Source organism: Mustela erminea, chromosome 4, assembly GCF_009829155.1.
Source record: "Mustela erminea isolate mMusErm1 chromosome 4, mMusErm1.Pri, whole genome shotgun sequence".
Lineage (NCBI taxonomy): Eukaryota > Metazoa > Chordata > Mammalia > Carnivora > Mustelidae > Mustela > Mustela erminea.
The window spans coordinates 68,296,985-68,368,145 of record NC_045617.1 but is presented as its reverse complement, the minus strand read 5'-3'; the positions used below and the strand labels follow the sequence as shown (position 1 = coordinate 68,368,145).

The 71,161-nt window shown below is 40.6% G+C and overlaps 2 protein-coding genes and 4 non-coding genes across 8 annotated transcripts; 5 read left to right on the top strand and 1 right to left on the bottom strand.

Moving 5' to 3' along the window:
- Positions 1 to 10,932: 10,932 nt before the first annotated feature.
- Positions 10,933 to 38,627, bottom strand: SLC18B1 (solute carrier family 18 member B1). Of its 3 annotated transcripts, XM_032339482.1 has the most exons (14): positions 38,385 to 38,627; positions 37,083 to 37,222; positions 32,846 to 32,941; positions 32,079 to 32,152; positions 30,176 to 30,323; positions 26,227 to 26,383; positions 21,580 to 21,716; positions 19,079 to 19,180; positions 17,384 to 17,475; positions 15,942 to 16,037; positions 14,208 to 14,282; positions 12,423 to 12,516; positions 12,277 to 12,326; positions 10,933 to 11,929 (listed from the first exon to the last, which is right to left on the bottom strand). In XM_032339482.1, the coding sequence occupies exons 1-14, from the start codon at positions 38,425 to 38,427 to the stop codon at positions 11,863 to 11,865; spliced, it is 1,371 nt and encodes a 456-aa protein (XP_032195373.1). In that variant the 5' UTR covers positions 38,428 to 38,627; the 3' UTR covers positions 10,933 to 11,862. The 3 variants fall into 3 exon arrangements, with proteins under 3 accessions (XP_032195373.1, XP_032195374.1, XP_032195375.1); XM_032339483.1 differs by lacking the exon at positions 15,942 to 16,037; XM_032339484.1 differs by lacking the exons at positions 30,176 to 30,323; positions 32,079 to 32,152.
- A 16,186-nt stretch (positions 38,628 to 54,813) lies between these two features.
- RPS12 (ribosomal protein S12) lies at positions 54,814 to 57,571 on the top strand. The gene is made up of 6 exons (XM_032339485.1): positions 54,814 to 54,920; positions 55,066 to 55,116; positions 55,282 to 55,398; positions 56,440 to 56,542; positions 56,972 to 57,073; positions 57,482 to 57,571. The coding sequence occupies exons 2-6, from the start codon at positions 55,103 to 55,105 to the stop codon at positions 57,542 to 57,544; spliced, it is 399 nt and encodes a 132-aa protein (XP_032195376.1). The 5' UTR covers positions 54,814 to 54,920; positions 55,066 to 55,102; the 3' UTR covers positions 57,545 to 57,571.
- Positions 55,627 to 55,699, top strand: LOC116589611. The gene has a single exon (XR_004285370.1). It is a non-coding gene; the product is annotated as a small nucleolar RNA SNORD101 (small nucleolar RNA).
- On the top strand, positions 56,811 to 56,887 carry LOC116589627. Its single transcript, XR_004285386.1, has one exon. It is a non-coding gene; the product is annotated as a small nucleolar RNA SNORD100 (small nucleolar RNA).
- On the top strand, positions 57,233 to 57,363 carry LOC116589624. Its single transcript, XR_004285383.1, has one exon. It is a non-coding gene; the product is annotated as a small nucleolar RNA SNORA33 (small nucleolar RNA).
- Positions 57,572 to 62,061: 4,490 nt separating the features above from the next.
- LOC116589591 lies at positions 62,062 to 62,168 on the top strand. The gene has a single exon (XR_004285357.1). It is a non-coding gene; the product is annotated as a U6 spliceosomal RNA (small nuclear RNA).
- The last annotated feature ends 8,993 nt before the right edge of the window (positions 62,169 to 71,161 follow it).

Genomic DNA, 71,161 nt, shown 5'->3' with positions numbered 1-71,161 from the left:
CAACAAGATCTTAGCTAATAGGATCCAATAGCACATTAAAAAGTTTATCCACCATGACCAGGTGGGATTTATCAATGGGATGCAGAGGTGGTTCAACATTCACAAATTAATCAATGTGATAGAACAAATCAGTAAGAGAAGAGAGAAGAACCACATGGTCCTCTCAATTGATGGCAGAAAAAGCATTTGACAAGAATCAGCATCCGTTCCTGATTAAAACGATTCAAAGTATAGGGATAGAGGGAACATTCCTCAACTTCATAAAATATAACTATGAAAAACCCACAGTGAATATCATCCTCAATGGGGAAAAGCTGACAGCCTTCCCTTTGAAATCAGGAACATGACAAGGATGCCCACTCTCACCACTCTTGTTCAACATAGTACTAGAAGTCCTCGCAACAGCAATCAGACAACAAAAAGAAATAAAAGGTATTCAAATTGGCAATGAAGAAGTCAAACTCTCTCTCTTTACAGATGACATGATACTTTATATGGAAAACCCAAAAGACTGCACCCCCAAATTACTAGAACTCAGCAATTCAATAATGTGGCAGGATACAAAATCAATGTACAGAAATCAGTTGCTTTCCTATACACTAACAATGAAAATATAGAAATATGGAAAGGGAAATTAGGGAATCGATTCCATTTACTATAGCACCAAATAGTTTTAGACAGTATAGCAGAGTAGCAACAAGTAAATAAAATTATTCTGTGCTTTACCTCATACTGAGATATGACAGGACTCAATTGTCGTTCCTTTTTGTTAATTATTGTGATCCCATCATAATCTTACAGAAGACCTTGATGTGTCTTTGCCTCTCAGAATAACCTTGTGAATATGTGTGGGGCACCTGGGTGTCTCAGTGGGTTAAAGCCTCTGCCTTCTGCTCAGGTCATGATCTCGGGGTCCTGGGATCGAGCCCTGCATCGGGCTTTTTGCTCAGTGGGGAGCCTGCTTCCCTTCCTCTCTCTCTGCTGCCTCTCTGCCTACTTGTGATCTCTGTCTGTCAAATAAATAAATAAAATCTTTTAAAAAAAGAACAAAAAACAAAAACAAAACCAAAAAAAACCTTGTGAATGTGTTAGAGCTGGCGTGATTACTAACAGAGGTTCAAAGAAGGGGAGACAGAACAGACAGAAACCATGTCTGTTCTTCCTTATTACCGGTGTAAAATCTCGGCCAGTTGAACACTGTTCTAAAAGACAATCAGATGCATAATTAGAAATAAATTATTTGAGCTATGACAGTTTTTTATAGTGACTCTTTGACCAAATAATTTTGAATTAGTTGTAACTTTTCACCCTTGTAACTAACTCCATTAATCACAAAATGGTCAGTTAGAAAGTAAACACTGTTCACGATAAATTATGATTCATCAGTGTTCCCTGTGACAAGGCAATATTTTATAACTGAGCTAAACTAAAGAAGTTAAGCCTTACTGAATTGAGTTCTTGGTGAAGGAAAGTTCTAAAGGCTATAAACAGGTCTGCTCATATTTTCTGCTTTGAATATAATTTTCTATTTAAGAATAACTTCTTATGTATCATATAGAACCACAAAAATAATTTTTGAGAAAATAGTCCAGCCCTTTAGTGGAAAATGTGAGGAGATAGATATTTTTATGAAAGTTTTTAGCAGATTGTATAATCAAGTACTAGTATGTGATTATACTATATATATATATATATAGTTTTACATATTATATATATATATATATAGTTTGTACATAGTTGTTATATTAATATAGGTCATTGGTATAATATAATCTATTCCTATAGATTGCTAGTACATTTAGAGGGCATATAAACAAAATGCTCACACTTTATAGGACAGAGATCTGAGGCACAGAGAAGCAGAGTAACTTAAGAGAAAGATTTGCAACTTCTCACTCCTGATTCCAGAATATTCCCCTTACATCCACAGTATCTTGCATGTGTCTGTGCTCTGATTTAATGTCTGCATCCACGTATCTGAACATTGGAGCCTTTTAAAGAACACAGTTTAGGGAGACTGGGTGGCTCAATCTGTTGGGTGTCTGTCTTTGGCTCAGGTCATGATCCCAAGGTCCTGGACCAAGCCCTACATGGGGCTTCCTGCTCAGCTGGGAGTCTGCTTCTCTCTCTCTGCCCCTCCCTCATCTGGCTCGTGCTCACTCTCCTTGTAACATAAATAAAATCTTAAAAAAAAAAAAAAAAACAATTTAAAGTGACAACTTTGGAACACCTGGGTGGCTTCATCAGTTAAGCTTTGAACTCTTGATTTTAGCCAGGTGACGATATCTGGGTTGTACGATGGAGCCATCAGACTCCAGGTTCAGTGTGGAGTTTGCCTGAGATTCTTTCCCTTTCCATTTGCCCCTCCTTCCCCTACACTAAAATAAATTAATTAATCTTTTAAAAAAATAAAGTAAAATGACCACCTTAAGGACACTCAAGCTCTTCCATCTCTCCAAGAATTATTTAGATCATGACCTACTTTCATGTGATTTAACTCACCAATTAATAATACCTTATTATGTCTTTTGCTTGAAGCACTCAGGTAAGCTGGTGAAGATGAGCTACAGTCTTTTCTTTTAGAGGGTAGGAGCAGAAACAGCCAAATCTGTCAATCATGTCTTAGCATCCCCAAATTTTCTGGATGATTTTCTTCTCTTTGTGGCTATAAAAGAGAGAAATGGTATTAGATAGGGTTCCTAGCTGGAGGGAGAAAGGGGCAATGGCTTCTGATATGAAGTCAAGATGGTAACCAAGCTCCCTTTTTCTCTGCAGCATTTCAAAATTGTCTCATTGAAACTGAGATGTGAGTAACAGAAGTAAAGGCATGGAAAACAGTAACTTAAATATAGAAAGATCCTTAAGATATAAAGGGGATCATCTTTACAAACATTTGCTACAGAGGCAGTTAATACTGTTTTAATCCTTTAGAAGTAAAAGATTCAATTTGAGACATATAATTTCCAGGTAGCTCTTCCTGCCAAGGGTCCTGTCCCAGTGCATTAATAAAAACACCTTTTTGACTAAAACAAATGACAACAAAAACTTAGAACTTCCAGAGTTTAGATTTTCATGTCTATAAAAGTGATCGATTCAGTAAGGCTTAATTTCTTTAGTTTAGCTCAGTTATAAAATATTACCTTGTCACAGGGAACACTGATGAATCATAATTATCGTGAATAGTGCCTACCTTCTAATTGACCGTTTTGTGATTAATGGAGTTAGTTACAAGGGTGAAAGTTACAACTGATTCAAAATTATTTGGTCAAAATTATTTGGTCATGACTATAAAAAACTATCATAGCTCAAATATTTGTTTCTAATTGTGCATCTGATTGTCTCTTAGAACAGTGTTCAACTGGCCAAGGTTTTACACCGGTAATAAGGGGGAACAGACATGGTTTCTGCTTCACACTCCCCTTCTTTGAACCTCTGTTAGTCACCTAAGAGTTGAGGTAATCATGCCAGCTCTAACACATTCACAAGGTTATTCTGAGAGGCAAAGACACATCAAAGTCCTCTGTAAGATTATGATGGGATCACAATAATTAACAAGATTGAGTCCTATAATGATCCTGACTGTTTACTATTATTGGTTAAGTTTGCAAAACTACTGTTGTTCAGTTAGACAAATGTCATCTACTTGGGGTACTGTGCTGGGAAATTGCTGGGGAGAGAACGGACTGGAGAAGTCACCCCGCCCCGGACGGCAGGTGCACATTCGGAGGGTGGTGGCCACACAACAAAGGAGCCATGGATCTCAGCCATGGGAGGGCAGGAGCAGCTCCAGGCTCTGACACAAGCTACAGGACGTCCGGGTTGGGGCTCTCTCCCAGATATGAAATGATAATAAATGAGTTAAGAAATAAAGTGCTGGAAATAGCACATACAATTATTGACAGCATTTCCTCAAAGGCAGCAAGGATGGCCCATCAAACTAGAAAGCAAGAAACAGAAAAATCAGGGCTTTATTTTTAAACTATTTTCTCTTAATACTGTGTGCCCAAGAAGAAGAAGAAGGAGATACTGTACCCCAAAAAAGAACATGGTGTTAAAGAACAATGTTTCTGTCCTGCCCCCGCCCTGGATTCTTGCACATATCCTTTGCAAGACTGTTTGAATCAGCCTCTGTGGAAATGAAGGAAATGTCAGCTTGAGCAGAGCCAGTCTGAATGTGAGCAGAGGCAGTCTGAAGTTTAGCCAGTGTTCCTCTGGCTCTGGACTTATGTGGGTATTCACCTCTTCAGACAGTTAATGCACCTGAAGCCAAGAGAGGGTCAGATAATAATGATGCATGATAGTCCACGGCTCCTTGAATGCCTGCTGGACAGACAGAGCTATGTCACAGCAAGTTGCCACTAGTGAACTCTTTTTGACCTACAGCAACTGGCAATTTCATGTGGTTCAACCTGCCCTGGGTCTTTCTGTTCTCAGAAGTTGAGGACTGTGCGATGCTGGGCTGCAGAGAGCAAGTGGCATGCTCCCATGCTGGAGGCCCCCATTTCCTCAGAAGAAAAGTAGTAAAGGCTCGCTTGTTGATTTCATTTGCAGATTAACTCTCTTTCAAAAAAAAAAAAAAAAAGATTTTATTTCTTTATCTGTCAGAGAAAGAGCACAAGCAGGAGAAGCAGAAGGCAGAGCAGAGGGGGAAGCAAGCTCCCCACTGTGCAAGGAGCCCCATATGGGGCTTGATCTCATCATGACCTGAGCCAAAGGCAGAGGCTTACCCCACTGAGCTACCCAGACATCCCTGGATTGTTAACTTTCATTCTGATCCAGCTCTGCCAAAAGTTCACTGCATTCACCAACAAGAAATTTAAAAAATTCTCTTGGTTGGTGTTATACACTGAATGTCTGTGCACACACACCCCCCCCCCCCATTTCATAGGTTGAATCTTGATCCCCAGTGTGATAATATTTGGGCAGAGCCTTTGGGAGGTGATTAAGTCATGAGAGTGAGAGCCTCACCAATGGGATGTCTGCTCTTATAAAAGACCCCAGAGATCTCCCCTGCCCCTTCTACCCTGTGAGGACCTACTGAGAACTTGGTAGTTTGCAGCCAGGAGTTGGTCCTCACCAGACATGGAAACTGCAGGGGCCTGGCTCTTGGGCTTCCCTGCCTCCAAAACTGTGAGAAATGAATTTCTGTTGCTTATAAGCCACCGGGTCCATGGCATCCTGTTACAGCAGCCTGAACTGACCAACACAACTGGACTCCAAGTCTGGGTGACTGCCCCCATGAAAACAAATCTAAGCAAAATGGATCAAAATCACTTGTTTCATTAATGAAGCTGTTGAAGAAACATGCATTTCAAAGGACATGATACAAAAATGAAACTGAAATGTCAGAAATTACAGAGGATAAAGACAGATAAAAAGAGAAAAGTGACAAGCTATGGTACATTTATGGTTTTGCTAAGCAATATGAAGGTGCCACAAGAATTTACTATCATTCACCTTGTTCATTTTCAGTGAGCAATCACGGAAAAGCATGTCTGAGGCCTAAGGTAACTACTTATAGGTTCTGTCTAACAGAAGCCTTCCATCCCTCTGGGATCCAATCTGCTTGTTCCTTCCCCAAAGCCTGAGGCTCTCCAATCACGCCCGACTTCCAGTTTTGTTTTACTTCCTGGGTGAGCAGCAGCTGGCCAGAGGATTCTGCTCCCTTAGTCAGGCACCAGGAAAAGGAGTCTTTGTTTTATCCTTGCCTGAAAACTCTGATTTCTGGGGTTTTCTTTGAAGCAGTTATAGAAGCCAGGTTGACACTGAGGGGTGGGATTGCATGATTTCTACTGAAATCATGACCAAATGGCCAGGAGAAATAATGGAGCAATAGAAGGTGGGCATTTTCTATTTCTCAAGGCCTAAGTTGACTCTTCAAGTCATGTCCTATCCTCTTTAGCACATGGTTCCTTTATTGCACAGATCTACTCTTGAAATTTCCTCAAGCTGGAGATAACTAAATTCTGTATGGTTCTACAACTAATTATTGTTAACTTGGGTAACAGGAGTTTTTTTTTCACTATAGTTATGAGTCCTGATGGTTTCGGGTTACGGTTAAGGACATACACCCTACAGCCAGAAGGCCTGGGTCTGAACCACTTTCTAGCTGTGTGGTTGTTAGCAGGTTATGTGCTGGTTTTCCTCATCTGTAAAATGGTGATAATGTGTACGAGGTCATTTTTGTGTTGTTATTATCGCTCAGACCCATATGACAGAGGCCCCATTATGAGGCCAATGCCCAGTGTGTCTCTGAACCACATCTTTAACTCTTGCTGGTTGGAGGCCCACCTGTTCCTAACTACTAACTAGTTAAAAGCACATCAGTTAATCCACATTTTCGACTTTCCCACTGTTCTCTTTCCACTAAGTCTTTCTTGTTTTCTCTCTTCTATGTCAATCTAGCCAGAATGGTTTCTCCTGAAATTGTACAAGTCCATTTCTACTAGGTAACCTTGATGGTTTTCCTTCCAACACTACCATAGATTCTCCCTCTGATCAATAGCTCCCATCCTTGTTTCTTGCATTATTCTATTTTTTAAACTTCACACACAGACAAAGACAAAACAAAAGAAAAACTCACCAACAAAGTGGATCACTCATACATTGCTGCTGGGAACGGCAATGGTACAGCCACTCTGGAAAACAGCTTGGCAGTTTCTTAAAAAAAAACTCTCCACAGTCTAGGCCCCTCCAGGATGGCACAGTAGGCCAGGGTCAGTGTGCCTCCTGTATCTTCTTGTTTCCTGCTCTGGAAGAGGAGATAGGACAGTGTGGAGAGTTTAGAGACCCCAATGTGGGGACAAACTATGAGATGTTTCTTCCATTTCTTATAGACTGTACCAGTAACTAGAGCAACTATACGCTAAGACAGAGAAGTGAAACCTGAGGTTTTGTGTTTGTCTGCTTTGAGCAGCCAGAATCCCATTCTTATGCCATAGTTCTGCTAAATGGAATACAGTTATATGGAAGATCAATTAATATGCAATATCTATTTTGGAGTTCTCACTCTTCTGAATCAACTAACCACAGTCTTGAAAGCTGTGTTAAGATAAATTCACTAGGGACACCTGGGTGGCTTAGTCATTTAAGCATCTGCCTTCGGCTCAGGTCATGACCCAGTGTCCTGGGATCGAGTCCCACATCATCGGGCTCCTTGCTCAGCGGGGAGCCTGCTTCAACCTCTGTTTGCCACTCTCCTTGCCTGTGCTCTCTCCCTCTCTCTCTCTCTGACAAATAAACAAATAAAAGCTAAAAAAAAAAAAAAAAGATAAATTCACTAGCTATAGGAATGAAAGTTGTAGGCAGACCTTAACTGTCACATGCAGGTTTTTTTCCGAATTAATAATGCTGCTTTACCTCAAGAATATGTTTTCTTCCAGAAACTTTGAGGTGGCATGCATATAGTCCAATGCTGCAACCTCCATACTGGCCGATGACAGTGCCACTTCCTAATAGCTCCCCCAGCCCCTCACCGTCATGTTCCAGATCCAGGTCCAGAGATTGGACTCAGCTCTTGGGAACAGACTCATCAGCAACCAGGTGACTCTGATTTTTATCAGACAAGTAAACAAAAGAGGCAAAAGAAAACTGGTAATAGTGATAGAACAGAAAACAATCGAGGAAATGAATAGAGCCCCAGGTTCTGAAAGCCTACAAAGAAAAGATATTAGAATTATGTTCAAATGAAATCTTTATCTACATTGGCTTTAATTCTCTTAAAAGAAAAAAGAAAACTCTATCTGAATTCATCCAACAACTGATTTTGTGGCTGTCACTTTTGAATTATATAATCAAGTGACAACTAATTTGGTATTCAAATTTACCTTGAATGGCGAAAACTTAAAAATGATTGCTTTTTTTGTATTTGTATTTGTCACATGATTGTTGAGCCACTGTCAACAAGAAATACACTTTGAGTTGTTTTATTAAATGCCAGGACCCTGAGATCATGATCTGAGCCGGAAGCAGACCAACTGAGCCACCCAGGCGCCCTGAAAGTTGTAATTTTTCCTAATGAAGACTAAATAAGCAGGCTTTAGTTTCCCTTAATACTTTGGAAAAATATTTTTTCAATCTAAATATATTGTTTCTGAACCTTACTCATCTGTGGGTTTATTTCATAAACTGAGGACACATAACAGTGATACCAAAGGAAAGACAACTACCATAGAAGTGGTCTTTTGATCATTCTTTTTTGATATGATTGTATGTAAATAGAGCTATCTGCCTCTTTATTTCTCATTTATTAATTATATTTAGTGAAAATTAATTGTCTAGGTAGTATTATTATCCACCTCCTTGTCAGCTAGGTTTGAGAGGATATGTTTAACATATTTAAATCTTGGGATGCCTGGGTGGCTCAGTTGGTTGGACGACTGCCTTCGGCTCAGGTCATGATCCCGGAGTCCAGGGATCAAGTCCCACATCAGGCTCCCAGCTCCATGGGGAGTCTGCTTCGCTCTCTGACCTTCTCCTCGCTCACGCTCTCTCTCACTGTCTCTCTCTCAAATAAATAAATAAAATCTTTAAAAAAAATAAAAAAAAATTTAAAAAAACATATTTAAATCTTGATAAATTAATAAAAAAATAAAAAATAAAAAATTAAAAATTAAATAATTAAATAAAATAAAAATAAAGAATAGAATATTTCATTAAGGTATGATATTTAATATGTATTGCCTAAATCAAATTTCTTATGTAAAATAAATGGGTTATTTGGGGATGGGAGGAACTAAGTATCACAAAATCCAGCAGTTGTATTCCTGGGCATTCGTCCCAGAGAAATAAAGACTTAAAAAACCACTGTGAATGCTCATAGCAGCTTTATTTGTTATAACCATAAAATGGAAACAATCCAGGTGTCCTTAAATGAAAAACAGTTAAATAAGCTGTATATCCATACCAATGAATGTTACTCATCAATATATAGAAATTAACTGCCGATAATGCAACATGGATCTAAAGAGCATTAGGCCAAATGAGAAAAAACAATCCCCAAAGGGAACATACTATAGGATTCCCTTTATACAACATTCTTGAAATGATGAAATTATACAGATTAGTGCGGGAAAGAGCGGGGGTGGGCCTGGCCATAAAAAAGCAAGATGAAAGATGGGAACTGTTCTGTATCTTGACTCTATCCTGGTTTTGATACTGTGTTGTAGGGTTGCAAGATAATACCACGAGGGAAATGTGAGTATAGAGTAAACTTGGTCTCTGTATTATTTCCCTGTATTATTTCAACTGCATGTGAATCAGCAATTATAAGGGAAAACAAGTTTCAGAAAAATGATTTGTGAATTTTTTTTGCCCTTTTTATTTTCCTTTTGGATTAATTTGCATATCACATATATGATACCTTTTATTTATTGTTATATTCTACATTCAGTTTCATGTTTTTAAAAGGTTCCTTCAAAGCTGGGCATCTTTGTTACATTAGAGGCATACAAATATATAAACATACAAACACACAATGATTTCCCATGATGGTTTTGACCTACCTTTTTAGCTCAGTGTTCCTTTACCTTTACTCACATTATAAACATTTTTGTCATCTATTTTAGTACTTGCAAAATCATAGAATGAGGAAGGGGCAAAGTTGGTTTTGTGCAAAGTGTCAGCGTATATTAAAAGAAACGTGTTCAGGAGTGAAAGCAGAAACCGCTCACCAGAGAGCCTGGAATCTGCGTTGACAGAGCTCGTGATCCCGAGTCAGACCCCCAGTAGTGTCCTTGGGAACCCGGCCACCGCGCCCCAGCTGGGAGCAGCAGGACCGACCGCTTTCGTGTTTTAATAGTGGCCTCGCGCGGCAGCGGCTGAAACTGCAGGTGTTCAGCGGCAAACGTCGCTACTGGGCTGAGCACAGGTGCACCGGGTCAGGGTCACACCCAGTTCTCCTTCTGCCTTGGGAAGTGCGTGGGTAGGGAGCTGCGCAACCGGCCACTCCTGCTCGCATGCACTGAGCCACCCTCTGGAGTGTTCACAAGAAAAGGACTTCGGGAGAGGAGGGCAACAAAGAGTTCATGGGATTTGTGAAGGCTCAATTCTGGCAATCAATGCCAGTTTTCCAAAACGGTTGTAGCTGCAATCATCCCCATCTCCATCATCTTTTTAATTTTTTTCCGTTTTGGTAGTGTGAAAGGGCATCCCATCTTGGGTTATTTTGCCCCTTCTGGATTTATTTTACTCCTATTCCTCCCCATCTCACTAAAAGGCACCATCAAACACCACACCCTCAATCAAAATCTCTGATCACCCTAAACTCCTCTCTCCCCTGCCTTCACCTGAGCAGGTCCTGTTGGTTCCGCTTCTAAACACATTTTCTTCACTTCATCTCCACCACTACCTTCGTGGTCCAAACTACGGTCTCTCAAAGCTCCCATAAATCCTCCGTCCCTGCTAATCTGCAGCCCCTCTCAAGCGCACAAGCAGAGACAACCTCTCAAGTGCACAAGCAGAGACAATGATCTTCCTGAAAAATAAATTAAATTCCGGAATCCCCTGCTGAAGAGCTTGCTCCCCCTACCTCCTCTGTTTACTAGATTTCAGCCACGTGGGCCTCAGTGTCATCTCTGACCATGTCAAGACCTTTTGGACGTGCTAGGGAAGGCTCTCTCTCAAGATGACTGCCTCATTCTCAGCCTTTAGGTCTCAGTTCAAAAGCCTCCTCTCCCTGGAGAGGCCTTATCTAAATTAGGACCCCACACCAAGTTACTCAGTCACTTACTCTCCTGTATCACCACGTTTTCCCTTCATGGCAACTCTGCAGGACAATGGGAGAGCCTGGTATTTATTTACGGTTTGTCTATTCCACTGGAATCTAAGTTCCATAAAAGCAGAGATTGTTTATTTGGATCACAGCTTAATTCCTAGTGCCTCCCAGAGGGGTCAGTTCAGAGAAGTCATTCCATAGATATTTAAAAATTAATATATAGATAAAACCATTTATTTATTTATTTATTTTTGAAGTGTAAATGTGTCTACTACAGCAGGAAAACACATCAGGAGGTATGAGAATGACACAGAGAGATTCACTCATTTTAAGCAACAGCATGGATTTCACACGAAATCAGATGAACCCGTTCCCTAGAATACAAGAAACAGTCCTATGGACTCACTTGCTCTGGGAATGGAATACATCTATCAGAAATATGTTAAAAAACAAAAATAAAAACAAAATCAAAACAGCTGGTAGAATTGTAATAGGGAGATTAGGGAAATGGATAATGTTATACTAAGCACGGTTTATAAATCCAGATCCTAATTCAAAGTATGTTACATAAATGGAAGTCTAATGTTATGCCTCTTACACAAACAAAACTTCTACAAGAGCTGAGAGTTTTGGCATGATGGGAGGCAAGAATTATGCCTTTTGAACGAGAACAAAAATCTTAGGACAGAGAGACAGCATGCCTTTTAAAAACTGATTTCACAGTTATTCTATACATTTTATGTAATCTTTATATTACTTTTAAGCATATCAAATGAATTCATTTATTTCCCTGTTAATAAACAAAAGGTAGATTCACAGAATTAGTGCACTTAAAAAGTAAACAAAGGAAACAGGAGACTTAGAGTCGATAATCCCTTCAAGGCCGGGTTGGATCACCTCAAAACACAAACTTTTGCTGATTTTCAACTGCTCTTCTCATACTTAATGTTGCAAATATGGCTGGTCTAGCAGGCCAGATTTTTAGGACAGCCCAACACAGGATTATCCAAAAATACGTTGAGACCGTCAGGATGCTGGTATGCAGTCCATGGAGGTTTGTGTGTAATATTAAGAAAACCGCTTTAACTCTGATGTTCAAGGCCAGGAGCACCCATCTCCCAGTGGGTATTGAGCCAGGATTCTTAAGGCTAGATTTCATTAGGTAAGAGGGAAGTCCGTTCCTCCTCCGTGCCCAGAATATTTTGGAGTTTAGATCTGCATTGAAAGAAAAAAGAGGAGAACCTCAATATTTCTCATCTTAAAAAAAAAAAAAAAACAACCCCAGTACCGACATCTCTACTTTTCCCCCTAAATGCATCTATCAAGTAATAAGGCTTTGGGTGCCCAGAAATCTGCTGACTGGAAGAATGGATACAGAATGGTTATTTTTTTTTCCACTTCCACAGGCAGACTTTAAAAGGGGAAAAAAAAATTCAAACTTAGAGAACATTAAGATTTTAATTGATATAAATCTTGCTCAAACATGAAAGGATTTTTCATTAAAGATGTTTTAAAACAAACAAAAAAAAAAGGGGAAAAAAAAGCTCAAGAGTTGACCATACCTTCTTCTCCGTGAGTGCTCCCACAGATAAAACAAGCCCATCGTTAGTCCCTTGAACACAATTAAAGAAACGGGTTAATGTCAAGTCTCCAAGTCACACATCTCCACAAATGCAAGGAGGATGAAAACGAAAGACTGATGACTCACACTTGTCAGAGCCCAAAGACCTTGGACAGCAGCTGCCCACTCAAAACCAATTTTCTCATACAGAAATCCACCCAGTGTCGGTCCTATAAAAGCACTAACAATGAAAAGGAGAAAGAGTATTAAATAGTGTTTAAAAAAAAAAATTAAAAAAAAAAATTACTTCCTAAAGGCAGCACAATCCCTCGACCATCCATCTTCATTAAATTGGAACTGTAAGGGGGTGTCTGGGTGACTCAGTCAGTTAAGCGTCTGCCTTCAGCTCAGGTCATGATCCCAGGCTTCTGGGATAGAGTCCAGCATCAGGCTCCTTGCTGGGCAGGAAGCCTGCTTCTCCCCCTGCCTACTGCTCCCCCTGCTTGTGTGTGCATGTGCTCTCTCTCTCTCTCTCTCTCTCTGATAAATAAATAAATAAATAAAATCCTAATAAATACATAAATAAATTGAAACTGTAAGTACTAAAGACAAAAGCCAATTCCTGGACAGAGCACTGGGTGTGAGAAAACAGTTATATCTTGGGGTGCCTGGGTGGCTCAGTGGGTTAAAGCCTCTGCCTTCGGCTCAGGTCCTGATCCCAGAGTCCTGGGATCGAACCCCACATTGGGCTCTCTGCTCAGCAGGGAGCCTGCTTCCCCCTCTCTCTGCCTGCCTCTCTGCCTACTTGTGGTCTCTGTCTGTCAAATAAATAAATAAAATCTTTAAAAAAAAATTATAGGGGCACCTGGGTGGCTCAGTGGGTTAAAGCCTCTGCCTTCGGCTCAGGTCATGATCCCAGGGTCTTGGGATAGAGCCCCGCATCCGGCTCTCTGCTCAGGAGGGAGCCTGCTTCCTCCTCTCTCTCTGCCTGCCTCTCTGCCTACCTGTGATCTCTGTCTGTCAAATAAATAAATAAAATATTAAAAAAAAAATTATATCTGATAATGACGACGTTCACAAATTTTAAACAATTCTAAAATTACAGTAACTGCTTCTAAAAAACTGGTACCTTACACAAGAATGTTAAAAAGGAGACGCACCCTCAAAAGAATCTTTATAGGGGCGCCTGGGTGGCTCAGTGGATTAAGCCGCTGCCTTCGCTCTCTGCTCAGCAGGGAGCCTGCTTCCCCCTCTCTCTGCCTGCCTCTCTGCCTACTTGTGATCTCTCTCTGTCAAATAAATAAATAAAATCTTTAAAAAAAAAAAAAGAATCTTTATATTATTCTCTCTATTCTTCTCAGTATTCGTATTGAAAAGAACTTAATTAGGTATACATTTATTGAGATACACTACAGTGTCAGTGCATAGTCATCCCTCGGGATAGCAAAGAGTCAAAAATAGAAGAGTGAATGAAGAAATGAAGACATTTTTAAAACTTGAGACATGCTCCTGTTAGAGGAACTTGGAAAGATCACTTTTAAAAAAGACAGAACGGGGGCGCCTGGGTGGCTCAGTGGGTTAAAGCCTCTGCCTTCAGCTCAGGTCATGATCTCAGGGTCCTGGGATCGAGCCCTACATCGGGCTCTCTGCTCAGCAGGGAGCCTGCTTCCTCCTCTCTCTCTCTCTGCCTGCCTCTCTGCCTACTTGTGATGTCTCTCTGTCAAATAAATAAATAAAAAATCTTAAAAAAAAAAAAAACCTGCTGGTAAAACCACTGATCTTAGAGGCAGAGCGTGTGGGTTAAGACTCCATCTCTGGTCTAAATGAATGAGGTGCCTTTCGGCAGCTTATTGGACTTCTCGGTGTCAATTTCTTCATGGAAGTGGAGATAGCATTTTCCATCTGACGGGTATAAATGAAAGGGCTACTCACCCAACTGACCACATTGCGCTGGAGAGACCTGACACGAGTCCCACGGTACTTAATCCCTCCTCAAAGCCATTTTCACTGCAGAGACAGAAGAACAGATTTGTATGAAAAGGGAAACCTACACGAAGAAAGCAAATAGTATGTGACAGATAAGTTAAAATAGACCAGAAATGATCTGAACAAAACCAACAGACAGAACACTCCATTTCTAAGATGAAAAGCTAATCCAGTGTGAAGGAATTTTTATATTTATGTTGACTCCATGGTTTTCTAAAAATAATTTTATTGCATATATAAAGCATGATATCGAGTCATGACCCATTTGCATGAAGTCTCATAAAAACATAACTAACGAAGAAATTCTTAAAATGAGATGAACGTGCAAAGAGAGTAACGGGAAACTTTTAGGAAACCCAGAGGCAGCTCCTTACTGCTTAGCTAATAGTTGACTTGAGCCAACAGAGCTCACATTCTTCTCCTTGCTCCCTTGCTGTTCTCATCATGCTTCCTAAACAAAAGACTGGTGGCCCGGTGACAAATGCCTACTGTGATACTAGGATTTATAATAAGAAATATATATTTGGTCTTCCTCCTGTTTCTGGCATACAGCCACCCCAACACCCTTGGAATTTCTTAAGTGAGGGAAGCAATTTCAAGTGCCTTTGGTCATGTTAATAAGGTGAGCCTTAGGGGCTGGTTAGCCAAGAGAGCCAAGCATGTGATTAGAGGGTTAGAACCTTCCATCCCACTCCTGGAAGCCCCCACCTTTGAGGAGGGGAGAGGGGCTAGAGGTTGACTCCATGGCCAATGGCCATCGATATAATCAACTGTGCATATGTATGATATGTCCCTAAAACCCCAAAAGGACAGGGTGAGAGAGTTTCCAGGTTGGTGAACCAGAACCCTTCCATATGCCAGTGTGCAGGACCCCAAACCCAACAAGGACAGAAGCTCCTTTGATCAGGACTTTACCCTGCATGTCTTTTCATCTGGCTGTTGATTCACATCCTTTAATCTCTTTCGTAATAAACCAGTAAATTCTAATGAGTACACTGGTTTCCTGAGCTGTGTGAATCACTCTAGCAAATGAATTGAACTTAGGAAGTTTTCATGGGAACCTCTGATTTACAGGCCAGTCAGAAGAACATTTAACAACCTGGACTTGGAATTAGCAGCCGCATCACACGGCCATCTGCAGGACGGAGCCCTTCACCTCAGCATGTGACCTTCTCTTCAGGTAGATAGCGTCAGAATCCAGTTGCACTGCAGGACACCTAACTGGTTCTGGAGAGCTGCTAGGAGGTGTGAGACCCCCCCCCCCGCCCCCCCCCCCGCCACAAGCCCCCAACACACTGGAAATGGTACTAGAATCATTTTACCTGGTGATCATATGCCCTTGTGGGGACCTTCTCCATGAGGAGGAAACAATGCTGAGGCCTTTCCATTGTGGTCTGGCTTTTCAAAATTCTGTGGGTTTCTAGGCATAAACCAAGCCAAGCCTCTACCCACAGCTCTACCCATAGCTCATGCGACCTATCACTGTGTTAACATTACCATAGATTGTCATCTATAGTATGGCATACACTATTTATAGCACAATATTGTGTGACATAAAATCATCAAGATTTGGTCTTCTGAAAAAAAACTCCAACATCCTAGAACACTGAGAAATTCAAGAAAGCGTGTGACGCTCCCTACTATTCACGACCTGGCTTCTCAAGCACAGAAGGGACTTACTAGGCACAACTGAGGATCTCTGGGATGGTTGGAATTATGCTCATTCCAGCAGAGACACCGTTCAGGACCAGGATGAGCACCAGCAGCCAGAGCTGACTGCAAAAGGGTTTTAGAGAAAGAAACAAAACCAAGCAACATTAGCACGTGGACAGGCACAAAGCCTCCTAGTAGGGAGGGCAGGCTGAATCCCAGAGCGGCTTGTTTCACAGATGATTGTGACTAGTCTGCCTCATTGCCATTTTATCCCACTTCTTTCAGTGACAGCACCCTTACAGCGGGGGTGGGGGGGTGGGGGGGTGGAGGGGGTGGGGGTGGATATCAATTCACCACGATATCTCAATTTCTTCGGTCATACATATCCCATGCCAGGAGTCAACATGATAAGAGATTATCACTGTATCTAATTTGCCAAAATTGGCTAAATGTTCATGTCGCTCCTTCAATCACTTGGGTTTTCAAATTCAATTGACTGGGAAAAAAATGGCCTAGAAGGGAAGTGGTAAAGGAAGAGACAGGAAACTAATTTTGTTCCACTTCCCACATTGTGCCATTTACTTAATATCCATTTCCCCACTGAATCCTTGCAGCATTATCCTACCAAGCAGCACACACTATGATCAGATAAGAAAACCAAGGCTCTTGAAAGCTAAACGATTTGCCGGGGTTCCCGTATCTAGTAAATGGCATAGGCTGGATGTAAACCCAAGTCTGAAGGACCCTGAAATGCTTACTTGTTCCCTGTCACGCTTTATCCCAGGACTACCTGAAAACCTCTAAGGTCCCTGTATTTCAGCAAGTAAATTACATTTAAGAAGCTCTAATGATGGGCGCCTGGGTGGCTCAGTGGGTTAAGCCGCTGCCTTCCCCTCAGATCATGATCTCAGGGTCCTGGGATCGAGTCCCGCATCGGGCTCTCTGCTCAGCAAGAACCCTACTTCCCTCTCTCTCTCTCTGCCTGCCTCTCTGTCTACTTGTGATCTCTGTCTGTCAAATAAACAAATAAAATCTTAAAAAAAAAAAAAAGCTCTAATGAGCAGCTACTATGTGCTAAGAATGAGACAGAAACAAAAGAAAGATTTTATCCCAGTCTTAAGCCTCAAGAAGGAAGAGATAAAACAAAAACATATTGTAAGAACTATCAGCTAAAAGTAGGTAGCAACAAACACTATTTTTAAAATAAAGTACAAACAAGCGTGCAATTAAAATGCAAAGGGAGAAGCTTTTCTCCTCACTCGATATAGATTTTAGGCATTTCTTTTGGCTAGCTCCTACCAATGTAAAATACTGCCAGTCTAACAAACAATTCACTGGAGTCCTAAATCAAGGTATTTATTGAAGTACTAAAGTTCAAAATATGAAGCTGTGCCCTCATCCCACCAAAAATTTCTTTAATAATTCTTAATGCTATTCAGCCAAAAATATACAAAAAGGAAAAACATTACCTTTTAATGTGCAAGATTGGGATGGGGCCTAAGAGCATGTAGCATACTGCCGTGATGATGTTTCCCCAGACCAGAAACCATTTCCTCAGATGCTGGTAAAGAGAATGAGAGTCCAAAAAAACTCTAAGAGGTAAAGTTCCTCCATAAAGAAAGCATATGCAAAAAAAACACAAAACAAACAAACAAAAAAAAACATTGAAGAATACAAGCCATGACATGAATAAGATCTAAATACACTGAAGAAAACAAAACTTTACATTTAAGAGAAAATAGGTAGATAATAAACAGAAAAGCAAGGACAATATACCCCTAGTTTCCTAGGAAAAGGATTCCTTGGGAAGGGAGCATATTATAGATTTTGCACATGATGAACAATTCAAAAAATAACAATTTAAAAAGCAGTTCCCACAAGGAACCACCTGGTAGATGCAATACATATTCACATTATTTTAAAAGTACCCAACAGAATTATTCCTTTTAAACTACTTGAGCACAGGCAGAAAATTCTAGAGGCAAAGTATCTGCTCAGTGAGAGAAGAGGGTCTTAAAACTGAGCTCCAAATATTGTTTAAGAACCTTGCTTTTTGTCATTCAGATTACCTAGCAATGTCCATGTAAGTTAAGTCTTGATAAATATTTATGTAAGCTTAATGAGGAGGGGAAATGCTAAATAAATAAATAAATATATAAGTAAGCACTAAAATCACAGAAGCTGGAGATTTGGCTATCAGTACTTACTAGCACTGTATACCAATCATCTGAACTGAATGGTTTAGACCTAGGCAAAGGAGAACAGAAGGGATTTTCTACCCGGATGGCCACAGGACAACCAATGTATATTTATATGGCCACAGGACAACCAATGTGTATTTATGTAGCCAATCCCTTCATTCCCACAGAAAACCTGAATTGTCTCCACTCAATCTTCCCTAGTCCTAACTACTTCTTTGACTCTGCCCCAATTTTTAAGGCCAATCCATGTTATTTTGCATCAAGGGACTTTTTTCCTTTAAAAAGTCAAATCTAATAGTTTGTCAACAGCTTCAGTGCAGACCCCATTTTCCTTCAGAAGAAGCAATTAAAAGTGAATTTTCTCAGAGTGACAGGTTGGAAGACACTGGAACCTCGCCATCGACTCCAAAAATTGAATACAGTAGAATTTAAATATTCTCGTCCCCTCAAAAAAAAAAAATTAAAAGATAATATTCAGGGTGCCTGGGTGGCTCAGTGGGTTGAGCCGCTGCCTTCAGCTCAGGTCATGATCTCAGGGTCCTGGGATCGAGTCCCGCATCGGGCTCTCTGCTCGGCAGGGAGCCTGCTTCCTCTTCTCTCTCTCTGCCTGCCTCTCTGCCTACTTGTGATCTCTCTCTGTCAAGTAAATAAATAAAATCTTTAAAAAAAAATAAATAAACTGTACTCTCTTTAAAAAAAAAAAAAAGATAATATTCAGGTGATGGGCTATTAATTAACCCATGGAAGGCACCCTTTCACAATGTATTCAGATCCCAAATCACCATGGTGTACACTTTAAATATCTTACCATTTTATTTCTCAATTATATATTAATTAGCTGAAAAATTTTTAATTGATTATCAATTCTAATCAATGGACCTCTAGAGTTCCAGAAGTACAGCTGGAAAGCCACTGGGCTAAATATACAAAAGCGATTATTAAATGAAGATTCAGTGTACGTACTGGTATTTTATCACTCAGCAGACCAAACAATGGTGAAGAAATGGAGTAGGATAGGGCCAAGCCCAGGAATACCAGTCCCACATAACCGGCTGGTAAATTAAACTGTAAAAAAAAATTTCATATTAGAGTTATGTTATTAAGTCATTTTTAAAATAAACATAAATCTTTTCTAGCCACCTCTTCAGTTCTTGGTATCTATCATGAGCCCACTACTACCTACCACTAAGCATCTTTCCTGATTTTGACTGACTTGTGTCAATAGGCTCCTTTTTCTCTCTAAGGGAAAGAAAAAAACCTAACCAGAGGTCAAAAGTCCTAAATGTCTTGCTCTGTAGCATTTGATTTTGAACATATAATTTTGCTTCTATGAATCATTAACATTTTTTACATGTAAACCAGAGCTTCAAAAACTTTAGTGTGCATTAGAGAACTACCCAGAGTACTTTGAAGAGGTTCTTAGTTGGAAACAAGTGTTAACATGCCTTGATTTAAGGGATTAAAAAAAAAAAAAAAGAGGTTCTTAGACTTCAGTTCTAAAATTTCTGATTCAAAAGGTATGGGATGGGGCCAGAGAATTTGCATTTCTTACCTTTTAAGTAGGCTCCACACCCAGCATGGAGCCCAACATGGGGCTTGAACTCAGGACCCTGAGATCAAGACCTGAGCTGCAAGAGTGGGACACCTAACCTTCTGAGCCACCCAGGTGCCCTAAGAATTTGCATTTCTAAAAAGCCACCAAGTGATGCTGACTGCCCACAGACTAAAATGCACTGGTGTAAAAAACACTGAGAATAACATTTATCCCATTTATTTCAAAGGGCTGTTAATATCTAATTAAAGAATTGATGGTGTGATGCATTACAAAAGGCTTTTAAAACAGTAAGCTACCACACAACCCTGATACTGTTATTAGCATGATATAAACATCTTTTTTGGTTCACTGAGTTGTTCCTGTTTTCCTTAATTCCCTTAACTAATTTTCTTAAGCAAGCTCATGAGATTTATATATGAGTCCATATATGTTTCAACAGTTTTTATAACAAACTAGTCCTTTGAAGATACTAGTATGAAGGGGGCACGTGGCTGGCTCAGTTGGTTAAGCAACTGCCTTGGGCTCAGGTCATGATCCCAAGGTCCTGGAATCGAGCTCTACATCGGGCTCCCTGCTCAGTGGGGAGCCTGCTTCTCCCTCTGCTGCTCTGCCTGCTTATGCTCTCTTGCTCTCACTGTCAAATACATAAATAAAAATCTTAAAAAAAAAAAAAAAGATACTAGTAGGAAGAAAAAAAGTCAGCGGTGTCTTCTGATTTTTATAACTGGGGGAGACAGGGTGGTAATATCCTACCCTAAAAGGCTAGGTGACAAATGACAGGACAGTAAGCTGCCAGTTCAAACAGCTAGTGAGAAGTCAGAAGAAGGGAAACAGGATAAAAATCTTTTGATAGAAAAAATAGGAAAATGTAAAGATATATCTAACAAATGTATTTGGAAAATAATATTTATAAAGATTTCTGATAAAATACACTTGAGCAACTTGGATTTACCACAGATTGGTTACAATATTTTCCTCTTGTTCAGGCAGAAATTCTTCAGAGGATAGAAAAATGACTCTTGAAGAGATACACTGTTGATGACACGAATGGCATGTGTCATCATAAACACAAAATATGTTTCTTATTACCTCACAGATGCTCAAGCAAGATACTATATTATTTCCTAAACGTTGGGTCAGGCACTAAAATCAGTCTCCATGTTTATCTTTTTGGTATCTCACATACCCAAAACTGTCTCTAGTGACTTCGAGGAACTGTGTGTCTGGTAACTGCGCTTTTTGAATTCCCAAATGTCACATATAGTCAGTGTGGGATGCAATTCGAGTTCTGCCTTTATAAACACATATTAATTCTTCAGTATAATTAACTACCAGACTTAGTAGTGTACTTTATCACATTATTAATAATCTCTTTTCCAGAAATAACTAAGAGAAAATTTCTACAACATCCAACTTTTAAATTCAACATTTATTTTCCAACACTCAAAAAAAAAAAAAAAATTGAGAGAGACTCATGATTCCTCTCTACCATCCCAGATTAATATATTCCATAGTCATTTCATTGCATGTATGTAATAGCCTAAAAAGTAAGTGGACCCAGAAGGGATCGTTACAGAAGAACATCAAATGAGCTACAGAGTACCCCAAATGTCTCATTGGAATTCAAACAAGTAGAGGAAAGTATCCTTGTTAAGTAGCCAGATCTGTGATGACTCGAACAAGACCTTGAAAAGGAGACCAGTATTCGGGCCACTTAGTGAAAAGCTTCTTTCGTTCATCCTGAATCAGATCCCCAGTCAAGGGAAGGTACAGGCTACCCGTGGGTGCAGTTCTCACCCTGTGCAGTTCTCACAGCCACTCAGAGCTCATTCCACAAAGCAGAACCCAAGAGCAAGCAAACACACCCACCTTCTACAGTGCAGAACTCTTTGACAATCAGGCTACCTACCTTCTCCAGAACAAAGAGAGAAAGAGTAGGATCAAGGAAGCCAAAACATGAGCTGAGCGAGTTGATGACGAAGGCTATGAGCGCGACCTTGGGTAGAGTGATCAGTTTCCAGAACGAGTGTTTGCCTGGATCAGAGTCTTTGGGTAAAAATTTGAAGAAGGAAAAAAAAAAAAATCAGAATAGTTCACAATGTCAACCTATCTTGAAAAGTAAAATTGGTAAGGCCACCTTTATTTGGTAATCAAAATAACTGCACCTCTGAGTTTGCTTAAAATTACCTATTATCTATATTGCATATAAATTATTCAAACCTAGGAGCCACAATTGAGTTTTCTTAAAAACAGTTTCTCAGATTCATGAAGAATCAACTGGAAGCAGAGTGTGAGGAAAAGAGAGGGTCTTCGGTTATAGGTTATAACTGAGAAGCAAGTGAAGCCTTCCCCAGACGGGACGGAGAATATATAAAGTTAGATTTGGTGCAGGGGAAAAGCCAGAAGCTTTATTAAGGAACAATGTGTATGCTGAGAAGGAATCTACGTTCACCAAAGAGCACAAGAAAATTTTTTTTTTCTGAAGGCAAAGAAAACACCAGATTGAGAGCTGTGCTACTGAATCACACATAAATTACACTGGACCTCAAGTCAACTATGCTGAGCTCAGTTCCAGTATCCCCTTGCAGGAACTCAGCTTCTTCACTGTTCCTAGCAACAAGAATGGTTATTTCCAAGCCTCCAGTCACATGCTCTGACTCCTTTCTTTTTCTCCTGCTAATTTTTCAAATTCTATCCACTCCGTAAGGTCTGGTTCTGGCCCACAAATTTTACCTTTCTCTGTTTCCTACCGCACTTCTGGAATCTACCATAACTTTTAGCACCTAAACTACATTTTTTTATTATTGTTTACTATTGTTTGGTGATTTTCCTATCATCCTTTTAATTTACTGAGCAAAATCTTTGCAAAATGCTGGGCAGATAAAGGCAAAAAAGACAGAGCCAAGCCCTGACCTCACAAAGAAGTTACAGGAAGGAGAGGAGAGAGCTAGGATGTAATTAGGAGGGAACCTTTCAGAGCCTATGAGAGGATGACCTTAAAGAAACAAACAAAAACAGGGAAAGCCGTATAAAGAAGGCTTCCCGAAAGTACTGATATCTAAGTTGATGCCCAAAGCATGAGCTTAAGATGAGGAAGCCAAGGATGAGGAAAAAATAAGCCAGGCACATTATTCCAGGTATGGCACCTTCTAAGACTCAAAAATCAGGAAAACTATTCTGTGTTTGAAGAAATGAAGAGCGGCAAAGCTAGTGGATGGAGAAGGGCATAGGGGACACCAGCAGCATGGAGAGAGATCACACTGCAGAAGCAGGTTTGTGCAAGACTCTGGAAAACACGCTTAGAAGCCTGAGAAATCACTAGGGAATCCAAATAAGGGGTAGGAATCAGATCTGTGGTTTGAAGAAGCCTCTCTGTGGCCTTGTGGAGAATGGAGACAAGGGGACCGGTCAGGAGGCAGCCACGTGCTGGGGCAGAGATGATATTGGCCAGGTGTGGACAAGGAAGCTCCTTGAGGGTGAAGATCAGCACTTGCATATCCTTGTTTCTCCAAAAACACCTGTCATGGTTCATTACTTAATTCTTGGAGAACAAGGATCCAGTACGGAGCAAAATACCAAAAAAAAAAAAGCACAAAGAATGGTTCAAGTATTTTGAGTGTTATATTTAGAACTTGGTCAAGATCCAAGGGATAAAGTTAAACCATGATGTTAATTTCTTATTTATTAGCTAAAAAGTCAATGGTGAACCAAATGTGAGCACAGTCTAGGACACTCAACTATAGAAGGTATGCAGTGAGACTCAGAGAGAGGACAAACACCGCCATGTGGCTCGGGGTAACAGGGCCAGCAGGGAGAGACTTCATTTGGTGTGGACTTTGAATGGTTTATTAAAGAGATTCATTAGTCACCATTGACATATAAATTATAGATCCATTTTAATTGGTTATATTTATTTGCATATAAAAGGTATTATTGGATTTCTGGTATAAGATAAACTATTATGGCAGAAATGATTGCCTTCTCTAAATCCAAAGCAGGGAAAAATGAGAAATCACAATGAGAATACGTAAGAGCGTCCAAAGAAGCAAACACATAATGAGTTTAATTAAACTGTGGCAGGAGGCCAAGCAACAAAAACCTAGCGTGATACCTGCTTCATGAGACACATGGCAGAATCACCAGGGGAGCTTTCCCAAGCTACTCGGGTACTCTCTCTGCTCCCCACAATTCTGATTTATTCTTTTAGAGAGACATGACCCCCTGGTTGATGATGCTGCCACAGGAAGCCACTGTTAGAGGTGTTACTTGCACAGCATTTAGCTGGATGACTGAGAAGGTTCAGAAAGACTTCCCAGAAGAGGTAATACAGAGTAAGTTCTGAAGGATAAGGAGGGATCAGAGAAGATGGGAAGGGGAGAGATTTCAGACCATGTGACTCCTCTACTGCACTCTCATAACAGCTCCTCATGGCTCACATTTCACAGATAGCGATTTTTAATAAAAGGATTGGCACATCCATGACTGTTTTAGAAGTATTTCATGAGAGCAGTACAGAAGAGAGGACTTGGTGAACAGATACAAAGGATAAGAGAGAGAGAGAGAGACTAAAGTTGACTCTTAACCCCCAAAGCTAGAACCACATTGTCTGTGAGTCCAGAAGGAGGTAAAGGAGTGGGGTAGAATTTACAGGGCACCAAATTCTGCCAATATCATCAAAATAAAAGAAAATTTCATTTTCTAACTTCTATCCATAAGCTCTCCAAAAGCATTAATTTTAATAAGTACTCCTTCACGGGAACCCCTAATCTATATTTATAGTCTTTTTTTCTTTTCTTTTTTTTTTTTTTTAAAGATTTTATTTATTTGCCAGAGATAGAGAGAGAGAGTACACACAAGCAGGCAGAGAGGCAAGCAGAGGCAGCGAGAGAAGCAGGTTCCCCGCCGAGCAAGGAGCCCGATGCGGGACTCGATCCCAGGACCCTGGAATCATGACCCGAGCCGAAGGCAGCGGCTTAACCAACTGAGCCACCCAGGCGTCCCTATATTTATAGTCTTAACATTATCAATCTCAGAGGTGTTTCTTTTTTTTTAAATTTTATTTATTTATTTGACAGATAGAGATCACAAGTAGGCAGAGAGGCAGGCAGAGAGAGAGAGGAGGAAGAGGAAGCAGGCTCCCTGCTGAGCAGAGAGCCGGATGTGGGACTTGATCCCAGGACCCTGGGATTGTGACCCGAGCAGAAGGGAGACGCTTTAACCCACTGAGCCACTCAGGCGCCCCCAGAGTTTTTTTTAATACCAGCTTTTTTCCATTCAGTCTAAACAGAAGATTCCCATAGATGAACAGCAACGTTGCCAAACCCTTTTGTTCACGAAAATATAGCTAACAGGGATTTTGTTAAGTTCAGTGAAAATGCTGGAGATTTTAATGGAGGAGTAACAGAAATGAAGAGAACTAACTGTCAAGGAAATAGGCTGGTGGCAGTCAGAAAAGGCCGCAAAAGACATCACGTGGTGGGGGCAAGGTGGAGACAAAAATTGCAGGCCAGGACTCCAGGAGTAAAGAGGCGGGGAGGCCAGTCTAGTGCCTCACCACAGAAGTTCTAAATACCCGTCCTACCATGAATTAATAAGCAGTCTTTTTTCCCTCTACAGTGTGGTAAAGGGTTGACAGAACTGTTTTTCCCACTGCATGAGACTCTGACCTGGTGTCAGTTTCTTGATTATCAGCCCAGTGTTCATCTGTGAACCAAGCGACCAGGATGCTCGACCACAGAAACCACTGTCACGCGCAGAAACAAGCACCGCCTTGCATTTCAGGGGGGTACTTCTTCTCTAGAAACTTTCTCTAGCTCTCTCCTCTCCAGCCTTCAAGTTAACTCTCTAGCTCGGCTCCCCTCATCACCTGATAAAGGTCAAATGCCAGCAATGTTACTAGGCAATCTTGCTTATAATAAAAATAGCCCTTGCCTGGTAAACGTCACTCCGTAGAGTCCGTAGAGAAAGAACTCGAAATGAACGATGAGGACACCAAGCTTGGTGCTTCCCTGAGTGTGCTGACACAGGCATGTCCCTCATAGTCACCCTTCCAGCTACGTCCATGAAGCCATTACAGAATAGGTTGACTCCTATGTGGCATAAAGTTTTGAAGCCAGGGTGTCCTCCATTACTGCCCGATGTGGCTGTGTGTTCTCACACTGGCAGTTGGGAGGACAACTGGGGAGAAGGTCTGACCCCGCTCTCCTGCCTACCGGCCTTCCAAGAAGATAGTGTGGCCTTTGGTAACTTGTCATTCAGAATACTTAATTAAGTCCAAGAAGACCTCTGGTGGGCACTTCACAGGGTGATGTTTTATGATGAGAAATTAAATATTTGACAGTTCTAAAGGTCAGAACCAATTTGTAATACATAGAAATTCATATAAACTGAATTTTTGTAACATTTCTGAAAAGAGAATCAATTATTTTAGGGTGTGCCATAAATCTATTATTGCTTATATAAAATGAAAGTGAGTATTTGTTAAATTGGCCTCCTACAGAGGCATAAATACACTTAAATTTCAGACTCTTAAAGTGAGTAATAAATGCAGTCTTACCATAATTAGGTAAAATGTACATGTTGAGTGGTACCATCAGCAGAACTATGCATCCCAGCAAAATAAAAGGCATCTCATAGCCAAAGGACTGATACAGGAAGCCACCTAAAGGAGGCCCTAAAACTAGTCCCAGTCCAGAAAAAATCTCAAGACTTCCCTAAAAGTGGGGGGAAAAAGAAAATTGAGTCAATATAATTTGTTTGAAGAATTAACAAGTAAAGATTTAATGGACACCATCTGAAAAAAATTCTATCCGCTTCACAATTTACACACACAAACCCATACAAACCCAAGATGAGCCAAAAACTTAAATATACATATTGAAAGCATAGAAATTCTAGAAAAATAAAATATGGTAGGCTTTTTTTTTTTTTTTAATCCCTATGGTTGGGAAATTTTTCTAACTGCAATATAAAACTCACAAGACACAAAAGAAAAAATTCACAAATCAGATTACATAAAAATATGAAAACCAATGGATGGTTAAGTCATCAAAAGACAAATGAAGAACAGGGGAAAAAATACTGACCAAAGACTACTTTCCCCAAATATATCAAGACAGCTAATACTAATCAATGGGGGAAAATGAACAATCCAATAGGAAAATGAGCAAATGCTATAAGTAGACTGTTGACACATAAAATACAAGTAGCTCTTAGGCATATAAAAGAAAGCCCATCCTCACTTTCAAAAGAAGCAAACGGTTAAACCACAAGATACCAGTTTTTACCAATCATCCATCAAATGCTCTGCTGCCAAGAAAGTGAGGAAAGCAGCCCATGCGTACACTGCTGGTGAATGAATGAACACAGGAGGGTAATCTGGTACATACTCGCTGACCCAGAATGCCATTCCGGGAATTTAATTTTGGGGCACAGTCGTGAAGATGTGACACGGTATACGTACAAACTTAAGTGTTTGTAGCACTGTCTGTACCAGCAAAAGATGTAGATGATCTAAACGCTCATCAACACTTTGAGTAAACCATGGATGTATGTTACGTCCATATAGTGAAGTACTACATACTACCACTGAAGGGAAACCAGAGTAGGGAAGTCTTCATGCCTAGGCACAGATCATGTATAGGCACAGAAAGACCTCCAAAGTGATTTCACTGTTAGTATAACAACAAGGCTCTAAACAGTGTGGAAAGTATCCTACCACTAGCGTAAAGGAAACAAAGGGGAAAGAATCACATATGCCCTGTCTATATGTGCGCACATGCATGCCTTCGTGTGTGTTCGCGCACACGCCCACGAACACATTCATACGTACATGCAATCATTTTAGAAAGAACCTGTAATCTCTGTGGCCTCCAGGAAGACTGATGTGGGACTGCATTCCTAGACACCAGGTGTGTCCATGAAGGTGAGGAAAAGTAATATATAGAATATATTCACTTTATTCTATATTTCCTTTGGCAACTTCTGAATTGGGTACTAAATAAAATTTTTTGTTAAAATTAAAATAAACAGGGGTGCCTGGGTGGCTCAGTGGGTTAAAGCCTCTGCCTTCGGCTCCAGTCGTGATCCCAGGGTCCTGGGATCGAGCCCCGCATCGGGCTCTCTGCTTAGCGGGGAGCCTGCTTCCTCCTCTCTCTCTCTCTGCCTGCCTCTCTGCCTACTTGTGATCTCTACCTGTCGAATAAATAAATAAAATCTTTTAAAAAAAATTAAAATAAACAAAACTGTGCTAGGAAAATATTTTACTCTTAAAAATCTCTTATAGAAATTGCACCATTTTAAACGAATCTAGTCTTTGGCAGTGCTAAGCAGAGATTGTGGCTTGCAACCTTGCAACCTGAGACCTCACAGAGGACACAAAAGTAGTCCATTGGTAACTTTCAATTTCAGTAAGAATATAGGAATTCTACATTTCGTCATAAAGAAGCTGTCCACATTGACTACCAAGTTAGCTGTGTCAGTTTTAGGCTGTAATTTTTATATAGAAAGGGGGTTGGCAACATGAATTTCCCCTGTTGACCAGAAAATCACTGTTTTACAGATCCTTTTTTTTTTTTCAAATTTATTTCACAGACAGAGATCACAAGTAGGCAGAGAGGCAGGCAGAGAGAGAGGAAGGAAAGCAGGCTCCCTGCTGAGCAGAGAGCCCGACGCGGGGCTCGATCCCAGGACCCCGGGATCACGATCCGAACTGAAGGCAGAGGCTTTAACCCACTGACTATTGCTGTTATCATAGGAAATTCCTTGGGTGGCACCTTCCAGAGTGTTCCACAGAAGAGCAGTTCTTTAACAGTCAAAAAGTAGTTCCACAGTCAAATTGAGTTGTGGAAAATTAAATAAAATATCTTTACTACAGGATTTCTCAGAGCCTTAATACACTCACTCAAGTGAAAGTTGGAGGACAGCACAGGCACACTCCATTTTACCCCCAGAACAGTGTTTTACAGAGCCTGTAAGGGCCTCATGTTCTTCTGAACCGTTTTTGAGAAATGTGTTTCTGGGAAATGTACATCACTGCCTACCATATGGCTACAGAACATAAAATGAGCCTGAACAGTCAGCTAGCTATAGAAATAGATATTCAATAAAAAGTGGGAAGAAATATGGGCACCTGGGTGACTCAACTGGTTAAGTGACTGCCTTTGGCTCGGTCATAATCCTGGAGTACCAGGATTGAGTCCCACATCAGGCTCCCTGCTTGGCGGGAAGTCTGCTTCTCCCTCTGGCTCTCCCTCTTCTCATGCTCTCTCTGTCTCTCATTCTCTCTCTCTCAAATAAATAAATAAAACCTTTAAAAAAAGGCGGGGGGAGAAATAATTACCTACACAGCAAAAATACTAATGACCAAAACTATAGTATTAATATGGGTAAATAAGGGCATTCTTTTTTTTTTTTTTAAAGATTTTATTTATTTATTTGACAGACAGAGATCACAAGTAGGCAGAGAGGCAGGCAGAGAGAGAGAGAGAGAGAAAGAGGGAAGCAGGCTTCCTGCGGAGCAGAGAGCCCGATGCGGGGCTCGATCCCAGGACCCTGAGATCATGACCCGAGCCGAAGGCAGCAGCCCAAACCACTGAGCCACCCAGGCGCCCCTTTTTTTTCTTTTTTTAATTTGACAGAGAGATCACAAGTAGGCAGAGCAGCAGGCGGGGGGAGGGGGGAGCAGGCTCCCTGCGGAGCAGAGAGCCCGATGCGGGGCTCGATCCCAGGACCCTGAGATCACGACCCTGAGATCATGACTTAAGCCGAAGGCAGAGGCTTAAACCACTGAGCCACCCAGACGACCCACATAAGGGCTTTCTTAGAACTAGGCTGAGGAGGCCCTAAAGTCTAAAGGAAAATGATTCCTTCTGAGGGCTGCATTTGGTCTGATATGCAAACCACAGGTCCTTCCAGAGTGACTGGGTCCAGAGGAGAGAGCCGTAAGAGAGCCTGCTTGGGGTCGGAGGCAGTCAAGAGTTGGGACAGACATCTGGTCTGTCACTAATACTAGGTGTCCGGCTACTATAGGGGAATGTATGTCAATCAGGATTTGGGGAAAAGTAAGAGAGCACACAAGGACTCCAAGCCCTCTAAGATTCCTTCCATGAATCTGGGAAAAGTAGAGGAAGGCCTCAAGCTTAAATCAAGTGTCTGGTTGCTAAGGAACTGTCCACTGTTGCTCCGTCACGGTCTGAGTACAGAGAGACAACAAAATACTACCAGGGAGCTCGTTTTGTTTGTTTTGTTTTTAATGGTAAAAAAGAATATTTAGTTTGAACCCCATTTACCTCCTTCAGGAGATCATAAGCATAGGAAGTGACCTAAGTAAGACTGATGGTACACTTGCTGACAGCCTGCTGCTGGAAGTAGTAACTGGGGTAAAAGATAACCAAAACACACAGAAAATAGGAAAAAGTAGATCTCAAAGTAAGCGTTAACTTGGAAAACGTGAATATTTTCGCCAATTCTAAGAGGAAAATAGGAAACACATATGAAATACATACCAACACTGTAGCCACATTATTTGGAAAAGCCTTTACGAGAATGGAAAAAGACGCAGTTATTGCTGCCGCAAAGCTGACTGCATCTGCCACTCTCACTAGAAAACACATAGCAATAAATATCGGTCCATCTGGAACTTGATCCAATACACTAAAAAAGAACAAGACAATTCTCAAATACCGGGCTGGTTTTTATTGTTTTTCCTTTTTATCTTGACTCATTGAAAGGATCATATCTCACCTACAGTTCTTATAATAAATCTCTTTAGAATATGATTTTTGGGGGGTGCCTAGCTGTCTCAGTGGGTTGGGCCTATGCCTTTGGCTCAGATCATGATCTCAGGATCCTGGGATGGAGCCCTGCATCCGGATATCTGCTCAGCAGGGAGCCTGCTTCCCCCCTCTCTCTGCCTCCCTCTCTGCCTACTTGTAAGCTCTCTCTATATAAAATAAATAAATAAAATCTTTAAAAAAATGATTTTTTAAACTTGCTTTGTTGTACTTTCAGTAGAAGGCAATTATTTCTTTTTTTGGTTAACAATCTGCATCATATAATGACAGTTTCGTTGACCTTGTATGCTGATGTAACTGGTCCTCTGCAGGTGATACTAAATCCGGTTTTTGAAACATGTAGAATCACTCTGCTAAGAACATAGATGAAAAAAAGACTTCTTGGTCTCAGGTACCCCTCAGTGGCAGAACTCAAATTTTCAAACAAACAAACAAAAAAAGGAATGCAGAAAATAGAAGACCACCCCCCTGCCAAAAAAAAAAAAAAAAAAGGAAAAAAAAAAAAGAAGGAAAAAAGTTGGGGGGGGACCAAAAAAAAAAAAAACCCCACTTGGTTGATATGAAGGCTTCCTGACCTTACTTCATCATCTTACCATGCTCTTTTCATGCCACTATACTCCCCAAGTAATTGTGTAGGCTCGTTCACATGATTTGCCACCATACTGCTGGTGTAAGGACTCTAAGCCTTAAGACTTCTATTAAGTTTTTTGTTTTTTTTTTTTGTTTTTTATTTGACAGACAGAGATCACAAGTAGGCAGAGAGGCAGGTAGAGAGAGAAAGAGAGAGAGAGGGGAGGAAACAGGCTCCCCCTGAGCAGAGAGCCCAATGCGATGCGGGGCTCGATCCCAGGACCCTGGGATCACGACCAGAGCAGAAGGCAGAGGCTTTAACCCACTGAGCCACCCAAGCGCCCCTGCATTAAGACTTCTGTAGCTATTTTACCTTTGGTACTTATTTTCTCTTTTCCTGGAAACAGCAATGGAGGGAACCATTCCAAAAGGAGCATATGACTCAAGCCTGGTCAATCAGAGTGTCCCCCTCCCGTACACTGCCCCAGATAAAAGGATGGGTCACCAACAAGATCAGGCCAGCGGTTCCATTCTGAGAATCTACCGGAAACTCAGGAAAAGTGGGAAGCTGTTGAGGAATTCTTCCTATGGGAGCTGCCGGAAGAACTCTTGCTACGACAAGGGGACACCTTGACCAAGATCAAAGCATAAGAAGAGGAAAGCAAAACCAGGACCTTGAGAAAGATCTCCAAAGACATTATTTTAACATCTGTCTCCTGATATGCTTTGGCTGTCTCTTTAATGCACTTGGCACTTGAGCCAAAACATATCGTGTGACTTGGAAAAGTGAGTTAAGTTTCTGTCACTCACACTCATAGCCCTGATGAATAGATTCAGAAACCACTTAACGGCAAGTCCTTAGAAGACTCTTTCCTTCATTGGCCCTATCCTCTAAATACCCAATTCCCTTCACCAACAGCTATTTGTGCGGCTGTAAGCAGGCAATCAATGGTACTGAGTGATTTAAAGAATCCATTAAAATTTTAAATTGAAGATAAATTATGAAATCTGTTCAAGTTCCCAAACATATCAGAACATGACTTACCCAAAGAGAATTGTAACTCCTCCTGAGACAAACATTCCTGCTACAAACATAAATTTTGCTCCAATTTGTACAAGCTATAATAAATGTCAGAGAAGAGTAGTAAATTGATGACTGTTACAAGTCCACATCCACATAAACACATCTTCTGCATCAGAAAATACAAGGTTTGGGCAATATATGTACAATTAATATAAGATTATAATAATTCTTTAATGGAATGGCAATATACATTGTTTGCAAACACGGAAGAAGTGAAAAGTCAATCAACCCATTATGGTAAGTGAAATAACTCAGTCAGAGAAAGACCAATACCATAGGATCTCACTCATATGTGAAATTTGAGAAACAAAACAAACAAGCAAAGGGAAAGAAAGAGACAGAGACACAAACCAAGAAACAGACTTTTAACTATAGAGCACAAACTGATGGTTACCAGAAGGGAGGTGGGTGGGGAGATGGATGAAATAGGTGATGAGATTAAGGAGTGCACTTGTTGCGATGGGCACTGGGTGTTTAATGGGAAGTGTTGAATCACTATACTGTGCACCTGAAAATTAATATTACACTGATGTTAGCTAACTGGAATTCAAATAAAAACTTGGGGAAAAAATTAATCAACCCAAAGAATGGAACCATCAACACTTCGCATAATTCATAAAATATAATGATGGCTATGTCTGTATCAATGGAAATTCTAGACTTATAGTGGAATAATTCATTATACAACATATAAAAATGAAAGTGTTCATATGAATTTTAATACTTACATATTTTCCAAACACCAAAGATGCCAGCAAGTCAAACAAAGCGTAACATCCAAAGATCATACCCGTAACTGTATTGCTGACTCCTTTCTTTTCAGCCTTTAAAGAAAGAGAAAAGGAAACAAAGTCTGCAAGACAAACTTTCATCCATGTGGAAAGATGGAGCTATTAGATCAGGGCATTGTTTTCTTGTAACCTTTATCTGTGTAGCAATTTCAAGGATTATCATTTAAAAATAAACAGAATGGGGAAGGAAGGAAAACTATAGTAAGACCCAGTCTCTGACATGAAAATTATTCACTCACCACACCCATGAAGAATTGTTAGCTTTATAATCTTGAGAAAGAAAAACAAAGCTGGAGGCAACGCATTTCATGATTTCAAAATAAATTACAGGGGTGCTTAGGTGGCTCAGTATGTTAAGCATCCGACTCTTGATTTCAGTTTGGATCATGATCTCCGGGTCGTGAGATCAAGCCCTGGAGCAGGGCTCTGTGCTAGACATAGAGTCTGCTTAAGATTCTCTCTCTCCTTTTCCCCCTGACCCTCCCCCTTCCCACACTCACACCCATGCATGTGCATTCTCTTAATTAATAACAAGTTGAAGTAATTAAAACTGCATGACACTGGCATAGACAAACATATGGAATAGATTAGAAAGCCTAGCAATAAACTCACACACTTATGGTCAAATGATCTTCCACAAGGATGTCAAGGACAGACAGTGAAGAAAGGATAGTCTCTTCAACAAATGGCATTCAGGAGACCAGACATCCACAAACAAAAGAATGAAATCAGACCTCTATCTTACACCCGCTCACAAAATCAACTCAGAATGACTTAAATGTAAGATCTGAAACTGTCAAACTCCTCAAAGGAGGGTGCTTCTTGACGTTGGTCTTGGCAATGACTTCTTGGATTAGACACCAAAAACTCAGGCAATAAAACCAAAAGTAGACAGGTGGCATGAGAACTCAGCAATAAATAAGCCAAGAAGAGAGGCCTGAACAGATTCCTCCCTCACAGTCCTCATAAGGAACCAACCTTGCTAACATCTTCCCAGACTTCCAGCCTCCAGAACTGTTAGACAAGAAATTTCTGTTGTTTAAGCCACCCCATCTGTGGTATTTGTTATGGCAGCACTAGCAAACTAAAACAGGTACCTCAGTGGGAAGATATCATCAAAGGAGTCAATAAAGATATGGAAAGAGGGGCGCCTGTGTGGCTCAGTGGGTTAGGCCACTGCCTTCGGCTCGGGTCATGACCTCAGGGTCCTGGGATCGAGCCCCGCATCGGGCCCTCTGCTCAGTGGGGAGCCTGCTTACCCCTCTCTGCCTCTGCCTGCTTGTGATCTCTGTCAAATAAATAAATAAAATATTAAAAAAAAAAAAAGATATGGAAAGAACATTCATTGGTCAAGTCACATTATCCATGTTCCTTGCTTAGTCAATCTGGTATTTCATCCTAGAGTCTGGCATTATTGATATAATGGGCTTTGCAACTAATATTTATTTACTGGACCCTCACTATGAGGATCATTATTAAGTGCTGTTGTACATGCTTTCTTACAACAACTGAGTAAGGGGTGCGTTTTTAGCTGGCCCCATTTTATAAAAGAGGAGGCAGACATGCAAAAGTTACACCATCATGGCAGCCATGACAGTTTCCATGTTGCGCAGGTTCCCGCATTCACCATGGACATGGGATGGTGACTTCAGATATTTCAGAATCACATTCTATGGCAGCAGCTAAATATCACTTTTGGAATGTGGAGGCTGCTTCACATTAGAAAACCAAGAATAGCTATTAAAAGCAATTTCTAGTTCACATGTTGTCCTGTGACAAAGAAGGAGGGTGCCAGAAAAAGGGTAAGTAGAAATAGGAATCCTGCACCAGAATATAAGAAGGGTCCTGTTTCTCCTTTGTCTAATTAGCTCTAGGTAATAGAAAGGATACATGCAGGAGGAAAGGTTAAGTTTTGCCTATACATTTGGCAACCACAAGGCTTTATTTTAATAAGAAATGAAAAGAAAGAGCCCGCTCTTTATATCTAGACCTTTTAAAGTTAGAATGCTTTCTCCCTTCCTCTGTCTTCTTTCCTTCAGCCGTCTCTCCTGAACAAGAAAAGTAAATCAAAAACTTAAAAGTGCAGCATAGGAATATCATCAATAATACTTGAACAGCTTTGAAAGGTGACAATTGGTAACTATATTCATTGCAGTGAGCATGGTGTAATGTATAGAATTGTCTAATTGCTATGCTGCAGACATGAAACTAATGTAACAACATACATCAGCTCGATGTCCATTTCTTTAAAAAAGATTGGAAAAAATATTAACAACGAAAACAGGGGCTCCTGGGTGGCTCAGTTGGTTAAGCATCTACCTTCAGCTCAGGTCATGATCTCAGGATCCTGGGATCAAGTCCCACACTGGGCTCTCTGCTCAGCAGGGAGCCAACTTCTCCCTCTGCCTACTGCTCCCCACCTCGTGTGCTCTCTCTCTCTTACTCTGCTCTATCAAGCAAATAAAGTCTTTAAAAAAAATAAATAAATAAAATAATTAAAAACCATGAATCTGTAGTCTGGTTTTCCTTTGGATTCCACTAAGAGGAAGCTAATACTGCTCTGAGTTCCAACTGAGCCAGGAAACGCTCCACTATCTTGTCGTTCCAGTTACTCTAGTTCTTCTCTGCCCTAATTCCAGAGGCTCTACCTCTCATTATATTTTCTGAAACCCAAACTTAATCAGGCTATTCTGTCTTGATCAGACATCCCTGATAACTTCTCGCTGACATCCTTGGCCTACATGGAAGGACCCTTGCCTTCTAGCTCCCCCTGCCTCTGCAGATCTGCTGCCTCCTGTTGGATTTCCCTCCAGCCAAAGCCCAAGATACATCAAGTCGCCTGCTTTCCCCAAGAGCATGCTATTTATTTTGCTAATCCCATGACTATCCAACCTATTTCTTTCCTACAACACCTCTGCCTCTGTTGTTCACCTTGAGAACTACATTTCTCAAGATTTACCTTGGGTCTATCCCATGAAGTCCCTTTCAGTACTATCCCTTTGTCTCCCTCCCCACCTGCACACAGGACAAAATTAACTATTCCTTTCCCTAGAGTCTCTTAACAATTTGAAGAGCCTTTTGGTAAACGGTGTCCAAGTACTCTGCAACTCTTTTTTGTGTGTTTTTTTTTTCCATCTTTTGCCACTCCCAGTGAATTGACAAGAGAGGGACATTGTCTTATCTCTTTTCTGCCCTAATGCATCTAATGCCTACAGACCCTAGAGTGGGAAACCATTAACCCTTCCACTCCCACTCAGTAAAGAGAACTAAACTGGGCCAGTCACTGAACTTCTGAGTCTCCTCTTCATTGGCAACATGATGAGATTCTCGCTACTCTCCTACTCCCTTATGCAGTAGCTGCAGAGACCAAATGGGATAAATGTGTGGGAAAGCCCATTGAAAACTAAAAAGCACTGCATAGGTACAAAGTCACATTGTTCTTTTAGCAGAGAAGCCATTTCCATCCTCGTTGGTAACACACAGAATGAAGGACTCCAGGTTATCAAGGCAATGAGAAAACTGAGAGTGCAATGAGAGCTAAGATTTGGGCAGAGTACAAAGCCAGTACCCTTCTTTCATGCTACATCCCACCCACCTCCAGATAAGGGATTCTCTACGAGTTAATTCCCTTTGAGTCTGTCATGAACCATAAACCCACATAAAAGGCAATGATTGGAAGGAACTAGCCACTTTAAGGATTCCTCATTGGCACAAACCATTGCTACTAGATTCCGTAAGAAATTCAAGTTAAAGAAAGGGGATTTAATGGGACCATGTCTTCCTAATTCCAAAATATTAATAAGTTAAAAACTCCAGGAGATAAACTTCCTGTCTCAGCACAGACCTTTTGTAATAATGCCAAAATTTCAATTACTCAGAGCACCCCCTTGTTTCAATGCAGAAACCAAACAAAGATTTATCAAACTACATGGTAAGAGAAGTAATCCACAGATGGTCAGTTATATTTAGGGGAGTTATCTCCCAAGAGGGTTTCCTCTCTGACTGGATTTTTTTCTCTGGTATCAAATATTCCATCAGAAGTCTTTCTGTTTACTAAAGTTCTATGCATCATCCTTAGTAAATGCAGATTTTTACATTTTACACACCACAGAATGAAATAATTCAAAGTGCTTGTTAAAAAATTAAAATTCAGAAAAATAGAAAAATGTCTCACCTCCTTGGGGAAAAAGGGTCCAAGGATAGAATAGCACATCATAGAACCCAAGTTAATGGAAGCTGCTGATATCAGTACAAAGAGCTGTTCTCTTGAAAGCTGTCTGGATGTCTCTCTTGCATTTCCTGGAGGGTCATCACCTTAAATGCAAACATGCTACAATATAATTGGGACTCCTGATTGAAGTTCGCAAAAGTCACTTCTGTGCACGCTGAAGATAATATCTGCACAGTTAAGGGCTATTTTGAGTATAGCACATTTGATCAAATGTAACACAAAACTCATACATCACTCCCATTTCGAAAACATATCATTTTCAGGGCAGAATTTATCAAACCATCTGATCTGTTTTGCCTTCACTATTTCTTCCACTTCTAGTAAATTCCTTCAGGAAGGATGAGGCAACCAAGAGCCCTCCAAAGGGTACTGCTCTCTAAACTATAATGTAACTTCTCCAGTTACTAGCTTCATATGTTACATGGACTCAAAGTGTTCTAAGCATGTCAAGTTAGCTGTTCAGTAAGCATTCTAGGGTAGTATTGAAGGCAAGTGACGTGTAAGTAGGAGAAAACAAACTACAGCATTCAATTGGCGAATGAATACAATGGTATGCTGTTGGAAAAACAAGTCCCACAAATCCATAAATCGATACGTATTTTACACTAATAACTGGCCTTTTGCATTGATTATTTCAATACTTATTTCCAGGGCTAACTGTTCACTTAATTTTATAGATAACTGGTCAATTACTCAGTTTCAAATATTCAGCAAATCTATCAGTCATTTTTAAATTCAAAGGCTTGGAGAAAAAGGAAATTTAAGTAAGAAAACTTTACTTGGTCTGCTCTACGTTTCAGAGGTTGCCACTGCAGTGGGGGGGGGGGGGGAAATCTGTGCAAGATGAGGAAGTCTCAAGAATCTTTGTAAAACTTTCTGGAATAGATGAGGAAGGGAACTGAGAGCAGGTTAAAAGGGGGAGCCACAGTAGGTGCTCCAAATGTAATGCGTTACCTTTGTCTAATGGCATACTTATTTGAATGCATTCCCAAAGACAGGATATTTACAAGAGCAGCGCTACAGAGGAGAAAAGTCTTCAGAGACCTCGCCCTGGCCCTGAACTTTAACCCCTTCCAGAGAGAGAGAGAGGCTCTAACCCGAAGACCCGCTCCCCCACCCTCCTCGCCAGGCCCCTGCTTTTTCGAATCCTTCCGAAACAAACCAAGCGAAAATTAATTCAATCGTCCATAAAGGCGACAGGACCCACGCCACCAAGGGGTGTCTGTCCGCGCCGCTCTCGATCACCTCTGGGGAGGCGTGGGCCCTCCGGGTCCCCCGACGAGTCCATGAGCGCGACGCACGGTACTCCCGCGCTGCTGCTCCGGGGTCCAAGCCCACGCCCTCGGACTCGACCTCACAGGAGCCAACAAGCTGGCGACGCCTGCTCAGCCAGACGCCGGCATCGCCGATTCTCCGCGGGCAGCGGTGGGCCGGGAGCTGCCCGCAGCTGGGGAGGATACCTACACGCTCGGGGAGGCGGGGCGGAGGCGAGGCGGGGCGGAGGCGGGGCGGAGGCGGGTCGGGGGCGGGTCGGGAGCGGAGCAGCTCTTTGTTTATTTAAAGACACAGGCTACCATCATACCCCCCCCAGCCCTTGGAGAAGCTGTGCTTCCCATTCTGTGTGGGGCGGGATGGGGAGAGGACTCCCTACATTCCAGGTAGGTGAACCCCGTAGCCTAAAATAAGTAAAATGTGTTTCCACTAGAGGTAACAAAGGAAGCGTGTGTAGACACAGAAAAGATAGGCTACCGCCTTACCAGCATCAACACACACACACACACACACACACACACACACACACACACACACACAAACACACACACACACACACACACACACACACACACACACACACACACAGGCTTCACTTACCTTCCCCTTATTTGCTATTGGGGAACAGTTAACGTTTGAGGCCGGAGAAGTTTTGGTTTGGGACCGACATAAAATGTAAAAGACTGCTGAGTTGCCACCTTGTTTCAGGCACTGTGAATTTAAAGATGAGTAAGCCCCCATCCAGCTTCAAGTAGCATACCTCTATCTAGCAGTAAAACAGACCCCTGTTAATAATTTATGATGTGATGAGTTTTGTAATGTAGAAACATATTGGAAGGACTCTTTACTTTGGCTAAGTGAGCCCGGGATGGCTTCCTGAGGAAGAGATGTTACCTCCGGTCTTACAGTTTATGCAGAAATTCCTTGGGTAGGTAAGAAGTCTTTAGAGCCATTCAAAAGAGAAAGATTAGGTCTAGCCCAGATTCCTTCAAGTGGCTTTCCAGAATCTTTATTATCGAACACCCACTGGCTTCTCCAATCTCATTTTACTCTACATTCCCCTTCCAATATAACATCAAACCATAAAAGAGAATTTTTTTAAAGATTTTATTTATTTGACAGAGAGAGATTACAAGTAGGCAGAGACGCAGCCAGAGAGAGAGAGAGAGAGAGAGAGAGAGAGGAGGAAGCAGGCTCCCTGCTGAGCAGAGAGCCCAATGCAGGGCTCCATCCCAGGACCCTGAGATCATGACCTGAGCCGAAGGCAGAGGCTTAACCCACTGAGCCACCCAGGCACCCCAAAGAGAAATTTTTTTTGAATTATTTCTTTGACGATTACATTTCCTTTTATTGGTCTCTTTTTCTGGACTGCTCCTTATACAGATATTGGGTCATCTAGATTGGCCCTCTTATTTGTTATTCTTTTTCTCTCCTACTTTATATCTCTTACTGCTCTTGGTCCATCTTATAGGAATTTCCCCCAACTTTATTTTCCAGTCCTTCAGCTGAATTTTTCATTTCTATTGTCATTTATTTCCCTCTATCCTTACTCCCATCCCCTGCATCAGCAATTATTCTTGCTTGCTTTTTTAATTTTATTTTTCAGTAATCCTACAACCAGTGTGGGGCTCAAACTTACAACCCCAAGACTAAGAGTTGCATGCTCTACCCAGTGAGCCAGCCAGACACCCCATTCTTGCATATTTAATACAAATCTTTTTGTTTGTATATATTTTCATAAAATGTCTATTCTTATTTTGCACCCATCAGTTTTTCATTTATATAAAGTGTATTGTGGTAGAGATCCATATTCCTTTCTCTCCACTTCTATTCTCTGCCTCCTAGCTTCCCTTCACATGATCTATATGACAGGAGAGTATATTATCATATTAGTTTTCTGGGATTGCTGTAACAAATTACCACAAACTTGGTGCCTTGAAACAACAGCCTTGAAGGCCAGAAGTTCAACATCAATTTCACTGAGCCGAAGTCCAAAATGATCTACTCATCTCAAGATCTTTAACTTAATCCCATCTGCATGGACCCTTCTTTCAAATAAGGTAACAAGTTCCAGAGATTGGGATGGTAACATATCTCTGGGAGCCATTATTAGCCTACCACAAGCATCCATTCATTGAAGTTTTATATAATCATCATAGTCATATGGACACTATAGTTTCCACAGAAACTATAGAAACATTTTTTTTTTTTGTACAAGCTAAAGTGGAATATTTTGTTTAAATGCTATTTCCTTAGGGAAGTTCATTCTTGGATGATCTTTTTATTTGATGTAGAAATATGTAGACAGAGTTCTTATCTTTCAGCTTCTTTAGGACATGGTTCTACTATTTTTGGTGGCTATAATTCCTCAAGAGAAATCAGTATAATTTTGAATGTTATGTACCTTTTTATTGTCTTGGCTGCTTTGGGGGATTTTCTCTTGATCTTTGAGTTTCAATAGTTCACTTATATGGGTCTAGGTATGTGTGTAGTTGTTTTCAAATTTTTATTTAAATTCTAGTCAGTTAACATACAGTGTAATATTGGTTTCAGGAGTAGAATTTAGTGATTCATCACTTACATGTAATACCTAGTGCTCATCACAAGTGCCCTCCTTAAAACTTATCACCCATTTAGCCCATCCCCTGCCCACCTCCCCTCCATCAACCCTCAGTTTGTACTCCCTAGTGAAGAGTCTCTTATGGTTTGTCCCTCTTTTACTCCCTTCCTCTATGTTCATCAGTTTTGTTTCTTAAATTGCACATATGAGTAAAAGCATGTTATTTGCCTTTCTCTGACTGACTTATTTCTCTTACCATAAGACCCATCCACATCATTGCAAATGGCAAGATTTCATTTTTTGATGGCTGAATAATATTCCAGTGTGTGTGTGTGTGTGTGTGTGTGTATAGTCACATCCTCTTTACCCATTCATCAGTTAATGGACACTTGGTCTCTTTCCATTATTTGGCTATTGGTGATAATGCTGCTATCAACATCAGGGTGTGTGTGGCCCTTCAAATCAGTATTTTTGTATCCGTTGGATAAACACCTAGTAGTGCAATTGCTGGGTCATAGGGTAGTTCTATTTTTAGCTTTTTGAGGAAGCTCCATACTGTTTTCCAGAAAAGCTGTACCAGTTTGCATTCCCACCAACAGTGTGCGAGAATTCCCCTCTCTCCACATCCTCACCAACATCTGTTGTTTCCTGTGTTGTTAATTTTAACCATCCTGACAGGTGTGAGGTGGTATCTTATCATGGTTTTGATTTGCATTTCCCTGATGATGAGTGATGTTGCGCATCTTTTCATGTGTCTGTTAGCTATCTGGATGTCTTCTTTGGAAAAATGTCTGTTCATGTCTTCTGCCTGTTTCTTAATTGGATTCTTTGTTTTTTGCGTGTTGAGTTTGAGAAGTTCCTTATAGACTTTGAATACTTCCCTTTATCAGATATATCATTTGCAAATATTTTCTCCAATTCCAGAGGTTGTCTTTTAGTTTTGTTGATTGTTTTCTTCACTGTGCAGAAGCTTTTTATCTTGATGATGTCCCAATAGTTCATTTTTGCTTTTGTTTCCCTTGCCTCTGAAGACATGTCTAGCAACAAGTTGCTGCTGCCAAGGTCAAAGAGATTGCTAGCTGTGTTCTCCTTTGGAATTTTGATGGTTTCCGGTCTCACATTTAGGTCTTTCATCTATTTTGAGTTTATTTTTGTGTGTGGTGTAAGATTGTGACCTACTTTCACTCTTCTGCATGTAATCATCCAGTTTTCCCAACACCATTTGTTGAAGAGACTGTCTTTTTTCCATTGGATATTCTTTTTTCCTATGTCAAAAATTAGTTAACCATATAGTTGTGAGTCCATTTCTGGGTTTTCTATTCTGTTCCACTGATCTGTGTGTCTGTTTTTCCACTAGTACCATACTGTCTTGAGGACTACTGCTTTGTAATATAGTTTGAAGTCCAGAATTGTGATGCCTCCAGTTTTGCTTTTTTTTTTTCAAGTTGCTTTGACTATTCAGGATCTTTTGTGGTTCCATACACATTTTAGGATTGTTTATTCTGTGTGAAAAATGCTGGTACTATTTTGATAGGGATTGCATTAAATGTGTAGATTGTTTGGGGCAGTATGGACATTTTAGCAATATTTGTTCTTCCAATCCATGAGCATGGAAAGTTTTTTTCCATTTCTTTGTGTCCTCTTCAATTTCTTTCATAACTGTTCTACAGTTTTCAGAGTATAGAACTTTTAATGTTTTGGTTAGGCTTATTCATAGGTATCTTAAGGTTTTGGGGGCAATTGTAAATGAGGTCAAGTCCTCAATTTCTCTTTCTGCTGTCTCATTATTGGTGTATAGAAATGCAACAGATTTCTGTACATTGATTTTATATCTTGTGACTTTGCGGAATTTGTGAATCATCAATTCTAGTAATTTTTTGATAGTGTTTTGGATTTTCTACATAGACTACCATGTCATCTGCAGATAGTGAAATTTTAACTTCTTCTTTCCCGATATGGATGCTTTTTATTTCTTTTTGTTGTCTGATTGCTGAAGCCAGGACTTCCAGTACTGTGTTAAATAATAATGGTGAGAGAGAACTTCCCTGTCTTGTTCTTGATTGTTGAGGAAGAGCTCTCCGTTTTTCCCTATTGAGGATGGTATTAGCTGTGGGTCTTTCATATATGCCCCTTTATAAAGTTGAGTTATGTTCCCTCTGTCCCTACTTTGTTGAGTGTTTTTATCAAGAATGGATTCTTTTTTTTTTTTAAAGATTTTATTTATTTATTTGACAGAGAGAAATCACAAGTAGACGGAGAGGCAGGCAGAGAGAGAGAGGGAGGGAAGCAGGCTCCCTGCTGAGCAGAGAGCCCGACGCGGGACTCGATCCCAGGACCCCAAGATCATGACCTGAGCCGAAGGCAGCGGCTTAACCCACTGAGCCACCCAGGCGCCCCTCAAGAATGGATTCTATATTTCATCAAATGCTTTTCCTGCATCTATTGAGAGGATCATATGTTCTTATCCTTTCTTTTATTTATATGGTATATCATGTTGAGTCATTTGTAAATATTGAACCACCGCTGTAGCCCAGGAATAAATCCCACTTAATCATGGTGAATAATTCTTTAAATGTACTGTTGGATTTGATTTGTTTCCATTTCTATTTTTTGGGATAGTTTGAGAAGAGTAGGTATTAACTCTTCTTTAAATGCCTGGTAGAATTCCTCTGGGAAGCTATCTGGCCCTAGACTTTTGTTTGTTGGGAGATATTTGATTACTGATCCAATTTCTTTGCTGGTTATAGATCTGTTCAAATTTTCTATTTCTTCCTCTTTCAGTTTAGATAGTTTGTATGTTTCTAGGAATTTGTTCATTTCTTCAGGATAGCCCAGTTTATTGGCAAATAATTTTTCATAATATACTCTTATTATAATTGTTCATATTTCTGTGGTCTTAGTTGTGATCTCTCCTCTTCCATTCGTGAATTTATTTATTTGGGTCCTTTTTCTTTTCTTTTAGATAAATCTGGTTGGAGGTTATCAATTTTATTAATTTTTTCTGAGAAGCAGCTCTTAGTTTTATTGTTCTATTCTACTGTTTTTTGCTTGTTTGTTTTGTTATCATTTAGTTTTCCTCTATTACTTCCCTTTCCTCTGCTGGCTATAGGCTTTATTTGCTTTTCTTTTACTAGCTCCTTTAGGTGTAAATTTAGGTTGTATATTTGAGACTTCTTGCTTTTTGAGGTAGGTATACTTCCTTTATTGCTTATACTTCCCTCTTAGGACTGCCTTTGCTGCATTGCAGAGGCTTTCTACCATTACGTTTTCATTTTCATTTGCTTCCATGTATTTCTTTATTTCTTTGATTTCCTGGTTAACCCGTTCATTCTTTAGTAGAATGTTCTTTAACCTCCATGTATTTGTGGGTTCCCAATTTTTTTTTCTTTTGGTTGACTTCAAGTTTCATAGTGTGTGGTGTGAAAATATGCTTGGTATGATCTCAGTCTTTTTGTAGTTGTTGAGGCCTGATTTGTGAACCAGTATGCGATCTATTCTGGAGAATGTTCTATGTGCCCTCAGAAAGAAGTGTATTCTGTTGCTTTAGGATAAAATATTCTAAATGTGGCGGCGCCTGGGTGGCTCAGTCCATAAGTGTCTGCCTTTGGCTGGGGTCATGATTCCAGGGTCCTGGGATTGAGCCCCACATTGGGCTCCCTGCTCAGTGAGAAGCCTGCATCTCCCTCTCCCACTCCCCCTGCTTGTGTTCCCTCTTTTGCTGCATCTCTCTGTCAAATAAGTAAATAAAGTCTTTTTAAAAAAATGTTCTAAATCGTCTGTTAAGTCCATCTAGTCCAGTTGGTCATTCGAAACCATTGTTTCCTTGTTAGTGTTTTGCTTACATGATCTGTCCATTGCTGTAATTGGGGTATTAAATCCCCTACTATTATTATATTATTACCAATGAGTTTCCTTATATTTGTTACTAATTTATATATTTGAGTGCTCTTAAGTTGGGGCATAAATATTTACAATTGTTAGATCTTCTTGTTGGATAGAACACTTTAGTAGAATACAGTGCCCTTCTTTATCTCTCATTACAGTCTTCGGTTTAGAATCTAGTTTGTCTGACATAAGTATGCCTTGTCCTGCTCTGCTTTCACATCCTCTCACTTTCAATCTGCAGGTGTCTTTAGATCTAAAATGAGTCTCTCATAGGCAGCATCTAAATGGGTCTTGATTTTGTGTGTATGTGTTTTTTAATCCATTCTAATACCCTGTGTCTTTTGGCTGGAGTATTTAGTCCATTTACATTTTCAGTGATATTTGATAGATATGAATTTAGTACCATTTTATTACCCATAAATTCATTGCTCTGGAGATTCTCTCTGTTCCTTTCTAGTCCTTGTTGCTTTTGGTCTCTCTTTCCCACTCATAGTCCCCTTTAATATATCTTACTAGACTGGTTTAGTGGTCACAAGCTCCTTTAGTTTTTGTGTGTCTGGGAAATTCTTCATCTCTCCATTTAGGGACCAAGCATGGTGTGGACCCGTGCTGATGCTCTGGTCTTGCCCCATTGTGGTTTGTCTCAGAATAGCAGTCTCAGGACTGCACAAGGGCTTGCAGTTCAAGGGAAAGCACAGCAAAAAGCTAGCTTCCAGGTTAACTGCCCTCAAGTACCTCTTCTTGTATGCTAATGAATGGGGCAGTTTAGTGGAGTCGTCCCACTCTTTTGTTCTCTGGGAGGCAGCATCACCTCTCCCAAATGGGCTCCAAGAAGGAAAACTGTCTCTCCCAGCATGACCCAGGGTTATTCTCAGAGGATGCTTCCACTCCCCAGCCTCTGTCCTCCATCTCCTTTACAGGAGCACCACTGGGCCCACCAGGCTTTACCCTGGTGATGATGCAGACTTCTAAAACTTCAGACGTTCAGCTCTGCTTCTTGTAAAAACTTGCTATAATCAGCCCCTCTCATTTTCCCAGTCAATGGTTTTGGGGAAGTGCTTTTCTTGTGCAATCCTGCACATGCTGTGCCTGTTCACTCCTGCTCTCTCTCTCTCTCTCTCTCCTCTCTGTGATCAGGGCTCCCTCCTCTCTATAGTACCCACCATTCTTTTCTCCCCCAAATCCCATCACTGCGCCTTCTACCTTCCATGATGTGGCCTCTTTTCTCCCTCTAGTTTTGCAGGTAGTTCTCTCAGTCCTCAGATTGATTTCCTGGGTGTTCGGAATGATTTGATAATTATCTCACTGTGTTCAAGGGAAGAGGCAAGCATAGGGTCCTTCTACTCCTCCATCATCTTAACTCCTCCTTCTGTATTTGTATTTATACTTCTTGGGCTTCAACGAGCTTCTTGAATCTGTAAATGTATGTGTTTCATGAAATTTTGGAGGCTTTTGCACATGATTTTTTTCAAATATTTTTTTCTTATCTCATTCTTTGTCTCCTTCTGGCACTCCAATTGCATAGATGTTAGAAATATGCATTTAATTATATGTATGTTAGATTTTTAATCCCACAGATAATTGCAGCTGTATTCACTTTTTTTAATTCAATAGTTTTTCTCTGTTCTTTACATTGGATAATTTCAGACTGATCTAGCTTAAAATTCACTGGTCCTTTTGTCATCTTCAGTCTACTGCTAGGCCTTCCAATAAATTTCTCACATTTTATTTTTAAATTTTCAGATTTCTCTTTATAATTTATGCTTTTCCTATTTGCTCATTCAAAATGAGAATTATTTTTTCTTACATTCTTGCACACATTTTCATAGCTGCTTTAAGATTCTGCTAATTTAAACATTTTGATTATTTTAGATTCAGTTTCCACATTACCTTGTCTCTTGTGTAAGAGTCATTTTTCCCTGTTTCTTAGTATATATAATAATTTTATATCCTATCAAGGACATCAAGAGTAATACACTGCACGGATTCTGTTGTTTTCTTTCAAATAATATTGATTTTTAAAAATATGTCATCAAGAGTTAAGCTGCCTCGACTTAGAGTTTATATTTTTCCCCCGTAGGAAATTGCTGGGCATTTGTTGAACCTTGGCTACATTCCTAAGAATCTGCCCCATGTATGTGTAGTTTAAAAGCCAGACATTTAGACAGAGTTAATACCTAGAATAGTGGTCTTCCTTTTTCAGAGTCTCTCCTTTTCGGGGATTTCCCCCGAACCTCCATTTCCAGTAGCTGTGGTTGCTCTAAACTCTGCCCTCTGGTCCTCCAAGAAGTAAAGCAAAATTTTAACAATTAGTTGCCCCATGTGGCCCTGACTGGGGTCTGCCCTTATACTAGAAGCCATAAAAATGGGAGGTTAGCCACTGCCATTCTTTTTTCAAGGGTTGACCACCATCCTCACCCTGATGCCCCAGTTCTATCTATTTTTGGTTACTGTTCAGAGTCTTTAGGTAGTTGTTTGAAATTTTTTAGGCTTACATTTGTTATCTGCAAGATGATTTATCTTGCAGAAGCTCCTAGTAGTTGTGCTGTATTTTATTATGCGCAGGATCGGGTGAACAATCTCCATATAGTCAGTTAGTTTGAGAAGAACTGCCTTCCTTATGAGACTTCATGAGCTCCTGTAACCAAGATCCCTAGAACATCCTGTTCCTACCATTGCTCAAACCTGATTACTAGCAAACCCTTGAATCCTCTGAGCCATATAATAGCTTATTAGTAGAGTAATTTTAGTTATTAACTTATTTATTTATTTGAAAGAGGGAGAGAGCACAAGCAGGGGGAGCAGCAAAGGGAGAGGAAGAAGCAGACTCCTTGCTGTGCAGAGAGCCAGATGTGTGGCTTGATCCCAGCACCCTGGGATCTTGACCTGGGCTGAAGGCAGCTGCTTAAAAGACTGAGCCACTCAAGTGACCCGATTCATTTTTTTTTTTAAAGATCTTATTTATTTATTTTACACAAGTAGGCAGAGAGGCAGGCAGAAAGAGAGGGGTAAGCAGGCTCCCTGCTGAGCAGGGAGCCCGATGCGGGGCTAGATCCCAGGACTCTGAGATCATGACCTGCCCTTCATTTTTTTTTTTTTTTAAATGTTGGCCATAGATCAATCAGTTGTATGCAAAGAACCATAATTGATACAGTATTATCCAAATTTTCTACAATAAACATGCTTTCTTATCCTAATACAAGAAAGCAACAACTGGGGCGCCTGGGCAGCTCAGTGGGTTAAAGCCTCTGCCTTCAGTTCAGGTCATGATCCCAGGGTCCTGGGATCAAGCCCTGCATTGGGCTCTCTGCTCAGCAGGGAGCCTGCTTCCCTTCTCTCTCTGCCTGCCTCTCTGCCTACTTGTGTCTCTGCCTGTCAAATAAATAAATAAAATCTTAAAAAAAAAAAAAAGAAAGAAAGAAAGCAACAACTGTCATTTACAAATTAAGAGATCATCTATAACGTGGATACACAGGAGGAAAGTTGGCATCAGTTATAATTCAGTGTCATGTGCTGAAGTCATATGATATAAAAAAATGAATACAGTAGATTGCATAAGTATTCAGCATTTACTAGAAGTTAAAATTATTGTTGCAAAATGATAGCATAGCATGTCCAAACCAAAAGAGTCTTTAAGAGCATCTTATTCAATTCCCCACTACATTTTGCAGACGAGGCACTTGAGGATCATTAGACTAGAAGTATTTTGACAAAGGCTACAGAGTCAGAAAATGAGAGAGAGGAGGAGTCGACATAAAGAATTCTTAGATCATCAGTCTACCCTTTAACTTCTTTGTTTGGGGTTAGAACTGGTTAGGTGACTAGGACGTTTTTCTCTCTTTAATATACCTCTAGTTCTAAAGACAAGAATGGTCCTGGTTTTATTCCAATTGTTCTCTAATAAAAACTGCAGTTATCAAACACTTTTTAGAGCATCAGGACCCATTATTCAAAAGAAATGTAACACAGTGGGGCGCCTGTGTGGCTCAGTAAGTTAAAGCTTCTGCCTTCCGCTGGGGTCATGATCCCAGGGTCCTGGGATTGAGCCCCGCATTGGGCTTTCTGCTAGGCAGGGAGCCTGCTTCCTCCTCTCTCTCTGCCTGCTTCTCTGCCTACTTGTGATCTCTGTCAAATAAATAAATAAAATCTTAAAAAAAAAAAAAAAAGAAATGTAACAGAGAAAACAACGGATCTAGTCTAGAGAAAGAAGCACTGGGATCTTGAGCCCTACACACTCAGGTCCTCCTTGTATCCCAAGTGAATACATTTAATGTGAATTTAGGGTTTCTTCTATTGGTCACTACTCTTTTTCATTTACAAATTACCCATGTTGCTGGTTTATAATTAGTTTATTCATAAATCTTTATTACTTCTGATTATCTTCCTCAGTATATTTAGTCCCCACCAATTCTGAATCTGTGCTATAGTAAGCAGCTACAGCACGCAAAGAGCTCTGGGGAGCATCTGGTAGCAGTAACAACAAGGACTGAGAAAACTTATGGGACGTTTGGGATGCCTGGGTGGCTCAGGCAGTTAAGCAGCTGCCTTTGGCTTAGGTCATGATCCCAGGGTCCTCAGACTGAGTCCTGCATCAGGCTCCTTGCTCAGAGGGGAGCCTGCTTCTCCCTCTGCCTGCTGTTCCCCCCACTTGTGCTCTCTGTCAAATAAATAAATAAAATCTTTATTTGAAAAAAAGACTTATGGATAGAGGAGAATGACACAAAACCATTAGCTATAAACTATTAACTATTAAACTATTTACATAGGCTTCATACTCAGCTTTTTGATCATCTAGCCCCATTCTCTCCTACAACCATTTCCCCCTTAATAAACTAGGTTTTCCAATTAAAGTCCTCACATGTTAACTTTACAAGCTACCACGTGTCTTTATTAATTTATTCCATTCTTAGTCATCTCATTTCTTATTTTCTTCATTCTCTTCCCTCTTACCAACTTTTCTTTCTTCTTTGATTCTTCCCTTGATATAATAGGATTCTATCTTCTTTGGCCTAAACCTCTCTTCAGCTACAACTAAATTTTCTGCAGTATCTTTCAAAACCACATGCTACACAAGCCAAGACTAGACCTATATTACCCTGGGCTACAGCAGGATAATATTTCCTGAGTTTTCTCCTATTTCTTAGCTCCCATTTCCATGGATTGAGTTTATTTTCTATCCTCAAAGGTAGGGACATTTAAAACTTTTTTTTTTTTTTTAAAGATTTTATTTATTTATTTGACAGACAGAAATCACAATTAGGCAGAGAGGCAGGCAGAGAGAGAGGAAGGGAAGCAGGCTCCCCGCTGAGCAGAGAGCCCGATGCGGGGCTTGATCCCAGGACCCCAGGACCCCAGGATCATGACCCGAGCCGAAGGCAGAGGCTTTAACCCACTGAGCCACCCAAGTGCACCATAAACATGGTTTTCTTTTAAACGTGGTTTTCTGGGATGCCCCAAACCTCCCACTAATTCACAAGAGATGTTGATTTATCTCACTCTAGTTCTGTAGTTTTCAACATGGCTTTCTTTTAGGTATGTCAGCTATTCAGTTGCCTCTTAATTTTTTTTTAAAAAGATTTTATTTATTTATTTGACACAGAGAGAGATCACAAGTAGGTGGGGGTTGGGGAGTGAGAAGCAGGCTCCCTGCTAAGCAGAGAGCCAAATGCAGGGCTCTATTCCAGGACCCTGAGCTGAAGGCAGAGGCTTAACCCACTGAGCCATGCAGGCACCCACCCCTCACCCCAGTTGCCTCTTTAAACTTATTTAATATGATGTGTTCACGCAGTACATATCAGTCTAGTTATTCCAATATGCAGATCACTGTACTTAGTGCTGGGCGGTTTAAGGCAAGAGAAAGTAATACTTAAGAACCTTTCCAAATATTTGCTTGCTTGCTTGCTTTTTTTTTTTTTTTTTTAAGATTTTATTTATTTATTTGTCAGCGAGAAAGAGAGAGTGCACTAGCAGGAGGAGCGGCAGGCAGAGGGAGAGGGAGAAGCAGTTTCCCTGCTGATCAAGGAGCAGCCCTGGGGCTTGATCCCAGGGTCCTGGGATTATGACCTGAGCCAAAGGGTGCTAAACCCACTGAGCCACCCAGACACCCCTCCATATATTGTCATATCAAATTCTCTATAAGATAAATAACTACATCCACAGGTAGAGTGGTAAACACTTTAAATAACCATCCCATTTAATCCTTACAAAATTTTATAGTATTATCAATTCTGCTGGCTCAGAAAAATAATTTGCTCAAGGCCACAAAGTGAGCTGAAATTTGAACTCGCTGGTCCCCATCACTCAAAGAAATAAAGTCTTTAATGGACATTGGCTCAGCTTCTCTTCCCAGCTCTGGTCTTTCAAGTAAGCTTGTTGTAATTTAACTCAAAGATCTTCTTTATCATTTATTCTGTCCTACATCTCTTCTTCTGACATCTGTTTTAGGCTAAATTGTGTTCCCCTGAAATACATATGTTCAAGTCCTAACCTTAGCACCACGTATCAAGACCCTATCTGGAGGGTTGTTTTAAATGTAATTAGTTAAGATGAGGTCATACTAGAGTAGGGTGGGCCCTTAATACAAGGTAACTAGTATCCCTGGGGTGCCTGGGTCATTCACTCTGTTAAGCATCTGCCTTCTGCTCTGGTCATGATCTGAGATCCCGTCAGTGGCCTCCCTGCTCAGCCAAGAGTCTGCTTCTCCCTCTTCCTCTTCTCTCTCATCCTGCTTGTGCTCTTTCACACTTTCAGATAAATAAACAAAATCTTAAAAAAAAAAAAAAAAAAGAATAACTAGTATCCCTATAAAAAAGGAAAAAAAGGAGAACACCATGTGAAGATGGAATTATGCTTCCACAGCCAAGGAACACCAAGATTTCTGGCAAAGCTCCAGAATTTAGGAGCAAAGAATGAGCAGATTCACCCTCACAGCCTTAAAAGGAAGCAACCCTGCAGACTCCATGATTTCAGACTACTTGCCTTCAGCACTGTGAGTCAATAACTTTGTTGTTTAAGTCACCCAGGTTTTTTTTTTTTTTTTAAAGATTTTTATTTATTTATTTGACAGACAGAGATCTACAAGTAGGCAGAGAGGCAGGGAGAGAGAGAGGAGGAAGCAGGCTCCCCGCTGAGCAGAAAGCCCGATGCGGGGCTCTATCCCAGAACCCCGGGATCACAACCTGAGCCGAAGGCAGAGGCTTTAACCCACTGAGCCACCCAGGTGCCCCAAGTCACCCAGGTTTTGATACTTTGTTATGGAAGCTGTAGCAAACTAATAAGGTATCTACTTAGATAAGGAATGCAAATTTCTACTATTCTCTTTTTCTGCCTAAAACTGCAATATTTTCTTTCTCCATCTACCCAGCTTTTTAGCACAATGAAGTAGAATCAGTTGCATTGTTCCCAACATCAGATGTGAAGAGTTATTGAATTCTATGATCATTCACATTTGGGCAATCATTCAAATGGATGAGGGGTTGAAGCATAAGCTTTGAAGTCCACTGGGCTCAAATACTGCAAATACTGGGCTCAAATATTGCAGTTTTAGGCTCTGCATTTACTAGCTGTGTGATCTTGAGCAACTCTCTAAGCTTATTCCTTTACTTTGTTAAATGAGGCTAATACCACCACTACCATGTAAGGTCTCAAGGACAATCAAGGAAGAAAACATAATAATTTAGCACGTTAGTTGGTACATAGGAAGTGCTAAACAAAATTACTTACTGTTATTTATTGTTCCTAAAACAAACTTTAGAATTTACCTTTCGTGGGTATTTTAGATGCACATTTGTGTACTTTCTATAAGTATTATAATCTACTGGTATAAGAATGACTTTGGCATTTAGTCTCTAAGTAATATTATCTTCAACCTTTGGCAATATCTAAAATTGAGAGGAAGTAACCTTAAGCAAGTGAACTAAGTACATTTATATTAAGAATCCTTGAATCGCCACTGTGTCCCTTAAGTTCATTCCTAGGATTAGAAACAGCTATGTATTAGAACTTCAAAAAAAATATATAGGTTTGGTTCTAAGGAAAGAGGTTTACAACTAGTAGAAAAGGTATTTATAAGGTGAAATATTAAGGCATAGGCCCATGATATTTGAATCTACATAACAGACTACCAGCTGCTAGAAGAGAGAAATCAACAAAAGCAAAAAGGTACTTAATTGTTTTCACTCTGTATAAATACATTGTTTGGAAATTATTATTTTCCCCTATTACATTTCTTGAGTTTTTACCAAATTCTCTGCCTTCTCTCTAATATTTGTTTTGGAGGGTGGAGGGAGAAATCTAATATGAAATCTAATGCTTAGCACCTTAACTTTTATCAACTTTTATCAAGGTAACTAGAAATTGCTGAAACCTCCACATTCTCTTTCGAAAATACAAGTGTGCTATGATAACTTCCAAAAAAGCCAAGGAGGCATCTGGGCCTTTGCCCTTACTCTCTATTCCTCTTAGAACACCCTCTCCTTTTCTCTCATGCTCCCGGTTTAGAACCCTTTCATTTGTTGTTGTTGTTTTCCCATTTCAAATGTTGCCACAAATCCATCTTTATCTTTCCACATCATCTCCACTCTCTAACCCCCATGCACTTTGTACCTTCTCTGTGGCGTTTAAGTATGTTAATCTTGGGTTTAAATCTTAATCCTACCACAACCGTGAGAGCGGTAGTAATAAATTTCATTTTTATAAGGTCCGGAACTTTTTTTTTTTTTAACGCAAATGTTCAATAGGTAATTAAATCAACAAATAAGTGAGCAGCCTTTTAGGATGGGTCATGAATCGAATGAAAAAGCTCCACATTTTAAAAATGAAAATCTGTAAGCATTCAAAATGGTAAAAACGAACTATATACATTTATTAAAATTCCAATATATCTCTCTTGTTCTGGTTAATTCCGTCCCGCACTCATGTTACTCATTTTTGTTTTCTTCACAGCACTCACTGTATCCACGGTCCATGTCACTGTATCCCCGGTACCGGCACTTAACAAACGCCTAATTGCTGACTGGCCTGGAGACTTGACAGGAGAGGAAGTTCTAAAAAAAAGAAGAAGAAGAAAGAAAGAAAAAGAGACCGTACTGAGAAGGAGAATGCGCGGCCGTATTTCATATATTTGCGTTTTGACGGGGGTAGGAGAATGGCCAATAAATGCAAAATTCAAAATGCTGCTTCTGGCCATAGAGTTCTAGGGTCCTCAGATTCCATTTCTAACTCCGCCAGTCCCGCACGGCAACATTAAGGCCAGATTTCTCAAAGACCACGTTCTCCTCACTATTACTCCGGACCCAGTTCCGGAGTCTGGCACACCGTAGGCGTTTCCAAGGCACCTACGGAACCCCGATTTGCGCGGGATTACGAGTTTAGGGGACAATCTAGAGTTAGAAAAAGAAAAAAAAAAAAACCTCATGAGAACCAACTACATTTAGAAACCGTAACCAACCACCTCAGGTGGCATTCTACCAACATATCGCCGGTAACGTGGAATTTTACCATGTGCTTAGTGTTGAAAACGTGCTGGCTTTCGTTTCACAACAAATGTGGATCACCCACAAAACCCATTCGCAGACATTTGGAATGGCTGAGAAGAGACGGGACAGTGTGCCTCGCAGGAAGGCCCAGTTGGTGGGGGTCGACAAGAAGCTACAATGGAGTGTGACAAACGGACTCAGCGAGGAAGGCGAGGGTCCAGGGACCTAACGAGACAGCACAGAGGCGCGCTTGGCCCCTCTTGCGCTCCGTAGAACGAGCTCTCTGGGCCTGCGTAGACCACGCCTCCGGCGGGAAAGGACGCTGTGAGGCTGTCCGCGTTGGTGCCTGTTGCGTGTGTCAGTGACCGGCCGCTCAGAGCCAGAAGACTAGGAATACCCTCGTCTCTGAACCACCTCAATCCGGAAACAGAAATTCTCGAGGCCCGGCACCACCAGAGCCACCTCTTTCATGAACGGGAATGCACATGCGCATGGGGGGGGTCCTGGGAAGCCCTTAAATACCGTCATCCGGACGCGTACGATCTCTTTCCCTGCCGCCGCCGAGTCGCGCGGAGGCGGAGACGAGGGGTGAGTTGAGCGAGGTTGGGGTGGTGGCCGTGGTGCATTTACTGCTTTTGGCCCGGAATTGGGCCTTGGCCGAGCTATTTATATTTAGTTACCTGGCTTTCTCTTTTTTCTCTTTCTTTTTTTTTTTTTTTTTTTTTTATTGTAGTGCAGTCAAGATTCGGCTACACTCGTAATCCACCGCCATGGCCGAGGAAGGGTGAGCCCAGCCTCGGGGTTTGGTGCCGGCAGGGAATGGGCAGTGAGCGGGGGATGTGGGGTCAGGGTAGGCCGCGGCGCCTTAAGGACTTGTGATTATTTAGTCCAGGGTTTTAGACGTTCGGGGAGTTTACTAATGGTTTGGAGTTTATTTGCTGCATTTCAGCATTGCTGCTGGAGGTGTAATGGACGTTAATACTGCTTTACAAGAGGTGCTGAAGACCGCCCTCATCCACGATGGCCTAGCACGTGGAATTCGCGAAGCTGCCAAAGCCTTAGACAAGTACGTGTATCAGTCTCAGTACGGTGGGTTGTTGGAACCGGAACAAAACTGCAGCCGAGGGAAGAAAGCGAGAAGTTCATGGTGTTAGCGCAAGAGTTCTGAATGGCATCCGTCCTGCAGGAAACCTAGGAAAAGGTATCAGAACTCAGATCTCTATAGCCTGCCAAGTTTGTGAGTTTCTGTTTGGAATGAGAATGAGTAATTTTATAACTAGAGGAAGACTACAGTGTTTGAATGATGACTTAAATTGTCGGATACCCCTTCACTCTTCTTATGAGTGAAACATAACAGTCTGACAAACCTGTAGGTTGTGGAGTTAATTTCGCTTAAAGGACTGATCAGGAATCCTCATTTGGCAGTTAGCGAAAATGGAACTATCAAGTTAAATTAAGGAATTTCAGGCTAATGTTGCAGAAGCACCTGGACTTGAAATTTGAGAAAGTCCTGGCTGTAGAAATAAAAAGATAATGGAGATTTTGTAACTCCGTTTCTTCTTGGGCTGGTTATAGTGGCAAAGCAGCTGCAGGTATTAACCATTTGAGCTGAATTTTAATTGGCTTTTAAGATTTCTTGGGCAGTAAACAAGTTCATTCAGCTCACTTTGGTGTAGGTTGGTCACTTGAGTTCACTGGAAATAGCACTTGCTGGAAGCCCCTCTGGTCCTGGTGTGAGCCCTCTGCACTACTTGTACAACGGCAGTGATGCCTATACTAGTTTTCTGGGCCGGTAACAGGTAACAATTCTAATAGCAGTGGTTTGTGTTTCACTACAGTAGTTTGTGAACGTGTCAGTGGCTTGCACGAAAGGATGATAGTGCTTTGGCCACAAATGGTGAACTAATTTCTTCATAAAACTAGTATTTGGGGGAGTTACTGGAGGCTTGATTTTTATCAGTGACTGGAACTGTGCTAGGTGTTTTGAACTGCAGTAGTTGTACAGTGGGTGTTGCTTGTGTTTGGCCAGTGTAATGATTGCAGAGGTAACTCTTGTAAAGTTCTGTTTCAGACCCGGGTTTTAGCTTATACCAGGTTTGCCTTTCAGGCGCCAAGCCCATCTTTGTGTGCTTGCATCCAACTGTGATGAACCTATGTATGTCAAGTTGGTGGAGGCCCTTTGTGCTGAACACCAAATCAACCTAATCAAGGTAAGTTACTTATTTATCTGAATTTACAGATGCTTTAGCCTAATGAAAATTGAGCCAGTTAGGGTTATAGCTGTATTAATGCTGTTTTATCCAGTTAGTAAATTTTGTAAAGAAAGTGTCCTTGCGTTCTGGTGGTGTGAAAAACATCACATAGGCTTGATACCTTGGACTGTGTAAAGCTAGTTAGAGATGTTCTGTTCCTGCAGAATTGACTGGTAATTTTGGTGTTGGTATAGAAGTGAGGTAGAGTGCTTTTAGGTGATCTGATGCTGTACATGATGACAACTGGCTCCCTCTACTGAATTGCCATGAGGAAACTGCCATGTCACCCTATCTGACTACAGCTTCCTTTTGGGCTGATTTATTGTCAGTAGCATTATTGTCTGCTAATACGGTGGTTTTGTTTTTTTTTTTAATTTCTCTAAACAGGTTGATGACAACAAGAAACTAGGGGAGTGGGTAGGCCTCTGTAAAATTGACAGAGAGGGAAAACCCCGTAAAGTGGTTGGTTGCAGTTGTGTGGTGGTTAAGGTAAGTCATTATTTATCTCTGGGGTGAAGGTTGTGCTGGGAAGCTGCATAATTCAGTGTAGAATTTTTAATTGTGAGGAATGTCAAAAAAAAGTGTGATTTTTGAACACTTAAAAGATGTCCTTTTCTGCCTTTGAGAAAAGGAAAATAGGCTGTAATTAAGCCAGCCAATTAATCTGCTTACCTGAATGTGTTTCTGCAGAAATTTTAGAAAATGCTGGCAATAGTAATGCCATGTTACGAGCCTTAAAGACATTGAAGTCTTTAAGGTCCCTGAAAATGGCTATAAGAAATTGCAATGATGGAAACATTTTCAGAAATAATTTTGTAAAGCTTCGCCAAAACCAGTACTAACAACTTGGTAAGAGTTTTCTAAATGTTAAAGATTTTTTTTTTTAAATTCTTTTAGGACTATGGCAAAGAGTCTCAGGCGAAGGATGTCATCGAGGAATACTTCAAATGCAAGAAATGAACAAATAAATTTAGCTCTTGTTCCACACCTGGTTTGTTTTTTTATTGGGGGGGGGCACTAGAATAAGGTCTCTTAGCAAGAGAAAGGATAATCCTTGTATAATTAGCAAAATAACTAGAAACATGCTGTTTGTTTCCTCCTGGTTTCTAAATGAAAACGTACTCTAACCAGTCAGTAAACTGTTAAAAACTGAGAACAGGATGACCTAAGTAGCAAAAGCCTTAAAGTGAATGTGACATCCAGGGGTTAAGTGTGCTGTTTGTAACAACATCAAGACCGCCTAGGACCTAGAGAAATGGGCCGAGGCTAGTCAAGTGTGGGTGTTACTTTGCATTCTGGCAACTTGACAGCAGATTTAAGAAGTCAAACAATTTGATCGAAAATACTAGGTAGGCAGGATTGGATTTAGGCTGTGGGATGCAAAGTACAGGATGTACAGAAAGTGCTTAATGGACATGTCCTTTGGAAGAGACAGGGTGTTCATGGTGTGGGTTATAACCCTTGGTACTGTCTTAGGCGCAGAAGCAGGATATGCTTCTCTATGCCGAAGTCTCAATCTCCAGAGAGTCAGTGATGACCCATGTATTTCAGGCCTGGACCAAGTTGGTACAAGCATGAAATTAGTGAGCCAGGTAGGATTAATGGAAATGTTATAATCAAAGTCCTTGATAAATTGCTGCTAAAGGTTACTTAGAATTTCTCTACTCTAGTTTTTTGGTACTGATGAATAGTTAGGTGGGTACATGAAGCAAAATGGAGCCAGATCGGTTTTGAATGCTTGCTTGTACAATGGTGAGTATTTTTCTGCATTTTGGGAGTTTATAGGTTTTAAGCCTTCAATAAAATTCACCTCTAGGTAATGTAGCAACCTCTAGGATCACTAAAGGCTGCTTGTTCTCTGCATGGTATCTGCTGTGGTGGAGTGAATGGCTTCAAGAGTCCTAGAGCTACTGTAGTCCTAAAGCCTTAAGGATAGTTCCCTTAGATATGGTACCTTGGGGTTCATCTGTCACCATTAAATGTCAACCCAAGCTATCTGCTATTTCTAAGGAAGGAGTCTTCTCTTTGTTTTGAATTCTGGTGCATATGAATATCTGTGAGGCAAATAGTTGTGAGTCATTCACTCTTAACCTGGCACTGTTGGAGTAGCAAAACCCTTCTTCCAACTTTTTCTTGGGATTTGATGGTGTTTGGGAATTCTGTAGCTCATGCTAGGGAGGATAGCTGAGTATAGCACTAGGCATTTCTATTTTGGGAAAACTGGCTGAACTGTATCTTCACTGACCTAAGACAGCATTAGGTGTTTTTGGTATTTGCATATCCACTGATCCCTCAGGTCAGATCTCTAAGGAATACTGTGCCCTTTACTAGATCTCTACTACTTTGTTGTGGCTGTTCGTAATACTCAAGATGGTGATTTACATCTTCTCAACTGCTTTCTCTAAAATGTCAGTCTGGTCCCTGAGACTTTTTATGGTCAAACTCAATAGCTTCACAGCTTTTTCATCTTCACCTCCTGGATTTTCAGGAGTTTCATCCATACTTGAGCACTTTGCCACACTTCACTTCTTACGCCCCTTTCTCCCTTAACACTAGCACCAGAGTTCTGTGGCCCTGTTTACTTCCGTCTAGCCTTCCTGGGGCTGCTCTGTAACTTCTCCAGATTTCCTTTTTCTCTAAATCGGAGTTTTAGCTCTAGGCAAAGGGTGTGCTTTAGGGGGCACTCCATGAACACCCACTTGTACCTCAACTTTGGTGTGCCTCAAGTTTTGTACATCTCCCAGTGAGCTTGATTCTCAAAATGTTTTCAGTTAGAGGAAAGTAGTTACTGAATATCTAGTGTATCAGGCTTTGCACCGAGTGTTTACATCTACTTCAGTTTTCAAGGTAGAGGTATCGGGAGTCCTCTGCTCCCGCCCCCACCTTGTTTAAGCCATCAGACTTCACGGACTGTAGTAGCTGCTCAATGAGCTAATGCTGTGAGTCAGTACTCCCTTGAATTTAAAACATCCATGCTGCTCTCAGAGTTGTTACACTGAGCTCTCTGCCTGAAATGTAGGTTTCTCCACTGGGCTGTCTACTCAACCTTCAAAACCCAGTTCAAATGTAACATCAGTCTTAGGTTTGGATTTGGCTGTATAGCTTATATGGAATTCACAAGGGAGCTCATCCATGCTAAAGGGCCCAGGCCAAAGTAGGTGTCCTCTGAGCCAAGCACTTCATACTGTTTTCTTGTTCCTGTGGTCAGTGAGACTTGGGTGTTCCTGTTCATTTCAGCTGTAAGAAACCTCCACTCCAAGGAATCAATTTTCCTTGTCCTTAACTCCTGTTTTTGCTTTTTAAAATTTTTTGCTTGGTCCTGATACTACAATTTCTGATAGATGTGGTTTTGGTAAGCCACTTTAAATGCTTTTTTAAAAAACCCCAGGACATCCATAGTGGATTTACAACAGGGTTGTATTAAGTTGGTGTCTTAAAAACAGGTATTTGTTCATTTTCAACTGGATTATAGAAGCAACAGAATCATTGTGTAGGCAGTTTGAGATTGTTCAAATAAGCTTTTAATGTCTCCACGTACTCCTGAGGCCCACAGAGAAGGTGAGGATGGATAGTCAAAAGCGACAGAAATAAGATCACAGTTTTCATCACTCCAGGTGGGTCATGGGACAGGCTGAGAGGGTAAGACTCTCCCAGTTCACGAAAGCTCCATGCACAAGCCAGAATATTGAGGCAGTAAATTTCAGCAAGATCAGTGGAGGCATCATGGCCTGGCTAAGGAGGTGTTGAAGATGGAGGCCACCAGGCTCTCAGAGAACCTGCTGGGTGAAGTGTGAGTGCTGGGGCAAGGTGCTGGGGGCAAAGGGGTCCTGGAAGTCAAAGTTGAAAATTAATCTTTCAGAGAGTGGTCAGGCATTTGGGACTTAGGCTACATGTTAATGCATCAAGAGTGTTCAGAAGGATTCAGACTGATGCTCACTCCCCAGAGGAGAAAAGGTTTGGTGTCCTTTTTTTAAAAAAGGACCTGGCTTATGCTTCAAATAGCACAAGCACCCCTAAATTCAAACTCTTATTACCAGTAAGGTATTTCAGTCAACAAACCCTGTTCTACTTAGCCACAGTTTACTGATTGAAGTTGCATTACAATCTGGGTTTTGCTTGGAAAGTCTTAGAAATGAGGAGGAAGGGGATCCTGAGGATTCTTTACACAAAAGGGGCAATTTTCTCAGCTTTTTCCTGGTTTGCATGAAGCATCTTTTAAGAGAATTCTGCTTTTGTTCTTTGACTCCATAGTCCCCCATCAGCACTGCATTCCTAAATTGATTTCCACAACAAATTGGCTTTAGACAGGGCAAGTGCCAGACAGGAGAGAGAGAAGTACTTTTACAGGTAGAAACTCAAATCTCTTTCAAGTCTCTGAACTAAACTGGGTTGTGAAGTATGCCTCCACCTGTGGAGGCACTGGTGATGATCCTGTGGCCCTGCCAAGGAAAATTCCCCATTTTTGATGATAAAGGAGAAAAATTACAGCATCAATTAAGAATGCCCTTGGTGAAGAGTACACATTTATGGCCCAATTGCAAAGGAAACCATGATTATAGCTATTAACATATTTATCACAGGGCAATTAGAACATACTTTTTGGGGGGGTTAAAGTAGGAGAATAAGTAAAATGTACGATTACAGAATAGGATATTATGGTGCCTAAAAAACAGTATGAAGGACATCTGTTCATACACTTTTATTTTTTTAAAAGATTTTATTTGACAGAGCGAACTCACAAGTAGGCAGAGAGAAGAGGAAGCAGGCTCACTGCGGAGCAGACAGCCCAATGTGGGGCTCGATCCCAGGACCCTAAAATCCTGACAGCCAAAGGCAGAGGCCTAACCCACTGAGCCACCCAGGTGCCCCTGTTCATACACTTTTTTTTTTTTTTTTTTTTTAAAGATTTCATTTATTTGTCAGAGAGAGAGGAGCGAGAGTGAGCACAGGCAGACAGAGTGGCAGACAGAGGCAGAGGGAGAAGCAGGCTCCCCGCCAAGCAAGGAGCCTGATGCAGGACTCGATCCCAGGACGCCGGGATCATGACCTGAGCCACCCAGGCGTCCCTGTTCATACACTTTTAAAGCAATATTCAAAATGTACAATAGGACCACATTTTGAAAAAAACACCAATATAAGGACATACATCAAGGTTTCAGTGGTTTTGAAAAGGTGGGTATTTTGGTTTACATGTTGCTTATTTTTTCTTCAATATGTATTGTTTTTGTAGTAAAAAAATTTAAAGAAACGAGAATGGTATAGGGCTCTCTCGGGGTTAATATGAAGTGCCAGTAATACAAAAAATTAAAAAAATGTGAACAAGTGCATTTATTTACTCATCTAGTAGAATAGCAGTTGGGTGGAAGGCTGGTTTACGAAGGCTGAAGTCAGGCTTAACCAGCAGAGGGCAGTAAGAAGCTGGAACCTGGTGGGGAACTTACCCAAAAACAAGCCAGAAAAGCCCGTTTAACTACAGTTCTGCCTCCCACAGCACAGTACGCTAAAATTGGAACAATGCAGAGAAGATTAGATTAAGCCTCTGCACAAGGAGGACATGCAGATTCGTGAAGCAGCACTAACTGTAGCAGGTCCCCTCGTAGGGAAAGCTTCTCCTCCCATGCTGAAGTAAGATTGTTGGGCTTCAGTTTACTACTTCTAGTTACATTTTCTTTTTGCCCTAATGCCAAATCCAGGATCCAAAGCTGGTGAGGTCGTGTCATTATGTGCTGGGAGGCTGTCAGTAGAGGTGACCGTGGTTATTTTATATACAACTAAGAAATTGAAACTCTGCAACACATTCCTAGAGAAAAGGGTTTAGGTCCGTTTTGTATGCTTCTGTAGGACTCCTTTTCTTCCACTACACTGAGATTTCTGTAGATTTCTATCTGAAGGCCAGAAGGTTTCAGAGCAGGCCGATTTTGGAATGGGCACAATCCGGAGTGTGTTAAGGTAACATGTATTTTGGAGATTACAATCCACACTGTTCTCTCCGTGGAAGCATTGACTTTGTTCCATGCAATGTTTGAATAGCGCGCTTGGTGTGGTAGGCACTCAGATATCTTCTGTCGGATAAATAGATTTGACCTGCCTATCTAGTAAGTTAGTTAATTTGTGGGTTTTCTTCTCAGGCTTAAGCTCCCCAGCCTCTTTTGACACTTGAATTTCTCATGTTCCTTTTTTTTCTGGCAACAACAGTGAATCTCTCAAGCTGGGCCTCTTTTAGCCTAGCACAGTGCCAAGCTGTCTCAACCTCCCTTCACTCCAGCTCCACTCTAGGGAGCAGGGGGGGGAAATGTATCCTACCGCAGTATGGGGTACAGAGTCTGGGGTACAGAGGCTCTAAGAGTCTGAAAAATCATTTTAAAAGCCACTTTGAGACCTGGGAACAGTAAAAAAAGCACGTGAATTCAGTGAAACTATTTTTACATTGCAATAATTTCTTTTTGAAGCCTATTTATTAAGACACATGCCAACAGCACAGTATTGTACAAGTGATGTGAATTAAACCTTACACAAATGTAGTATTTGTCTTTTTATTTTTCCTTCTCTCGACTCAACTGCCCCCAACTAGAATTTACAAATGGATATAAAAATCCTGTTTGTACCTGGTTGGCTTGTTAGCAAAATACTGAGTGAAAGGCCTGTGATATTTCACAGTGCTGCCACCAGATTCAAAGGAAAAAAATGCACATAAATAAATAAATATGAGATTCAGAAGGGGAAAATAAAATATTAACATACAAAAGGCTACAAATTAAAGGCCCGTGTTTGCTTTTGGATTCAACGCTTGGATATACTTGGTGAGTTCCAGGGGTCAGCAGATGTTTTGCTAAGTGGATGCATGTTGTGTCTTGCTGGGGGGTACTTATCTACACTTGGTTTATAAAGTGAAGCAGTTATGCTGTTATTTCAGGAGGGACTACATGTATAATTTTTAAGAAGCAGTTAGAACCTTTTCTTCCCCCACCCCCACAAGCCGCATTTTCGAAGACAGCTGAGCTCACTATACCTCAGGCCATGCCACAAGCTGCATTTTGATATCATCCAGTTCAAAAATTTTATATTCTAAATTTCAGTCATGTAAAGAATCTAGAAACTTTACTAGGAAACATGGAAATGGTAACATGCATAATATGAGCCATGCTGAAATGCAGAAGCAGAATTAGGAGTTCTATAACGGAGAGGAATCAATGTATAGTAAATTATTCAGATTTTTAAGTAACTGTAATCAAGGCATAAAGATCATCCTTGTTATGACCTTGATCGTGGTCTACTGTTGTCACATGAAGCTGGTTCATTCAGAGCATTCCAGAGAGTGAGGCTGCCATCTGCAGTGCCCGGTAATAGAATGCAAGACAGATGTAGGTGTGGCTAATGTTCAGTGACAGCCTGAAACTATCATGTGGCTGGCAGTAAAAATTAAACAGGTAAGAAATGAATTGGTCTTCTAGTAAAACTGCTGAGTGCATTTCTCCTGTCACAACTTGAGAACAATGGGAACGGTTCCTTTAATGAAGCAGAAGCCTGCCTGAATGATGTGTCCCAGGACTTTCTAGTCATGGCAATTTGGAAGAAAGTGTTCAGTTCATATGTGGCAGATGATGGTGATGTTTTAAAAGCAAGCTGTATTTCTGGGGGAATGTGGGTTAGAGAAGAAGAGGAAGAATGGGAGGAAAAGATAGAGAAAATGAGAGAGGGAGTTGTAGAGGCCAATGGCAGACTGTCCCAATAGGGGACACTTTGGCATGAAGATTATTTTGAGTTAAAGGCAATCAGAACCTAGTAGATTCAGGGAAAGCTCTTTACTTCCTGCACAACTGTCTAAAAGGAATTTATCATTTATCGAAAAAGATTTTATTCGTTTTGTGGGGGGAGGGGGCAGAAAGAGAGAGAATGAGCAGAGACTGCAGAGGGGAAAGGAGAGGGAGAAAGAATCTGAAGTCAACTCTGCTTTGAGAGCGAGCCCCTTGGGATTGATCGTGGGATCATGACTTGAGCCAACACCAAGAGTCTGACGGGCAACTGACTGAGCCACCCAGGTGCCCCCAAAAAGAATCTAGACTCCAGAAAAAGAGTTGTCACCACAGAAAACTACATTATGATGGGAACTAAGTATAGTAGACAGGGAGGAGCCTAGCAAGGCCTGTTTGATCAGGGTCCTTGGTGTCCAGTTGTTTCTGAGTGGCCCAACAAACATTCCTTTACCAAACATTCACTCTTTTTCATCTTCCTGTGAATTGCATTCCTTCCCTTTGACTCCCTACCCCTTTCTCCTTAGTTCAGAATGACATACATACCTCATTTTGCCTGTCTCCAGAATTTCTTTCTGTTTTTGTGTGGATTCCCTGTACATATGAAATGAAATTTTATTTTCTCTTGTTAATCTTATTTTAATTTGATTCTGAGTTCAGCTAAAAGGACCTTGAAGGGCAGAGGAAATTCTTCCTCCTATACAGAGGGAACAAGGAGTAGGGAGACAGATACAGAGAGAGTGAGAGAGAATGAAAGAAGAAGTGGGGGGGAGGAAAAAGGGAGAAAGAAAGGCAAAGAGGGAGGGAGCAGGAGGGAGACAAGTATATGTTTATGTATAATTTACATATAAATTAGTGGAAAGAATTTATTTATTCCACATTATTTTCTTCGTTAAAAAAATGAATGAAGGGCACCTGGGTAGTTCAGTGGGTTAAAGCCTCTGCCTTCAACTCAGGTCATGATCCCAGGGTCCTGGGATCGAGCCCAGCATGGAGCTCTCTGCTCAGCAGGGAGCCTGCTTCCTCTCTCTCTCTGCCTGTCTCTCTACCTGCTTGGGATCTCTCTCTGTCCAAAAAAAAAAAAAAGTGAATGTCAAGATTTGCCTTTGATTTTGGAAGGTCAGCAATCACTTAATGTTATAAATTATTAGTTGAAACTGCTTATAAATGAGTTGCAGATCAGCTGACCAGTTCCATTTCTCTTGTATCGGCTAGAACTCCAGTAGTTTTTTCCCCTAGTGGTCATAGTCTCAACTGCAATGGCGGTTTATTGAAATGAAAGTGCTCATAATCATTGCCAATCCCCAAACTTGTGCTTGGATGCTAAAAATTTTTCTTTAAGCAGCAAAATAAAAAATTATATCCTACCTATATAGGATAGCTCTATCGTCCTTGTAAGGCATTGGAATTTAGAGGTTAACAGCCAGTTTGGATGAAAGATACAAACTCTTACTAAGGAAAAAAACACATTTAATAACATTTATATTGCTTGAATTAAACTGGAGCACAAATAACCAAGCAAAATCTTCCCAACTTACGAATAACATAGAACCAAAACAAAACCCCTGTGTAGGGTTGAGTGTGTGGGTATGCAAACAGTTCCTTTTGGCCTTCTAATTCTGATTCTTTGCTTATTGCCTTGATACCTTGATAATGAGAGTCAAACAACTGTGCCAAGAAATAACAGACATTTCTTTTATTCTATCTTTTTGTCATTGTAGGCAGTTCCCAAATTGCTTCATGTTTGATTTGAGTCCTTTGAAGAGGGTCTACCAGGAAGGGGCTCTTACATAATTACAGGCTCTATCTAAGACTTTAGTGAAAAAAAATTTTTTTCTATTATACCTATCATGATCACCTCCTAAAGTTAGCTTATTGCTAAATGATACAAAATTTAGGAAATTTTAGTATTCTACACAATGACATGAGTGATATTCTTTAATACTATCATCTAAAGTAATCATAGCAATTTTGGTAAATTATTTTCTGACAATCAGTAGCTACCTTGGCTCTATTACCATTATTGGTTGTGTTATGGTTTTGAAGTAACTGTGGGCTGACCAAAATGTGACCTTGCTACTTTCTCCCTATATTTCTGGAGACGATGCTCTTTCTTGCCCAATAGGAATTGGGTCTGGAGTTCAGGCCTGAAGTGATAAGATTTTTCCCACTCTACTCTACTTGCAGTCAGAATCCAAATTTTTAAGATGGAAGGACCTGAGAAATGGTCTTGTTTCATTCTCTCATTTTCCAGCTGAGAACACAGAGTCCCATATCCTAGGACATGCCCCAGAAGCCTTTGGCTGTGTGAATAAACCAAGAGATTATAGGATTTGTCAGTTTGTTGAAGATTAAAATATTCTGTCCTTAATATATGTAGAGAGATTATATTTGTAAATTGATGTGTGTAAGTGAAAAATATCAGTGATGAGAATCACAAACATACTTTGAGTCCATAAACACTTTTTAGAGCCTGAAAAAAAGTTAACGATGGCAATTTAGTTGGCTCCCACAAGAGGAATGTACAGATGTGGAAGAGTGTTTATACAAGACTGAAATGTACGTGCATCAGCTTCCACGGGCCATCCTTTTGCAATGCTCTGCACGGAGTTTGTGCAGTATTCTCCTGATCTGCACTTGTTCCCTATTATCCACGCCAATGACATGATACAGAGCAGTGATGTCTCCTGAACTAGTTATCTACAACAGAGAATTTTGCGGGGCGCTCAGTACACAGGTGAACTAATAGGTTCAAAGACTTGTCTTTATTTTTATTTATTTTTAAGATTTTAAATTTATTTGTCAGAGACAAAAAGCACAAGCAGGTGGAGCAGCAGGCAGAGAGAGAAGCAGACTCCCTGCGGAGTAAGCAGCCCAAGGAGGGGCTTGACCCCAGGACTCCGGGATCATGACCTGAGCTGAAGGCAGCCGCTTAATCAATTAAGCCACCCAGGTGCCCCGAAAGATGTATCTTTAAAAAAATAAAAAATAAAAAAATAAGGGGAGCTATTTGTCCAGAAAACAGTGATTTGAAGAAAACCTGTCTCAAAGTGAATACTGAGGATGTGTTTTACAAAAGGTTACAGCTAGTGGCTTTGCCTTGCCATTAAACATAATAAAAATAAATAACCTGGAAAAAAATAAATATATTAGTTTTAATTTTCAGAAGCAATTATAAATAACTTTAAAAGAGGAACATTACCATCTATAGTTGATAGGTAGGAGAATTGGACTTTTGTTCTTATTTTTTTTTTTTTTAGAAGTTTGTGTTATTTATTTGAGAGAGAGAGAGCAGGAGCCGGGGCGGGGGAAGGGCAGAGGAAGAAACAAACTCCCCACTGAGCAGGAAGCCTGATGCAGGGCTCAATCCCAGGACCCTAGAATCATGACCTGAGCCAAAGGCAGATGCTTAACCACCCAGGTGCACTGGACTTCCCCTTTAAAAAATGGTCATGGATTAGGTGTCCATTCTTCTGATACACTGTTGGCAGAATGTTGCTGATGTTTGTAGAGAAGAGCCTATCTTCTAAGGATCTCTTTAAATTATGAGCAGGAGACTTGGATTCTTATCCTAACCCAGAATGCAGTTCCTATCCACACAAATCTGGGGAGACAATTGCATTAACACATCAGTATTTATGGTTTATGGTAACAACAAGAGGAAAAGAAAAAAATAATTTTTGAAAATATGGAACTCTCTGGTGGGTACATTCTTAGATTCTAAAAATTAGCAATGAAAAGAAAATCTGTGGGATGTCTGGAGTGATTCAGTTGATTAAGCATCTGCCTTCAGCTCAGGTCATGATCCCAGAGTCCTGGAATAAAGTCCCACAGCAGGCTTCTTGCTCAGTGGGGAGTCTGATTCTCCCTCTACCTGCTACTCCCCCTGCTTGTGCTCTCTCTCTCTCTGTCAGATAAATAAAATCTTTTTCAAAAATTAAAGAAAAAAGAATAGAAAATTTGAGAAGTTTATTCACTTACTTGACTCTGTAGTTTGGTAAAGTTCCAAGATAAAACTAATTTGTCAATGTTAACTTGTCTTCCACCTACTCTCTCCTATGTCACTGCTTCTAAGTTTGGAATTGTTGAAGAGAATCAATTTTCTTTTTCTTTTTAAGATTTTATTTATTTATTTGACAGAGAGAGATCACAAGTAGGCAGAGATGCAGGCAGAGAGAGAGAGAAGAGGAAGCAGGCTCCCTGCGGAGCAGACAGCCCAATGTGGGACTCCATCCCAGGACCCTGGGATCATTACCTGAGCCGAAGGCAGAGGCTTTAACCCACTGAGCCACCCAGGCGCCCCGAGAATCAGTTTTCTGAGAACACTTTAGCTAATTTTAAATTCAACATACATGATTGTTATTTTTAATGTTTTAAAATGCTTTCTTAATGTTTACATTAAAAAAAAATAGATAATTGAAATTTAGGTCATGTGAAAGTGATATTTAAAAAAACAAAAAGTACTGATTCAATGTTTAGATAATAACTCCCAATCTCTACAGTAACTTCTAGCTAAAGCACATCACATTTAAAACAAGATTATTATGGCATTGCCACTTGGAATAAAAGTGGTGTTAAACTACTGGCCGAGGAAATGTGTGAAAGAGCCTGCATTCTCTAGTTGGTCGGTTTTGTCCTCCGCGTGCGTTTGCAGGCCTTTGGAGGGTGACTTCACGACATTCTGGGCAGTGAACAGGAGATGGCAGCATGACTTCAGATGTTCGAGAAGAGGCTTCTACTCCCTTCTGGAAAGAGGAGGTTGGGAGCTGATGGAGTGGAGAGTTATAGCAGCAGGTGCTACAATGTGTCTATCAAGCAGGATACATAGGAAACAAATGTGAAATAAAACTGTTTAATGCCTCTGAATGCTGCAGATTTCTACGCATATTTTCCAGGGTAATAGTCCCTTCCTTTGTAAAAATGAAATGGGTCAGATGTTGAGATTTTTATGGGATTTAGTAAGCTGTACAAGCCTAACAAAGAACTTGGCTCCATAGCTGTGGGATTTTTAATCTCTGTTTTTTGTTTTTTTGGTTTTGTTTCTTTTTCTTTCTTCTTTTTTTTTTAATGGAGAAGCAATTTTCTAAGAACACAAAACACTTATTCCTTATTTCTTCTCAAATTTCTGGACAAACTTTAATAATAATGGACAAGGAACCTGGATCTCTGTTCCATAAAAATACCTAAATGCCCCAGAACTGGAACTACTACTATCTGTTTTGTGACAATGTTAATGTAGAAGAAAAGTGATTAGATTGGTAAACCGTGGGCCTCTAGGTCTCAAGACCTCAGCTTCTTTTCAGTATTCAGTTTGGTACCTTTCTTGGAGGAGGCAACTTCAAGGAATACAAACGTGTACAACCTGGGTACATTTTACTGACATACTTAAAATGATACGTATTTGTAAATAAATTTATACACATTCTTTGTATAATGATCTTGGAATATGCTTTCTTAGCTTCCCTTCAGGAATTTTAAGCAGCTATTGGAGGAACACATGGAGAATCAAAATTTATTGACTTTATGAAAAAGCAGCGAAAATGAAGGCCTCAATAGAAAGGGTTTTTGCTACTTATTGGTAGATCTTTGGTTAGGAAAGAAAAGATTTGAAGGATTATTTGAAACTGGAGAGTTGCATTCTAGCCTTAACCTTCGTCTTAAAAAATATATATGTGTGTGTGTGTGTGTGTGTGTTTAATAAAGATTTTATTTATTTATTTGACAGAGATCACAAGTAGGCAGAGAGGCAGACAGAGAACCTGATGCAGGGATCAATCCCAGGACCCTGAGATCATGACCTTAGCAGAAGGCAGAGGCTTAATGCACCAAGCCATCCAGGCGCCCCAAAATTCTATATGTTTAGAGTGCTTGGGTGGTTTAGTCAGTTGAGCGCCTGACTCTTAAATCTGGCTCTGTCTGGCCTTGATCTCAGGGTGGTATCAAGCCCTGAGCTGGGTCCATGCAGGGAGCCTTCTCAGGATTCTCTTTCTTCCTCTCTTTCTGCCCCTCCCTCTGCTAGTGCTCTCTCTTGTTCCCTCTCTGAATAAATTAAAAATAAAAAAATGAAATTCCTAGAAATTTTAGGAGTCTTATTTAGGAGATATTTTCAAAAACTCTGCCTTTAAAATATGGATTTCTATTGCTCATTTTCACTAACCTGTGAGCTTTAATCTCATGTCTGCATGGAGTTTGCTTTGGGCAATGCTTGGTTTTTTTGTTTGTTTTGATTTTTGTTTTTAGAAAGCAACCCTTCCAGAATGGCATAAATTGGATTTGTGTGCACCAAACAGGGCATTTTATTAATATGCTAGCTCTCTTTCTATTAAAATCTGAGGTTAACAAGTACATAAATATAGCTTTTATAGGCTGACCAGAGACTCAAAGGAGAACATGAAATAGAGTCTACCACTTGGCAGCTTATCTCACTGACAGGGTTACTATATCAGAAATAACTTGAGTGTGAGTTTGAGTAAATGATAACCATAGATGTTTAATCATAACTCAGTAAGATGTTTATCTTACCTCCATACGTAGTGGGAAGGGAATAGCTAACCTTCAAACCTGTGCCACCTTTCTTTTTTCAATGTCCTGGGTCTCCTCATTCAATAATTGTGAACAAAGATACTGCTAATTTTCATCCCTTTTGGCATCCTAAAGACTTTAAAAAGCGATTTGACAGAGGTTTTTGGTATATTTGTAGGACCAACCACTGGGCATCAAACTGAGTATTAGAAGTGGATATGGTATTCATAACCAATTCAACTGAAAATGAGAACTCAAGGGAACACAGTGACTTCAAGTAAGAACGTGTGTGTGTGTGTGTGTG

Bases quoted from the DNA above. Each gene is read 5' to 3' on its own strand.
- RPS12 (XM_032339485.1), top strand. The intron at 56,543-56,971 runs GTAAGTTACTTA...TTCTCTAAACAG, and splicing joins ACCAAATCAACCTAATCAAG to GTTGATGACAACAAGAAACT. The intron at 57,074-57,481 runs GTAAGTCATTAT...AAATTCTTTTAG, and splicing joins GCAGTTGTGTGGTGGTTAAG to GACTATGGCAAAGAGTCTCA.
- SLC18B1 (XM_032339482.1), bottom strand. From the start codon at position 38,427: ATGGACTCGTCGGGGGACCCGGAGGGCCCACGCCTCCCCAGAG. The intron at 17,476-19,078 runs GTACGTACACTG...TCTCTTTACCAG, and splicing joins TGCTGAGTGATAAAATACCA to CATCTGAGGAAATGGTTTCT. The intron at 16,038-17,383 runs GTAATGTTTTTC...ACCCTTTTGCAG, and splicing joins CCAATCTTGCACATTAAAAG to TCAGCTCTGGCTGCTGGTGC.